This window comes from Budorcas taxicolor, chromosome 14, assembly GCF_023091745.1.
Source record: "Budorcas taxicolor isolate Tak-1 chromosome 14, Takin1.1, whole genome shotgun sequence".
In the NCBI taxonomy this organism is placed as follows: Eukaryota; Metazoa; Chordata; class Mammalia; order Artiodactyla; family Bovidae; genus Budorcas; species Budorcas taxicolor.
In genome coordinates, this window is record NC_068923.1 from 18139677 (window position 1) to 18211458 (window position 71782).

At 45.9% G+C, this 71782-nt stretch overlaps 2 long non-coding RNA genes across 2 annotated transcripts; both read left to right on the top strand.

Moving 5' to 3' along the window:
* Positions 1 to 2166: 2166 nt before the first annotated feature.
* On the top strand, positions 2167 to 38887 carry LOC128059590 (uncharacterized). The gene is made up of 3 exons (XR_008200600.1): positions 2167 to 2225; positions 30327 to 30391; positions 38871 to 38887. It is a non-coding gene; the product is annotated as an uncharacterized LOC128059590 (long non-coding RNA).
* A 9-nt stretch (positions 38888 to 38896) lies between these two features.
* On the top strand, positions 38897 to 48240 carry LOC128059591 (uncharacterized). The gene is made up of 4 exons (XR_008200601.1): positions 38897 to 38999; positions 43906 to 43939; positions 45053 to 45122; positions 48190 to 48240. It is a non-coding gene; the product is annotated as an uncharacterized LOC128059591 (long non-coding RNA).
* The last annotated feature ends 23542 nt before the right edge of the window (positions 48241 to 71782 follow it).

The window sequence follows — 71782 nt, forward strand, 5'->3', positions numbered from 1 at the left end:
GCTGGTTGGATGAGAGAGTTGCAGGCAGCAGAAGGGGGTCTGTCTTAGCAGCAGGTGTGTGCCCTTCTGGAGAGCTCCAGTCGATGCCTGCCGGAGTGCATGTCTCCGGCAAGCCTGTGGATGGGAGGATGCGCCTGGACACAGGCTGGGTGGCGGGCGGGCGGCGGGAGCCGGGCTGGCCGGGCAGCCCTCGGTGTTTCAGGCTCGTGGCTCTGGTAGGCCGGTGGCGGGCGTGCAGAAGGTGTTTCGGCCCCGGGGCTCCTTCTAGATCTGGGTCCGGGGGCAGAGGCCGGGAGGGCCGGGTCTCCTCGGCCGGCCGCCTGACCCAGCTGGGTGGTGCTCTGAAAGTTTGTACCCTTTGACCAGATTGTTCCAATTCCCCTCCCAACACCCCTCTGCGTACTTCCAGTAACGACAAATCCGATCTCTTTTTCTATGAACTTGTTTATTTTTGGAGTATAATTGACTACAGCATACAGCACTCTGTTAGTTCCCCGGTGCACAGCATAGTGATCGGACATTTCTGTACATTTCAAAATGATCGCCATAAATCTAGTTATCATCTGTCAGCACGAAAGGTATTACTTTATTACTGACTGTACTCCCCTACATTATTATCGACTGTATTGTTGATTATATTCTTAGTGTTCCATTTTAATCATTTTTATTGATGTTTTTCACCATGTATCTCTCTATTTTAGTGTTTGCTCTGGAGATTATAGTATTCATATTTAGCTTTTCTCTGCTTGGAAATAAGATTGTGCCATGTCAAGGGGAACATGGAAGCCACACCACCACTTAGTGCTACATCTTCGTGCATCAGAAACTGCTTCGGACAGTGTTGGAAATTTTGCTTTCTGCCGTCGCACATACGTACATCATATATACATACAGAATAGTCTCGGCACTTCCCTGGTGGTCCAGTGGCTAGGCCTCTGTGCTCCCAGTGCACGGGGCCTGGGTTTGATCCTTGGTCAGGGAACTAGATCCCCCCTGCTGCAGTGAAGATGGAAGGTCCCAAGTGCCACAGCTACATAAATACATAAAAATAAATATTTATTAAATAAGTGTAAAAAGCTGGCTGCTTTGGCCACTTCTTTAAAATTAGGGACGCCCTGGCAGTCCAGCGATTAAGACTAGGAGCTCCCACTGCCGTGGGCAAGGGTTCCACCCCTGGTCGGGGAACCAAGATCCCACATGTTGGATGGCACAGACCGAAAAACCACAAGTCTCATATTTACATAGCTATTTCTAGTACTACATGCCATTTCTAGTGCTCTTCCTTTATTCTGGAAATTTGTTTCCCTCTGGTATTATTCTCTTTGAAGAATTTCCTTCAGCCTTTCTTTCAGAGTGGGTCTGCTAGAGAGCTCCCTTCTCGCTTTAGTGCAGATGGTACAGGAGGTGAGGATCCAGCGTAGCGCTGCTGATCAGTGAGTGTCCAGGGTGCCTGGTCACTGCTAAATTGCCTTGTGTGAACGTCATGGTTAGCATACTGGAATTGCCTGGTTTCAGTGACAGGACATGCTCGCCACACGGCAGACAGCTGCCCTGTCCTGCACCAAACAGGCAGAGGCAGCTGAGCTGGGACGAGTGCCGTCTGACGGCCGCCTTCGCTCCTTCTGACTCAGTGACCCGCCTTCTTCTTGAGGTTTGTGCTCCCCTTCCCTTGTGATGGAGCAAAGTCCAGGCCTCAGCCATGCGCTTCCACGGTCACCTAGTGACATGGGAGCGCTGTGCGCCAGCTTTCCCAAAACCATCAGATGTTTCTCATTGGTAGTACAGGATTAAATAGGAATTTAATAGAATTAAATGGAATTAAATAGGTTTCTTTCCCCCCTCATTAAAGAAACTTCAGACTTTAGAACAAGGCAGGGGAATACTGGGGGGTTTAAGGATTTCTTGAAATCATTTGAGGCCAGGCTGGCTTTTCAAAAATATTTAATATTTATTTATCTATTTGGTTACGTCAGGTCCTAGTTTCCACACGTGGGATCTTCGTTGTGGACTCTCTAGTTGTTGGCTTAGTTGCTCCATGGCTTGTGGGATCTTAGTTCCCCAACCAGGAACTGAACCTTTGTTCTCTGCATTGCAAGGCAGATCTTCACCACTGAACCACCAGGGAAGCACCAGGCATATGTATGCAGACCAAGATACACGACCTTCAGACGCGCAGAAAGTTCCCCTTCTCAGGAAGGCCTTCCCCATCTGCCCCATTTAAGGCTGTGAGTTGACGATACCCCACCTCCTCCTGCTCTGTTTCTCTCATGTTACTTATCACCGTTTAAGACAGGGATTGCTTATTTGCCAGGTTTGTCTGTTTCATTAGTTGCAGTGTCCTAAGTGCCTAGTGTTGCTTTTGCCAACAAAGGTCCATCTAGTCAAGGCTGTGGTTTTTCCAGTGGTCATGTATGGATGTGAGAGTTGGACTGTGAAGAAGGCTGAGCGCCGAAGAATTGATGCATTTGAACTGTGGTGTTGGAGAAGACTCTTGAGAGTCCCTTGGACTGCAGAGAGATCCAACCAGTCCATTCTGAAGGAGATCAGCCCTGAGATTTCTTTGGAAGGAATGATGCTAAAGCTGAAACTCCAGTACTTTGGCCACCTCATGCCAAGAGTTGACTCATTGGAAAAGACTCTGATGCTGGGAGGGATTGGGGGCAGGAGGAAAAGGGGACGACAGAGGATGAGATGGCTGGATGGCATCACTGACTCGATGGACGTGAGTCTGAAGGAACCCTGGGAGTTGGTGATAGACAGGGAGGCCTGGCATGCTGCGATTCATGGAGTCGAAAAGAGTCGGATGCGACTAAGCGACTGAACTGAACTGAAGTGCCTAGAATGGTGTATGCTCAGTAAATATATATATATATATATACATATATATATATGTATATATGTATATATATATATATATTTTTTTTTTACCTTGCTGCACGGCTTGTGGGATCTTAATTCCCTGATCAGAGATTGAACCCAGGCCCTCAGCAGTGAAAGCATGGAGTCCTAACCACTGGACGGCCAGGGAATTCCCTCAGTAAATATTTCTTGGATGAAAGAACACAGTTTTGCAACTTGATTTTCTGTTTACAAAGAAGTTGTCCCTGACATCCTCCCATGGTGTACATAACCACACTGGGCACCTCCTCTCTTTTCATATTCCCCCTGCAACCCTTGGGCTTCCCAGGTGGCACTGGTGGTAAAGAACCTGCTTGCCAAGGCAGGAAACATAAGAGCCCCAGCTTCGATCCCTGGGTCAGGAAGATCCCCTGGAGGAGGGCATGGCGACCCACTCCAGTATTCTTGTCTGGAGAATCCCCACGGACAGAGGAGCCTGGCGGGCTACAGTCCATGGGGTCGCAAAGAGTCTGACACAGTCTTTTGAAGGAGGTTGTACAGGTCTCATGAGTCAGAAGCTGGCAGGTAAGTGCTGAAAAGCAACCGTGCTATGGAGCCTAAGACCCTGGAGAGCATCACAAGGCGTTGGCAGTGAAACCACCTCCTGGGAAAAACAGGAGGCTCCAGCTCGCGCCTCGCCTTTGCTGCTTGCTGATAGGAAAGGAGCACGTGCCTGCCAGGTGCCACTGCTGTGTGATGAGACGGGGGTGCAGCCCAGGTCCGTTTCCTCTGCTGTGCCGTTTGCAGCACTCCAGACCCACCCGCCTGGCTGCTGCCTGTCTCTGGCTGATGGCTTGTGATTGGCCCCCAGCACACTTCTGCAGGGGAGCAGGGCTTCTTGTCAAAACCACCTGGGTTCCAGGCAATAGAGAAAACATCTAAGAGGAAAGAATACAGGGATTGTGTCTTGGGGAAAATGGGATGGTTTTGAATAAGTCTTCGTGTTTGGAAAGGGTGTTAAGAAGGAAAAAGGTATCTGTGCAAATTACTTTGGTCACCTCCTTTCAGAAGACCTCCTTGATGGTTCGTCTAGTGGTTAAGAATCTGCCAATGACACAGGTTCCATCCCTGGTCCAGGAATGTTCCATATGCTGCAGGGCAACGAAGCCTGTGTACCACACCCCTGAGCCTGTGCTCCGGATCCTGCAGGCCGCAGCGCCTGAAGCCCACGCAGCCTAGAGCCAGTGCTGCGCAGCCAGAGAGGCCCCCACAGCGAGAAGCCCGCACACCGCAACCAGAGAGCGGCACCCCCTTGCCGCAGCCAGAGAAGCCCCCACAGCGAGAAGCCCGCACCCCGCAACCAGAGAGTGGCACCCCCTTGCCGCAGCCAGAGAAGCCCCCGCAGTGAGAAGCCCGCACCCCGCAACCAAAGAGCGGCGCCCCCTTGCTGCAGCCAGAGAAGGCTCCTGTACGGCCGCGGAGACCTGGCCCAGCCCAGAGTAAATACATAAATGATAAGAGGAAGGAAGATCATAGGAAATCTTAAAGAAATATCTCAGACCACTGAAAGATCCTTAGGGGTTCCAAGGAGACAAAAAATTATTATGAAGTGAATGCTTAACCCCTGCTTGTTATACTCAACATATTCTAAAATTAATTTTTATTGGAGTAGAGTTGCTTTGCAATCTTACTTTAGTTTCTGCTGTACAGCAAAGTGGATCAGTTATATGTATACACATATCCCCTCTTTTTTAGATTTCTTTTCCTACTTAAGTCAGCACAGAGCATTGGCTAGAGTTCCTGAGCTATACAGTACGTTCCCGTTAGTTCTCTCTCTTATACGTCAGTAGTGTACATGTGTCAATCCTCAACATATTTATTTTAGACGAGGTGGTTGATGGTATTGTGTACAGTATTAACACCTCCACCCCCACCCCCTCCCCCCACACACACTTTGGATCTACTTCTGTTACCTGTTGAGAAACTAAAATTTCCATCTGTTTCTGGCTTTGGTTCCTTCAGTTCTTGCTTGGTTTGTTTTGAGGCTCTGTTGTTAGGCATGTGGATATTTATGACATGCCTTCCTGCTGAATTATCACTATGAGAAGTCTATCTTCTATCTCTAGAAGTCTAGAGACTTCTTCAGTGTTCTTCAGCATTCTAATGTTTAAAGTATGCATGCTATGGGTTCTAACCAGTTACTTTAAAAATTTTGCAGCTTTACTTAAGAATATGACAGTTTTATTGAGATACAATTCACACACCATCAGTTCACCCACTTAATATGTATAGTTCAGTGGTGTTTAGTAGATTCACAGGGTTGTGCAACCATGGCCACAGCAACTTTCAGAACATTTTCCTCATCTCAAAAGAATCCCATGTTAGTACTCATTCCCCGTTTCATTCAGACACCCCACCCCCATGAGCCCAGGGCAGCCACTAATTTATTTTCTGTCTCTATACATTTGCCTCTTCTAGACTTTTCATATGCATGAAATCATACTATGTGTGGTTTTTATGACTGGCTTCTTTCACTTGGTATAATGTTCTCAAGGGTCCTAAGTGTTATAGCATGTTTCAGTATTTTATCCAACCATTGTTTGTGTTTTCTTTAAAAAAAAAAAAAGATTATTTTTTAGAGCACTTTTAGGTTTGCAGCAAAATTGAATAGACAGTGCAGAGAGCTCCCATATATTGGGTTAGCCAACAAGTGCGTTCATGTTTTTCTGTAGTATCTTATGGAAAAACCCAAACAAACTTTTTTAGCTAACCCAATACTTCTCCCACCCCATACCTTCCACCACCAGCATCCCTCACCACTGTGGTTATAGTTGACAAATCTACACTGATACCATGATCACCCAGAGTCCAGAGTTTACACTAGGGCTCACTCCCTGTTTTACACCTTATGGGTTTTGGGCATGTATAATAACATGTTTGTACCTTTACAGTATCATGCAGAGAAGTTTCATTTCCTTAAATCCCCTGTGCTCTGTCTGTTCATCCATGCCGTCTCCCCACCCCTGACAACCACTGATCCTTTTTACTGTCTCAACAGTGTTGCTTTTTCCAGAATATCATATATTTGGAATTCTATACTATATGGCCTCTTTAGATTGTCTTATTTCACTTAGTAATGTGCATTTAAAGTTCTTCCAAGCCTTTTCACGTTTGCTAGCTCATTTTTAAAAAGTTGTGGATAATATTCCATTATATGGATGTACTCCAATATATCTTTTTTTTTGGCCATGCTGTGTGGCATACTGGATCTTGGTTCCCCAGCCAGGGATTGAACCCATGTCCCTTGCATCGGGAGCATGGCATCTGAACCACTGTACTGCCAGAGAAGTCCCTCTATTCACTTATTGGAGGATATTCTGGTTACTAACAAGTTTTGGCAATTATGAATTGAGCTGCTCTAAACATTTGTGTGCAGGTGTTTTTGTGGACTTCACTTTTCCTGATTTATTTGGAATTAATATTCTGCCACTTCACATGTAATATAGAAATCCTGCGAATGTGTACCCCCATCTCACCCACTTGGATAGTCTAAATGTCATATGTATTACATCTACATATCTTACAAATTTGACAAGACAATGGTATTTTTTTTTAACTTTAATTGTATTTTTTCCAAGTTTACAACTTTTTTTCTCTCATTTTAATCAGATATTTGGGGTTTTTTTGATTCTGTTTATTCCTTTCTAAAAATTTAAGTTTCTATCTGGCATAATTTCTCAACTAAAGCATTTCTTATAGCATTTCTTTTAGCACATGGCTATTGGCATTTCTCTCAGTTTGTGTTTTTAATTGAAAATGCATTTGGGGACCTCCCTGGTGTTCCAGAGTCTGAAGCTCTGTGCTCCCAATGCAGGGGGCCTGGGTTCCATCCCTGGTCAGGGAACTGCATCTCACATATCACAGCTAAGAGTTCGCGTGCCCCAAAGAAGACAAGATCCCTTGAAGGATATTTTTGGTGTACAGAATTATAGTTGGACAGAGTTTTCTTGCTGTTGTTGTTTTTAAGCATGTGAAAGATGAAGTTACACAGTCCTCTGGAGCCCATTATTTCTGAGAAGTCAGCAATCGTTTTGAATTATCGTGTCCTTATATGTGATCTGTTGTTTTTCTCTGGATGTTTTCAAGATTTTCTCCTTATGTTGCTTTTCATCAGTTTGGCTCTGATGTGCCTGGGTGTAGTTTTATTAACTTTTACGCTAAATGGGGTTACTGAGTTTCTTGAATCTGTACATTTTTGTTTTTCACCAAAGTTGGGATAATCTTTGCCGTTTGTTCTTCAGTCCGTTTTTCTGCCTAATTCCCTCTCTTCTCCTCCTAGGACGTATGCTAGACTTGTGAAAATTATCTTTTTAATCCCTGAGGCTAATCTTTAAATAATTGCCTTTTCTCTATTCTTAAGATTGGATGATTTCTATTCATCTGTCTTCAAGTTCTCTGACTTTTTCCCTCTATCATATCCATTCTGCTATTAAGCCCTTTGTTTGAATTTTGAAATTTCAGATATAACGGGTTTTTTTAGTTCTCAAATTTCCATTTGGCTGTTTTATTGTTTCTATTTTGCTGCTGAGGTTTTCAATATGTGCATTCATTAGGAGAATCTGTTCTTTCACATCCTTGAGTATAATTAAGCTGGCAAAGGATTTTAAGGCAGCTAATTCCAACATCTGACTCTTTCCTGGTTCTTAATTTTTGTGAGTAATTTTGGGCTGTGTCCTGGACATTGTGAAGGTGTATCATGGAGAAGGGAGTTTCTGTTACGTTCCTCTGAAGAGTGTTCATTTGTGTGTGTTTTAGTAGGCAGTGCTGTTGGCCTCATACTGAAAACTCTGCCTCTGGGCAGCAGCTCAAATCTCATTTAAGTTCTTGTATTCTTTTTGTTTAAAAAGTATTTATTTATTTGGCTGTGTTGGTCTTAGTTGTGGCATGCAGGATCTTTCACTGTGGCACGCACGCTGAGTTGCCCATGGCCTGTGGGATCCGGTTCCCAGACCAGGGATCGAACCCAAGTCCCCTGCGCCAGAAGGAGGACTCTTGACTCTGGCCCACCAAGGAAGTCCGTCAGTTCTTTTATTCTTGGCTTCGCTGCTTGGAGGCTGCTCCACACACGCATAGTTGGGTTGTCTGGTGAATTAGGGAGCATTTGCAGAATTTGGGGCTTTCTGTCTTTCCTTCTCTCTTTTTTTTTCAGGATTCTTCACTCATTTTTCAGTTGCTGTGGTTGCCCCAAACTTGGCAAGCTATCGAAACTGTTTTTCTCTCTCAAAGTTTTAGCTGCTCCACCTGGTGTGTGAGTGAACTGGAACAAATTGGCCTTCTTGGGAACCAAACAACATTTGTATTCATCTCAACCTGTGGTTTTGACTTAGGATGTTGTCAGCAAGCTGAACTATTAATCGTTACAAGATTGTAATAGCTTATAAAAGAATTAATTATAGAAATAAAAGCTGTAGTAATTAACATTAACTTAGTGGTATGTTTAGAGTGAGTAGAATAGGCACCAATGAAAAGAACATTAGGTTCTGGCATAAAACATCCAGCCCTTCTCCACCCAGGCACACACAATCTGGGGTGCACAGCCTGTGTTTTTCTTTAAAAGATTGAGGTCTTATCCTGGCTTTCCTCATGACCCATGTTTTCATGCGAACCCAGCTGGATTTACTTCAGGCCAGTTTGCACCACCACTGAATCAGAGGGAAGTATCTTTGCCATGGGATGATTCTTTTTTTCAAAGTTGTCTCTCACTGGACTTCCCTGGTGGTACAGTGGGTGAGAATCTGCCTGCCATTGCAGGGGACACAAGTTTGATTCCTGGTCCGGGAGGATCCCGCATGCCGAGGGGCAGCTGAGCCCGCGAGCTGTAACTGCTGAAACCCGCACACCCGGAGCCTGTGCTCTGCAACAGGAGCAGCCCCGCCCTGCAGTGAAGAGTAGCCCCTGGTTGCCACAAAGAGAAAGCCTGTGCGTGGCATCGAAAACCCAGCCCAGCTATTGATCAGTTATACATAAAGTGTCTCTCATCGTAAAGGTGATGAGAAAATACCTTCCCTGTTGTTGCCCGCAGGCCACCGGTTAGGGACACAGATGCTCAGAGAAGTCGGGACACCCCTGGCTGTCAGTGCACAGCTCCCTTTAAAATGCCATTCCTCCAGCCTGTGCCTTAGATCCAGCACTTCTTTTCCCAAAGTACTTCTGAGGCCAGTTTCTCTTGTAGGGACTTCCCAGGTGGTCTAGTGGCTAAGACCCTGAGCTTCCAATACAGGGGGCCCAGGTTCGATCCCTGGTCAGGGAACTAGATCCCACATGCCGCAACTAAAGATCCTGAGTGCCGCAGTGAAGACTGAAGATCCCATGTGCCTCAACTAAGACCCAGCACAGCCAAATGCATAATTAAAAAATAATAATAATTAAAAAAAGAGAGATTCTAACATAAATCAAGGATGGGAGATAACATCTGACAGCAGGAAGGCACGGCAGGTCCCCAAGGCCCGCATCCTCCCATGCAGAGTGGGGCGATCAGTTAGTGTGGGGCTGCCTTGTTTCAGGGGGCTCTTGTCAGAGGTGAAGTTGCTCATTTGCTGGGTCCCCAGGCTAACAGTGCACCAGGGGGCCCTTCCCGAACCTGCCGTCGAAGCTGTGAGGATCGACCAGAGAACTGGTTGAATTCCTCTGTGTCTCCTTCCTTTTCCCAGGACCTGCTCGTCCCCTGTTCATCTCTCCTGAACGTAGATCTTTCCAGGGAGGCCTCTTTCAGTCTTCTGAGGGGCCGTTTCCAGGCCTGGCTGAGTAGGCTCCAACCCAAAGGCCGTGGCCGGGCGTGGAGGCCTGACTCCCACAGAAGATCGTGGGCAGATGGTGTCTCTCTTGAGTTGTGCCAACCCGGCTGGAATAAAATCGCTGGAATCCACTTCAGTGTTTGATTAGTAGGGTAAAGGAGCAGTTGGCCTTACAAACCCAGAGGATTACACATTACATTTTACATATTACATATTCTTCTGGTAGATTTTTTACTTAAGTGGGAGAGGGAGAAAAGAAAAGGCTTAAGGGCAGTAGCTTTGTACATTCACTTTGCTGTGTCTGTTGGGCAGTCCCTTTTCTTTCTTTTTTTTTAGACTCTTTTCTTTTGAGTAAATGTGATATGATCCAAAGTGTTTGGAAAAGAGAGACCAGTGCCCTCTGTTACATTACGTTGGATTGTTTATTAATATATGTTCTTTTTCACTGTTGTATCAGCTTTGATTCCGTTTCTGATCCACATCATTTTCATCTTTGGCTACATGTTTGTGGATGGCCATGTGTGCAGTGAGCTGGGCTAGAGTCTTAGAAATACTGTCATTTGTGTCCTGAGACTGACCTGGCTTTCAGCATTTTCCATGTAGGCACATTTTAAAAATCATTTCAGCGCATTTAGGACACTGAAGTTGGGTGGAAAGAATGGCACAAATGCGGCTGAACAGGCGCCTCTGGAGCTCTGAAGTGTCAGGGCATTTCCCTGTTGGTGTTTAAGACAGGTCTGTTTGGGCACCGTGCACTGTGCTCCAGTACCTCTGGTTATGTGATTGCTTTGCTGCTAATGGTGCATAATGCACTTCTGCCAACATTTGCGTGGATGTCAAAGAACAATTCATGTTGCCTTCTCTCCAGTCCAGAAAAAGAGAGGGAGAGAGAACGGGAGCCTGAGCAGATGTGGACCCAGACTCTGTGCAAAGGCCAGAGGGAGACAGGAGACAGTGTCTGTGGTGAGACTGGTTCCAGGGTTCTAGGTGTAAGAAGCATGGCCCCTGAGGCCTGTGTCCCTGAGACCTCATTCCCTGGACTCCTGCTCAGTGATGAATGGAGCCCAAAGATGTTGTGATGGACCTGAGAGAACGAGGATGTCAGAGGATGAAGGTGCCTTGGGCTGTGAGGTTTGGCCTTGTTTGATGTCTCAGGAAGCCCAGGCTCCAAGAGCTGAAGCACTTGAACTGAGGCCTCACAGCTGCTTCATGACCAGGCCTACTAGCTGGGTCATCCCAGGAGTGGCAGCAGAACTCCTGAGGACCTTGTGCTTTGGACTTGAAAGGTCCTCTGTCCGATAAACTGTGGATGTCTCCACCATTGTACCTGCGGTCTTTCTTTGGTCCCACAGCTGAGCTACAGGGCTTGTTGGCCTCCAGGTGCAGCCCAGCAGGTGGCCCTGGTCAGGTGTGACTGTGTCCTCGTAAGAAAAGGAGATTAGGATCCAGACACATACACAGAGGGACACCCACATGAGGACACAGCAGGAAGGACAGATATCCCAGAAGAAACCAGCTCTGCCAGCACCTTGATCCTGGACTTCTAGCCTCCAGGACTGTGAGAAAATACATTTCTGTTGTTTTAAGTCACCCAATGTATAATACTTTGTTGTTGGTTTTTGTTGTTGTTGTTGTTGTTGTTGTTTGGTATTTATCTTCTGACTGTATTCTTTCGTTCATAGAAATTTTGACTTTTAATCAAACTCCCCACACTTCCCACTCTTTTAAGGATGACGAAGAAGTTGCATTTCATTCTAGGTGTTTCATAGATTACTTTTTTTTTTTGGTTAAAATTTCTGAATCTTTTGGAATTTGCTGAAAAGAATGAGATGGGTATTCTTTTTTTAAAAAAAAAATATGGCTAATCAATTTTTTGGATAGCGTTTTCTTTTTCATTTGTTTTTTCAGTCAGCGCCGAGTTTTCATTGCTGCTGGTGGGCTTTCTCTAGTTGTAGTTGTGGTGAGTGGGGGCTGTGCTCTCTAGTTTCAGTGCTCAGGCTTCTTGCTGTGATGCCTTTTCTTGTTGCGGATTATGGGCTCTAGAGCACGTGGGCTCAGTAGTTGTGATGCAGGGGCTTAGTTGCCCCATGACATGTGGAATCTTCCTGGAGAGGAACCGAACCCATGTCCCCTGCATTGTCAGGCGGATTCTTAACCACTGGACTACCAAGGAAGTCTCGCTGTCTTAACTTGTAACACTGCAGGTTAATTTGTTCTTCTTTTGAACTTAATGCAAGTGGAATCTTGCAATATCTGCTTCTTCCGTCATGTTTATAAGATTGGGGCTGTTATGTAGCTCATTCCTTTCCATGGCTTTACAGTTTCCCAGAATATGCCTCAAATTACTTATTTTTACTTTTGTTTGTTTGTTTTTGGCCACATGGCTTGCAGAACCCTAGTTCCTCAACCAGGGATTGAACCCACAGCCCCTGCAGTGGAAGCGCAGAGTCCTAACCACTGGACCACCAGGGACATCTCCACTTACGTGTTTACTATTGATGGATATTTGGATTGCTTCTAGTTTAAGGTACAATGAATAATGTTGCTTAAGAAAGCATGTCTTTTGGCGCACAAATCTATGGTTTCTATGGAGTTGGAACCTCGGTGTTGAATTGGCATGTTGTAGGGTGGGTATGCGGAGAAGGCAATAGCACCCAACTCCAGTACTCTTGCCTGGAAAATCCCATGGACGGAGGAGCCTGGTAGGCTCCAGCCCATGGGGTCGCTAAGACTGAGCGACTTCACTTTCACTTTTTACTTTCGTGCATTGGTGAAGGAAATGGCAACCCACTCCAGTATTCTTGCCTGGAGAGTCCCAGGGACAGAGGAACCTATTGTGCTGCAGTCTGTGGGGTCGCACAGAGTCAGACACGACTGAAGCGACTTAGCAGCAGCAGCAGCAGGGTGGGTATATGTTTAGCTTTGGAAGATAAAACTGAGCAGGTTTTTAGAGCTGTTGTGCCAGTTATACCCCTACTGACAAGTTCTGAGCATTCCGGTTGCTCCACGTCTCTATCAAAACTTGATATGATCAGTCTTTACATTCTAGCCAGTGATGTGATATAGTTACAAAGCTTTCCCACTGTCCCCCAGAGTCCTAGTTTGAAGCATTTTCCAATGGCTTTGGTGTAAATAGTCCTCCCAGAGCAGATTTTAACCTACTAACTTGATGCCATTGAGACAGAGGATGGAGCTGCGAATGGTCAGCATGAGCAGCTCCAGCTGCCTGGGTTGGCCTCATTGGTACATCTTGAAAGCCATCAAAATCTAAGACAGGAGGAGAAGATCGTGGGGAGTTCATGGGGCTGCTCCTTGGTCACTGAGCTGTATTCAGTGTATACAGTTACAAGCATCGGCAGGGATTTCCCTGATAGAGGGTCTCACCTCGAGGCTAAGGAAGCACCGCACACTTGGAGTGGCAGGAGAGGCTCCCTTCCGAGCCTGCCTTCGCGCTTGTCTGCTCCATCCACGTTCTTCAGCCGACTGAGGAAATCTACCTCTGTGCTTAAGTGTACACTATCAGGTCCTCATGTGTGAAATGGGGTGATTGAATGGCACCCTTTGGGACCACCCTTTTCTGACTCTGATATTCTATAACATTATTCTCAGATTGAAGGCCACAGGCAAAGTAGGTTATCCTTGGGAAATCTGGATTGAATAACAAGGTTACTGAAATCACTCGTAAAACAGCCAATAAGAGTCCACGTGAGGAGGACAGCAAGGGTGGACCGTGCCTGCCAGACCTGCTCGGGGTTGAAAATTCAGGTTTATACTCATTGAGATCATGAGCTGTTATGTACTACATTGGTTTAATGTCCATCTGCTATAACAAATGCAGCTAGATGACAGATTTCTGTAAAAATTCATTGTAATGAACTGCCATATGACCCAGCAATCCCACTGCTGGGGATACACACCGAGGAAACCAGAACTGAAAGAGACACACGTGCCCCAGTGTTCATCGCAGCACTGTTTACAATAGCTCGGACGTGGAAGCAACCTACATGTCCATCAGCAGATGAATGGACAAGGAAGTTGTGGTACATACACACAATGGAATATTACTTAGCTATAAAAAGGAGCACATTAGAGTCAGTTCTAATGAGGCAGATGAAACTGGAGCCCATTATACAGAGTGAAGTAAGTCAGAGAAACAGCAATACAGTATTACTATTGCTATTGCTAAGTCACTTCAGTCATGTCTGGCTCTGTGTGACCCCACAGACGGCAGCCCACCAGGCTCCCCCATCCCTGGGATTCTCCAGGCAAGAACACTGGAGTGGGTTGCCATTTCCTTCTCCAATGCATGAAAGTGAAAAGTGGAAGTGAAGTCGCTCAGTCATGTCCGACTTAGCGACCCCATGGACTGCAGCCTTCCAGGCTCCTCCATCCATGGGATTTTCGAGGCAAGAGTCCTGGGCAAGGTAGCCAAAGAGACACAGATTAAACAACAGACTTTTGAACTATGTGGGAAAAGGTGAGGGCGGGATGACTTGAGAGAATAGCATTGAAATATGTGTATTACCATATGTAAAACAGATGACCAGATCAAGTTTGCTGCGTGAAGCAGGGCACTCAGAGCCAGTGCTCTGGGACAAGCTAGAGGGATGGGGTGGGGAGGGAGCTGGGATTGGGGTTCAGCATGAAGGACACATATGCACCCATGGCTGATTCATGTCTATGTATGGCAAAAACACCACAATATTGTGAATCCTCCAATTAAAATAAAAAAAATTTTTTTAAACCTTGAAAAAAGTCACCATGTTGAGGGAGATTGGGCAGCAATGATTAAACTGTGTAAAAGTTATTTTGGGGGTCTTTAGAATCAGAAGTCTGTTTTAGCAAATGCCCTTCCGTTGCACTCACTGTGGTTCCTTCAGAAGGAAAATTTATCACGGCTTATTCCATGCAACTGCTGTTTTATATTTGGGTAGAAGTGCAGGGAGTTAAATTTAGAAATTCTAGTAGAGGGAATTCCCGACAGTCTGGCAGTTAGGACTCTGTGCTTCCATTGCAGTGGGATCAGGTTCTAGCCCTGGTCAGGGACCTAAGATCTCACAAGCCATGAAGTGCAGACAAAAATAAATTAAATTAAATGGACCACACTGCCTTAAATAAAAAAGAAATTCTACTGTAGAAAAGACTCCAGTATGTGTGTGTCTTTGTATGCTCTCTAAGTTTTTGTTGAAATCTGGACATTCGGATTCTCCCACACCTCAGACGTGAATATTTTTATTAGTTGAGGACTATAGTTGTCTTTGTGACTTTTCTAAGCTATTTTTGCAAAGTGTGTTCCTTGTGGGTGGTGACTGCCGTTCCCATTCTGCGCTGTCTGCAGCCAGTCAGTGACCTGACAAAGGCCTGCCCCGCAGAGCCTTCTTGTTCGTCTTAGCCGTCTCCTGGATGCTCCGAGGGCTTCCCTTGTGATTCAGTGATAAAGAGCCCGCCTGCCAGCGCAGGAGACACAGGCTCCCTGGGTCAGGAAGAGCCCCTGGAGAGGGAAACGGCAACCCACTCTAGTATTCTTGCCAGTAAAGGCCCATGCGCAGAAGAGCCTGGCAGACTACAGTCCATGGGATCACAAAGAGTCAGACATGACTGAGTGACTAAACAGCAATAACAGAGATACTCTGAGGGAAGCTACGGCAGCCCAAGGAAGCTGACCCCAAGACCAGAATCTGCTTCAGGTCCTCGGTCACCAACAAAATACACAATCCCAGGGCTTGGGCGACATAGTCCAGATTGCCCGCTCTGGCTCCAGCCAAAGGACTTTGGGCCACTGTCCTCACAGCTCCAGTCCCCACAGTGTCGAGGGTAGTGACTTGGCTCCTGCTCACCGCTCTCAGCAGCCTGTTTTCACCACCTTGCTATGTCTGATCTGGTTCTAGAGTTTCAAATAGTTCCTTCCAGTCCCTCTTTATGGCTCAATTTTGCTCTGGTGGAGTTTCCTCCCGTGCCACTTTGCATGACGTCACTGTTCCCCACTGTTTCTCGTTGAAAAAATTTTTTTGGCCTTGCAATGTGACATGTGCCCCCTGCATTAGGAGTCTTAATGGACCACCAGGGAAGTCCCCCACCTCCCCCCGCCCCCCACCCCAGCTGTTTTTACTCATACACTGATGATCTGTACCCTATCAGCTATGACACTAGGGATTCAAAATTCTGGTATTCCAGTTCTGTCATTTCTTCCACACTGTTACTGGCTACTTTTAGTAAAGAAGAGAAACTTGCTTTCTTTATGGTAGAATTTTCTAGTTGAATTTAAGATAGAAGCTGATATTGATACTGAGAGTAAGGTTTTCTGTATTTGCATACATGTAGTGATTCACATAGAGAAACTCATTTTTATATGTACAACCTTATGTGGATAACCTCATGTATACAACCAACTGATTATATAGATGTTTTGTAACCACTGGTCTACAGCATGAATATAAGTACATGTGATTATAAAAATCTTTAGGGAGACTTCCCTGATGGTCCAGTGGCCAAGACTCTCTGCTCCCAGTTCCAGGGTGCCTGAGTTCAATCCCTGGTCAGGGAACCAGATCCCAAATGCTGCAACTAAAAATTCCCACGTGCCACAACTAATACCTGGTGCAGCTAAATAAATAAAAAAAAAAAAAAAAGAAGAAAAACTTTAGGAAGTGTGTAGTTTTTGCCCAGTCTAAATACCTACTTTGTAGGAAGAGCAAAGACTGTATTATTAATTGCCAATTAAATGATGGATCAGCTTATTTTTATATTGTTGGGATTGGAAAATCCCTTTGATGAAAGTGATGGCCTCTCAAGCTTTATCACTGAGATAGGGCTGAGCTTGGCAAAGTAAGTGAATAGTATAAGTTTTGAAAAATAAGAAAAAAAGCCATGAAAACAGCTAATGCGGAGATTAATCATTAAAGCTCAGAAGTGCTGAAGTGTGAAGTTTGATTACCAATCCCAAGGCTATTTGACATGGTGCCCAGACCTGCTCTTCTGGAACCCAAGGCTGGGCTTCAATATTTAATCAGAGTTGTAACATCTCTCCAGATACAGAACATGCCATCTAGAATGCGACCTTGGTGCTGCTTGTTCTGGGTCAGCACGCTTTTACAAGGTTGTTTGGAGGACCTTGTTTGGAGTTGTTCTGGGTTGCAATGCTCTGGTTCCACACAGCACACCCAGCTGCTTGTGAGAGGCCATAGTCCTCCCTGTCTTGATACCCAGCAGGTTTCCAGAGCCATGGATTAAATTCCTTCATCGCTATGCTCCAGTTAAATGGAAACCTACACCTTCCCTCATGGCCTCCAGAGGGCTGCGTGGTCCAGCAGAGTGCTGGTCAACCACTGTTTCTTAACTGGTATTCAGTTTGTTTGAGGGCAGGTTTTTCTCCCCAGGATGAAAACAGGGTTTTTGCCTCACCTGGTAGCAAAGTGTGTGCTCTAATTTTAAATAAAGTTTTATAGCATTCAAATTGCTGAGAATCTACAGCTCCCAACTTCAAAATAATCAAACCGGGATAAGCCAAGGGCTCCTCTATCTGGAATGTTGAATATGGCTGGGCTTCCTGGTGGTTTCCATGCACGGACCTTTATGTATTTGTAGAATCCAGAAAGGATTAAATAATTTAGCTTGGGTGAAGAGAGAAACTGAAGAGGGCCTTGGACGTTCTATTATTTATAAGGACCACTTGGCTGCGAGGCCTGCGCTTCACGGGTGAGTAGGCCTGGGTGCCAGGCGTGGGCAGTGCAGGACACTGGACCCCCCTGAGGGTCCCCTCTATCTCCCTTCCAGCGTCCTGCGTGGTGATTCTAGGGGACAGTGTTCTTTGACCCCATACACAGGCTGGGGAGTCTGAACAGAGTCGGAGTAATATACTCCTGGCTCCCTGTTGGGAGGGACAGGGTAAAGCCCTTCTTCTCACCTTCTGGTTCTGTGTTTGGGTTGATTGCTTTTCCCCGTCAGGAGGGAGGGAGAGGAAACATTTCTGGAAATAGGATTTGAGCAGCTGGGAACCTGGGGACCCATGTGCAGGATGGTGATTCTGCTGTGATTCGTGGTGTGATGAGCACAGTAGAAAAGATGTCATAGTTCCGAGGTGTTTAGAATGTCCAGTGACTTGTCCAGCCCTTTTCTAGGACTCTCGAGTCCTGGGGAGGCCAGGGACATCAGTGTGGTTGTGGTACAGACCTGAGCCCTGGCATATATACTGGGTGGAGGCACCCTCTCAGTTTTTCCAAACCTTCCTGGCCCATCTCAGTGCTGAGGTTTGCCATGTTGAATCTTGGCTGAAAAAAGACCCGCATCCTGGGTCGGAAGGAGGGCTCCCGTGACTGGAAGCAGCGACTCCTTTCTGCCAATATTTTCCCCAGCGTTTTGAAAGCAGTATTGTGCTGTGCTTAAGTCACTTCAGTTGTGTCTGACTCTTTGCGACCCCTTGGACTGTATGTAGTATGCCAGGCTCCTCTGTCCATGAGGATTCTCCAGGCAAGAATGCTGGAGTGGGCAGCCAGTTCCTTCTCCAGCAGATCTTCCCAACCCAGGGATCCAACACACATCTCATAATTATATCTCCTGCATTGGCAGGCAGGTTCTTTACCACTAGCGTCACCTGGGAAGCCTAAAGCCAGCATAAGGAGCCGGGGCAGCGGCAACCCACAAAGCAAGGAAGCAGGGAGGCGATCGCCAGGCACCCAGCTGACCCTTCTGGCCCACAGCGAGGACAGTTGATCACCCACGCTCGGTCCCTTGAAGGCCGCAGCACACTGCGGGGGCATGGAGGGATGAGGGGGTGTCCCCCTTCATGGGTCCCATCCCCGGCGGCTGGGGAGCAGGGCCGGGACGCCAGCCGGTCTGGCCCTTATCTTGGATGGAGGTTAGAAGTGTCCTAGCAAAGGGCGCCTGAAAGGTCTTTTATGCAAGACCTGTAGAATGCTGGTCTGAATCACACCGATGGCATATGCCTGGATGGCCAAAGACAAAGCACCTGCTCTGTTGAGTCAGGGTCTTAGTTTCCTAGGGATGAGGGAAAGGAGAGGAAAAGAAGTTTCTGAATGGCCAGGATTCATCTGTGATGTGCAAAGCTGGCATGACCGGGGTGACAGTGGGCCAAGGGTTGGGGCCCTCGCCCCTGAGTCAGCCCTTGAGTGGAATTGGGAGGGGGCCACGGTCCAGCAAGCCCCCTCAGGATGGGGCTGGCTCGTCACTGCTCTTGAGAGGGCCTTCGGTGCCCTCTGACCTCCAGCCCCACACCAGAGTTCTGCCCGACTGGAATCCTAGGGCAGGAGTGCCAGGCGCCCAGCAGGTCCTGTGTGTAAGTGCATAGAGAAAAACATAGAGTGAATATTTGCCAAAATAGTAATAATGATATTTTTTTAGGTGATGAAATTTTGGATGATTTTGGTCTTTATACTTACCTGTTTTCTTTCTGATTATTCTGTATTAGGTACTTTTTTTTTTTTTAAACAGAACAAAGTAATTCTGGTTTTTCAAGCCAGTAGAGGACGGATTCCCTGTAAACACGTTCCTAGCCTCACTGACCTCCTCCAGCCTCCCGCACCCTGAGTGGACCCTGGTGCCCACACCCCAGCTCCTACCCTGCCCTGGACCACACTGCCTGGTGCCCCCGGGACAGTGGAGGGAGGTGAGGGTCAGTCCGATAGCATGGCGTCTTCCTGTCCTGCACGCGGCCTGCGATGGGGTGGACAAAGAAGAAGAGAACCACTATGTTTTGCAACTTAGGGACATCTACAGCAGCTGTGACACCACGGGGACAGGCTTCCTGGATCGGGAGGAGCTCACCCAGCTCTGCCTGAAGCTCCATCTGGAAAAACGGCTGCCTGTCCTTCTGCACACACTTCTCGGAAACAACCAGTTCGCCAGGTTGGGTACTGGACTTCATTCTCGCAGAGAAAAGCATGGAGAGCCTTTGGTGACAGCTGTGGGTGTCTGAGAAACACAGTTGACTAGAGATACTCATCAAAGGAAAGCTAGGAGGAAATGGGATGCTATTTTTCCTTTTATGGAACTCTTGTGTTGTAGAAAGAGGTTTCTTAAAATTGCCCTTTTTTAAGTGTAGTAACTTCCAGAGATTTGTTTTTGTTCCGTTTTTCCAGAAAGATGTTTAACGGCTGATTTGTCTGGGGAGTGGAAGGTTGGTATGGATGGTTCACAAAACACAGTGATCTGTGTGCAGCTCACGTGCTGGGTCATTCAAAGGCAGCTTCAAAGTACCTCGAAGGCAGATTGTCTCAAAATTGCCCAGCGTGAAATTTGTCCAGCAGCTGTACAAAACATCTTGCGTTGCTGTTGCAAGAATGAAGGCTCCCTGCCTTCAGAGGTGCCCTCTGAATGTATCTGTCCCAGATAGGAAGAAAGTACGTGGAGTTCTTTTCTCTAGGAAGTTCAAGGTCCCCTAGAAAGGTCTGCAAGGAGATCAGCCCTGGGGTTTCTTTGGAAGGAATGATGCTAAAGCTGAAACTCCAGTACTTTGGCCACCTCATGTGAAGAGTTGACTCATTGGAAAAGACTCTGATGCTGGGAAGGATTGGGGGCAGGAGGAGAAGGGGACGACAGAGGATGAGATGGCTGGATGGCATCACTGACTCGATGGACGTGAGTCTGAGTGAACTCCGGGAGTTGGTGATGGATAGGGAGGTCTGGCGTGCTGTGATTCATGGGGTCGCAAAGAGTCAGACACGACTGAGCGACTGAACTGATCTGAACTGAGAAAGGTCATCTGAAGCCTGGACCATGCCTTGCTTTCCTGATGGGAACACTGAGAAGCTTCTTAGTGTTCCTGTTTCTTAAATGTGTCCAGATGTAGCATGTTCATTTTATACTTGTAATAAATGAATTTTTTTTTTTTGGCCATCCTCGGTCGTTGCTGCATGTAGGCTTTTCTCCAGTTGCAGCGAGTGGGGGCTGTTCTTCATTCCTCATCGCAGTGGCTTCTCCTGTTGCAGAACCCTGGCTCGAGAGTGCAGGCTCAGTAGTTGTGGTGCTTGGGCTTAGTTGCTCTGCAGCATGAGGACTCTACTCAGACCAGGGATCGAACCCCACGTCCATTCCCTTGGCAGGCGGATTCTTAACCACTAGACCACCAGGGAGGTACACATGTTCATTTTAAAAACAGTGCCTGGGAATTTCCTAGTGGTCCAGTAATTAGGAATCTGGGCTTTCACTGCCAGGGGCCCGGGTTCAATTCCTGGTTTGGAAATTGAGATCCCACAGACTGCAAGAAAAAAAAAAAAAACACACAAAAAAACCAGAAACAAAAAAACAGTGCCTGTAGTCGTGTTGGTCATCTTACCTTTGAAGGAAGAGTATTTTTTCCCCCACAGAACTCAATAAAACTGGTCTCATTTTGAATGAGAAGAAAAGTTCTATAGCCTGGAAAGATTTCCTGAGTTGGTTCTTGGGCAGAAACAAATGAAAAACAACCTGAAACGCCTCCCTGCTGGCCCAGGGGGAGCTTCTAGGTGAATCTGAGTCCTGTTACTTTCCCCAGAGCCCGTGTGGCCGGTGCTGTCAGCAGAGCTGCTCCTGCAGCGAGGAGGACTCTGCCCCACACACCCACCTCACCCTGCTTGGTCACTTTCCCCTCTACTGCTTTATATGGACTTAAGACTCAGGTGTGGGAACTTCCCTCGTGGTCCAGTGGTTAAGACTCCGTGCTTCCACTGCAGGGGGAGCTTGTTCCACCCCTGGCTGGTGAACTGAGACGCTGCGTGCCATTTGCGGGGTGGCCAGAAAAAAAAACAAAAAACGGATGTGATTTTGATCTCTCATGGCCTAGCCTCTCTTGATATCACCTGGAATTGTATTCGAGGGCTAAGTGAGCAAAAGGCACATTTGTGAAAATCAACACTGGTTAAAACAGCGTAAACAAGTTATCTGGTTTCCTTGATGTTTTTTATCCTGGCCCTTCCTCCTTTTGTGAGCTGTGATGGGAGAGGACACAGAAACACAGTCAGATGGTATCAGATAAAACAGCAGCACACTCAGCCATCAGATTCCCTCCTGTTTTTTTTTTTTTTTGGTAATGCTACACAGCTTGTGGGATCTTAGTTCCCCAACCAGGGATTGAACTGGGGCTCTCGGCTGTGAGAGGGCAGAGTCCTAACCACTGAACCACCAGAGAATTCCCAAATCCCCTCCTGTTTAATGGCTCAGAAGAAAGCTGATAAGTATTATCAAAGACACAAGAGAAATCTGAGATTGGATCAAACGGCCATTTCATTCCGCTCCCATGTAGTCAACAAGGTGTTGTTTTTTTTTTTTTAATATTAATTTATTTATTTAGCTGCACCAGTCTTCCCTGCAACGTGGGATCTTTAGTTGGGGCATTCAAACTCTTAGCTGCGGCATGTGAGATCTAGTTCCCTGACCAGCAGTGGAGCTGGGAGCTGGGTCCCCTGCATTGGGAGCTTGGAGTCTTAACCACTGGACTACCAGGGAAGTCCCTCAACAAGTATTTTTGAGCACTTCTTATGTGCTGGGCAACATCTAGAAGCTAGGAGTGTAAAATGAAAGCAGTACAATATCTCTGTGAGATGAAAGCTATGCAAGAATATTCTTTCTAGTATTGATCCACATGGCAAAAGTCTGGACACAGCCCTTTCAATATGAGATTAGTTAAGGTCCATATAGTCAAAGCAGTGGTTTTTCCAGCAGTCATGTATGGATGTGAGAGTTGAATCATAAAGAAGGCTGAGTGCCAAAGAATTGATGCTTTTGAATTGTGGTGCTGGAGAAGATTTTTGAATCAAAAGGAGATCAAACCAGTCAATCCTAAAGGAAATCAACCTGGAATATTCATTGGAAGGCCTGATGCTGAAGCTGAAGCTCTAATACTCTGGCCACTGATGGGAAGAGCCAACTCATTGGAAAAGACTCTGATGCTGGGACAGATTAAGGGTAGGGAGGAGAAGGGGACAACAGAGAATGAGATGGTTGGATGGCATCACTGACATGACATGAACTTGGGCAAACTCTGGGAGGTGGTGAGGGACAAGGGAAGCCTGGTGTGTTGCAGCCCATGGGGTCGCAAAGAGTTGGACATGAGTTGTGACTGAGCAACAATAAATCAATAGATGGACCTGATGAAACTGATGCATTGTCCTAAAGAAGAGAGAGGAGGCTTCAGACGCTGTCATATTAGCAGCAAATTCACGCCCACCTTCCAGTGAGGGCTACTAGAATGGTAAGTCCATACACCACAAGGAAGAGTAGCCCCACTCGCCACACATGGAGAAAGCCTGCCTGCAGCAACGAAGACCCAGCACAGCCAAAAATAAACCAACAGGACTTTTTTTTAAAAAAGAAGAAAGGTGAAAGAATGTTTCCTTGAGAAGGTGAATTCTGCTCATTTTTGAAAGGATGTAGAGACCAACACATCTGATAGACGTTTGTTGAGTATTTACAGTGTGTCAGCCATGAGACCATGTGCTAGTTGGGGAGCCAGAAAATAAACACACATATAAGTACTCCACCTTCAAGTCTGATACGTGTGTAACCCAGGCCTAGACATTCCACAGCCAACAGCTGCCTTTAGTGCTCAGAGGCAGCAATAGAAATGTGCTCATTCAAGTTCTGTGCCAGGTCTGGGAAGCATGCTTGGACCTACAGCCCCAGGCCTGCTTTTCTAGCACATACTGGTGACATTTTGACCTCCAAGTATCTCTTGCGTTGATGTCGTTCTGTGTGACTTCAGGTGAAGCACAGGTAGAGAAGAGAGTTGGGAAGTGTGCAGCTCAGTGAACATCCATTCCGAGCATACCTGGGCCCCCAGCATCCTGCATCCCTCCTTAGGTGCCCCCGTGGTCCGTCTGGCCCCAGCAGTTACCACTGTCTTGAGAACAGCATCGATTTGTTCGCCTATTTCTGACCTTCACACAGGTGGATATATACAGCGCATGCTCAGTGCGTCCTCTGGTCCTTTTGCTCAGTGTTGCGTCTGCAGTCTGTATTCAGATAGTGCAGGGCAGGGTCAGTATGTCATCTCTGTCAGTGTTTTTTTTCCCCGCCTGGCATCTTTCATTGTCTGACTGAATCACAGTTTATTTACCCATTTTCTTTAGGTACATCTGGATCATTTCCAATATTATTTTAATACATTATGTTTTTACTGAAAAAAGAATCAAAGTGAAGTTAAAGCATTTCAGACAATCACACTAAAAGAGCTTAGCACCAGCATACTTAAGAAAACACGTAAGTCTCAAAGATCTATTTCAAACAGATGGAAAACTATCCCAGGCAGAAGGTCGGAAATGAAGGAAGAAATGAAAAGCAAAGTGGCAAATATTTGAATAATTCTAAATGAACATTGACTATATAAAACAAAAATATTTTGAAAGGAGTTAAATAACAAAGGCACAAAAGTATCAGGCAGGCTCTGTGTTGTCCCTGAAGAGGGTAAAACTGGTTAATATGAAACTTTTAAGCTCCATAAGAAAGCTAGTCTCTAGGGTAAAAAGCATTACTGAACTGAATAGGGTCAGCATTGTATAATGACAAAAGATTGAATTTACTGAGAGGATATAAATGTATATTCTGTGACCCAGCAGTCCTATTCTTAGGTGCGTATACTCCAGAGAAACTCTTAGGACAGATGTGTGACTGTTCAGAGCTTTTTTGCCCCCAGTGTAGGGGCGGGGGATTTAATCAGGAAAGGAACCTTGGGGGAGGATTAGCCTAGGTGCTGGCATGTTCTCTTTCTCGGTGGGTAGTGAAGTCATGGATATTTCTTTATGTGTTAATGTTTGTGGTCATCAGACACCTCTTTCCTGCACATTTTTTCTCACTATGTTATCTAATTTCCTTTTATGGAGCTGTCAATAGTGTTTTTTGGTGAAGGGCTTATGATTCACTCTTAATTGCCTTACTATATCTTCAGTTTTTTAAAACCTTAAGTAAATACTTGCAAGGAGATCCAACCAGTCCATTCTAAAGGAGATCGGTCCTGGGTGTTCTTTGGAAGGAATGATGCTAAAGCTGAAACTCCAGTACTTTGGCCACCTCATGCGAAGAGTTGACTCATTGGAGAAGACTCTGATGCTGGGAGGGAATTGGGGGCAGGAGGAGACGGGGGCGACAGAGGATGAGATGGCTGGATGGCATCACTGACTTGATGGATGTGAGTCTGAGTGAATTCCGGGTGTTGGTGATGGACAGGGAGGCCTGGTGTGCTGCGATTCATGGGGTCACAAAGAGTCGGACACGACTGAGCAACTGAACTGAACTGAAATATTCAAAAAAATAAATGTCCTCAGTGCTGAAGGCAATATAAGATCTTCCATCTAAGAAAACCCCAAAGGCCAGTGTGTTATGTATACGGCTTGTAGAAAGCAGTGTTAACCACTTTTCTCAAATTCACAGGTTAACTTTGAGGAATTTAAGGATGGTTTTGTGGCTGTGTTGCCATCGCAGGCTGGTCATGCCTCCTCAGATGAAGACAGTGGGTCTTTGGAGTCGGGTAAGAGGCCTTTCTGGTCTTTCCGTTTCTTTCCGTGATTCTGTGACTTCTGGAGTATGATGTTGTACCTGAACAACTCAGCAGGTCTGTGTTCCCCAGCTGCATGGACTGGGACCAGCACCTGGGTTTTTTCTTCTTTGGCTTCCTTATTTGTTAAATGGTTCTGTTAGGGAAAAGTCTTGTGTTTTCTTCTGCACAAAATCCTCTGCATACTCTGGCACCTCTGGTCACTAGATCTCTGTAGTTTCCCCTGCATCAGGCCATTTTGCAACACCAGCTAGGTGTCCTGCAGTTCAACTCCATTCTGACATCATCTCCCTGGACACAGCTGCAGACCCCACAGGCTAAGACCGCACTGCCTTCAGACAACAATCTCAAGTCCAGCTTGTCACCTTGTGCTTCTGACCCACTAGCTAAAGATCAGCGGTGCCCACGGCCTCCTTAGGTTCAGTTAATTTGCTAGAGCAGCTCATGGGATGCAGGGAAACCCATTACTGGATCAGCTGTTTACTACAAAAGGATGTAACTCAGGGTAAGCGATGCATGGGCTTGTGGGAAGAGGCTCAGAGCCCCCACACCCTCTCCAGCCCTCACTCTTTCCCAGTCTCCCCGTGTTCACCAACCCAGAAACTCTCTGAATCCTGTCCTTTTGGGGTTTATGGAGGCTTCATTACACAATCATGACTGATCCAGTGATGGGGCATCAGTGATTGAACTCAACATCCAGCCTCTGACCTCCCTAGAGGTCAGGGGTAGGGCTGAAAGTTCCAACCTCTAATCACATCCTTGGTTTCCCTGGCAACCAGCCCATCTCAAGGTGTGGTTCTCAAAGTCACTTCATCAGCATAAACTTGGGTGTGGTTGCTCTCATCACTTAGGAAATTCCGAGGGTTTTAGAAGCTGTGCAAGGGATGGGAGGAAGACCAAATTCATATTTATTATGAGTCACAATCTCACAAATACCAAGTAATATCAAGTGCTGTCCTTACAGCAAAGGGTGTGAAGAAGATAAAGTGTGTGTGGAGGAGTGGAAGAATTTGATCATCAAAAGTGCAGGGCAGGTGTAAGGTGCTGGCCAGGCCGGGAGGCTTGTGGAGCAAGCAGGATGCCGCCTGCTGAGGCAGCCCTCCACCTGTCTTCTGTCTCAGGCCATAGTGCTCTGTGCTCCTGGGACTTGTTAGAATCCTGGTTTCCAGTGGGGCCAGTGGAACAAAGGTGATAGTTCAAAAGAAGTGAAGAGGGGCTTTGAAACTGGTCAGGGGGTGGAGGGAGAATTCTGGAGGGAGGCCCCCTTGGAGGTATGGACTGTGGGTCCAGTGGGAAGGTGATGGCGGACGTGCTCCTTAGAAGATGGGCCAACTCTTTGGCTGGCAGCGCCTGCCGTGTTCTGGCCGGATGACCGGTCGGGGCTGCATCTGAGGAGTGCTGGGAGGGAGAGTGCAGTGGCCAGCGAGTCCCTCCTTCCCCCACGGGGCAGGGGTTCGAGGCGTCTGCCCCACACAGGCCCCTGGTCTGCTCCCACACCCCGGGTCGGGAGCAGGTGCATGACTGGGGCAGTGGGTGCCATTGGGAGGTTTGGGGGTTATGTACCGTTCATGTAGATTCCAGTCAGCCCACCCAACCCTCCCCCAACCCCCGGAATCCTGTGGCTGATCGTACCCGTTACTCAGGTGAGGTTTTCTAGTCTGGAGCTAGGCCCTTGGGGAAGCACTTGCGGCCTCCCCTGGGGCTGAAATCGGTTGGTGTCCCACTGCCTCCTGCTGGAGCCATGTGGGAGCCCTGACCTGGGGGAGAGGAGCCTGATGGGGTGGAGTCTGATAAGGGGTGGAGTCTGCTGGGGGGAGGAGTCTGATAAGGGGGTGGTGTCTGACGGGGGAGGAGCCTGATGGGGTGGAGTCTGGCAGGGGAGGAGCCTGAAGGGAGTGGAGTCTGACTCGGGGAGGAGCCAGCTTGTCAGCGGCTGCCCTGGGATCTGAAGGGTCGGGTTGTTGGTTGCTTTGTCTCACGTTTCTCTTCCATGAGGTGGGAAGAAGGCCACTCACGTTTCCTGACTTGGGGTGTGATCGCGTGACCCCGGGCATGAAGGTGCCTGAGAAGGGCCATGCTCTCGTCATCGCTCCCTTTTCTGTGCTGGAACTCCTGTGCGTCTACAACTTGTGTCCTCTTGGTGACTGGTGCTTTTCTGTACCAAGCCCGGTTTTGTTTTGTGTTGTTTTTCTCTTTAAATTTTCAGAGCTTTCCTCAGTTACCCAGTCAGTTGGTGGGTCAGTCGCAGGCCTGCCTGAGGTGGCTCGGCCAGGGCTGGTGCACACAGGCGGCCCCTGTTGGGAGAGCCCAGCGAGCCCTGCCCCCGCCCTCTAGGCTGTGTGCTTCCCAGGAGGGCCACCCTCCCGGTTTCCCCCATGGGCGTCATCCCTGCTTCCCCAGCCAGCCCACAGAATCCCTCTCTCTGGCTTTCTAATCTGCCTGCTGGTCTTTCCCACCAACTCACGCCACATGATTGAAAACGTGTGCTTTGATGCTCCAGGGATGTGCGTGGCACCCTGGGGCCAAATGCCTGGGGTTTTGAAAGAACATTCTGCTTCTCAGTAGTTCTGCTCTTTCAGTGAAGGCCGTCACAGAACACATAATCAAAATGTTTTTCTTGGTTTTTATTTTTTTGCTTGTTTAATCTCTTGGCCATGCCACTCAGCATGGTAAGATATCAGTTCCCTGACTGGGGATTGAACCTTTGCCCCCAGCATTGGCAGTGCAGAGTCCTAACCACTGGACCACCAGGGAGATCCTAATCCAATGTATTTTTAACTTGTAGAGTTTGGCATTCTGCTCTTAGGAATAAATACGCACACACAGGAGGCACAGGGTGCGGCTGACCTTGTGGTCTGCCGGCCGTCTGGGCAGCGGTTGGGGACTGGCCCCCAGAGCTTCCCACTGAGAGGCCACAGCTCTGTGCTCTGTGGGTGGTGGGTGAGACGCTGCCCCCTCCTGGGCTGATTTGCTGCCTGGAGACGTTCCTGGAGACGCATTTCCCCCTGGTGGAGGGAGGAGGTGACACTTTTCGGAGAACATTTATGAACCCGTCCTAATGTGTGTGATTTCTGGGCGTCTCGTTGCTCTGATGAAAGTGCTGAGCAGCCGAAACAATGAAGAAAGGGGGGACCACATGAAGGGCAGGTGGGCCTCCGGACACGGACCGGGGGATCTCAGGAGGGGAGAGGCAGAAGCCCAGTCAGGCCAAGGGCGCTGGTGTGGTGCTGGCTCACGACCTCCGGTGAGTGGTGAGTGGCTGAGTCCCAGGCGGGGGTCTGCGTGCTGTCAGGCACACCTGGTTTCCTGAGTGTGTCCCCACCGCCCACTCCCACCTGACTTGGCCTTTCTCTTCCCGCTGCTCCCCGCTCAGCACCCAGCCACAGCCTGTGTGTAGACGGAAAGCAGAGCAGGTGCGGAGCCTGCATGCAGGCCCCTGCTCCCTGCATGGGGTGCTGAAGCCTCAGGTTCCTCCCTGTCAGGGGGAATGCCCCCTCCTCTCCAGCAGCCCCAGGAGTTCCCACATAGGGAGAGTTTACAGAGCCAGACCCTGCCCATGATAACCTCACAGGGCCCAGGAACATGGTCAGCTTGCCCTAGGTGTCCTTGTCACATGGAACTCAGCATCTTCCATCCCCAGACTCCTGCCTTGTCCTCAGTCTCTGTGGGTCGCTGGCATCACTGTTTCCTCTGGAGGCCCGGCTGGACCCAGCCTCCTCCTCTGATGCTCCCACGGTCAGAGGCTACGGGCCAGTTTCGGGTGAGGGGGAGAGAAGGGAGGTGGTACTTGGTCCCTGGGAGCATGACCCACCCGTGTGAAACGGTCTGTTTTCCTGACCTGGCCTTGCTTCCTGGGACCCTAGGCCTTTCTCTCCCACTGGCCCCTTCTGGTTCCTTCCCTTTGAACCTGTGTTCTCTCCTGGTCACAGCCCAGGCCGCACCCCCACTCCCCAGTCTCTCTGGCCACGCAGATTCCTGCCGAGGCAGTGTCATTTCTTCTCCGCCTGCGGAGTCCCCATTGCTCCGCAGATGTGGGCAGGTAAGGAGGGAAGAAGGAAGTGCAGGGGTGTATCAGGGCTTAAGGGAGCCTCATGAATCCCTAGCTGAAGTCCACATCTGCCTCTGCCCCTGACTTTAGACTCATGTGGACTCTGAGCCTTCCTGGCTGTGCTGAGGTCCTTGCCCTCTGTGTCCTGTCCAGGCGGGGTCCTGTATTGAGGTGGGGTCGGGTGGGTGGGAAATGACCTTCTGGTCTCTAGAGCACTTGGATTATTGGAAGGTTATTTCTTTGTGTAAAAAGCTAGATTTTTAAATTAGTTTTCTATCACATAACAAAAGCATATTTTGCTTGGAAACACCGAGAGTTTAGGATGGAAAGTCCTGTCTCCAAGCGTAGTTGTCTCAGCCCCAGCCCCACATTGGCCACTCCCTGTGTTCTGGCATTTTCTCTGTCTGTCCCCAAGAGCCACATCACACCTCCGAATCTGCATCTTTGTAAGCACAAGTGGGCCCAGAGTCTGTTTTAAGGAGCCCCACACACCTCCCATTTGCTTTCCAATTGCCTCCCGGGCTGTGCCCCCAAAGTACGTGAGCGGCTCTAACTGGTACGGCCGTCGGAGCCAGCCTGAGCCCTGTGGCACTGCAGGTGGAGCCCCAGGTTTACCGGAGCAGCCGGCCAGACCCAGTGTGAGGAGCCAGCTTCACCGCTCTGCGTGGAGGTTGGTGGAGCCTGCCTTGGCACCTCCCCCCCCCGACCCCCATCACTGCTCACATGACATGACACAGGAGGATGAGAGGGCATCTCATCACTGGAAGAGGGGCTGTTTGGGGACGTACATTTGGTTTTAAGGTATCTCTGGGTCTCACTTTCTGCAGGGCAGCTCTGGCCACAGAGCATCCTCCTTCAGAAATGGGGGTCTTGGAGCATCCCCACCCTCCCCTGGCCCTGCAGGTGGAGGGAAAGGTTAATTGGCTGAGGGTAGAAAGGGCAGCTGTGCCATAGCCACGGTCACCCCCATCCAGCACTCGGACCAAGGCTCACCCTGTACGACTTGGCGGGCTCGTGATGGATGCCTCCGGGGCCCCCAGTGAGACTCCTTGAGCTGTCCACTGCGGGAGCCTTCAGGCCTCCGTGTCAGAAAGTCTATCCACGGGGCAGATCCACCAGTGCGGGTTAATCGTGGCTGACATCTTTCTGTTTTTTTTCCACAAAGTCTCAAGTCTGATGAAGAAGCTGACAGCACGAAGGAGCCTCAGAATGAATTGTTTGAAGCCCAAGGTAAAGCCTGGCTTTGTGGTGAATGCCCCCTTTGGTCAGTGCTGGGCTGTCAGGCAGCAGGCTGCCAGCAAAAGAGAATTTCCTGGGAGGTGCCCAGTGTGGGTGGTCTCTCTGGGGTGCCTTTCTTCCTGGTAAGGGTCCCAGCTCTGAGATTCCTGAGGTCAGACCCTTGGGCAGAGCCGCTGGCTAAGAGAGCAGCCAGTTGGTTAGGGTTGCAGTGATCCTCCCGACCAGCAGGCACGGGCCAGGGGACTCCTTCCTAAGGTGCTGGGCCTGGGCCAGCAGCCTCCCCACCCACCACAGGTCCTGACTGTGCCCCTGTGGAGGGCGAGACGTGGCTCTGGTCCTGGGAACCTGGTGGAGCACCCGGAAGGCAGTCACAGGTGTGCTTAGCAAAGCTGGGTGCATCAGCATGTGGGTGTGCGGGTTCCTTAAGGACGCCTCTCACCAGCGTGTGTCACAGGGCAGAATGTGCAGGACCATGGCTCCAGCGGGAGACCAGAACTGACCTGGAGCTTCTCCTGAGTGAGAGGTCTGCGCTGGTGCTGAGCACCATCCAAACTGTGGTCCTCAGGGGCCGAGGCTGTTGCTGGCTCAGTGCTGAGCGTGGGGACGTCAGGCGAGTGAACCAAGTGTCTGTGCTACTGGATGAAACAGATGGACCTCTTTGTGTCCGAAAATCACTTCCTCCATCCCCTGGACTCAGAGTAAATCTAGGGGACGAGAGGAAGGGCTCCGGGGAGGTTATTCACTGAGTGATTTTGGGCTCTCTGCCCAGAGACAGGTTGGGTGCTTCTTTCCATCCAGGTTAGAACTGGCACTCGTGCACCAACACTAAGGTCAGACCGCACAGGACTTAACTTACCTTCTCTGCCAGCCCTGAGAACACCCCCTGGTGTCAGAACTGCTTTTCCCCTTTTTTGGTTCCTGCCTTTATTTATTTATTTTTTGATTTAAAATTTACTTATTTGGCTGTGTCAGGTCTCAGTGGCAGCATGCAGGATCTTCATACGTCATTTGGGACCTTTCATTCCGGTGCACAGGCTTCTGTCTAGTTGAGGGTTATTTGCTCCATGGCACGTGGGATCTAAGTTCCCTGACCAAGGATCGAGCCCGAGTCCCCTGCATTGCAAGGTCGATTCTTAACCACGGGACCTTCAGAGAAGTCCCTGTTTTTCCATTTTTCCATAGAACTTTCAGATGTTTTAAGCTGGAAGGGGTCTTGGAAGTGGCCCTTTCCTTGTGTTTTCCTCAACCCGATATACAGCATCATTCCTGATCATGGAGGCCTAGCTTTCCTCAGGAAAGGACTTTCTGATTATTAGTTGGATTATCACAGTAAAGGCCAAGATGACTCCTCTCTGGAGAGCTCCAGCCCACTGACCGGGAGCCGGGGTCTGGTCAGGTACAGGTGACCCTCGTCCTGTGTTGGGCAGGGTGGTGCAGTCTGGGCGTGGAAGGAGCTCTGCTTTGAAGCCTTGCTTATCTAAAGAGAGCTCTTTGTGGGCACCCCAAGGTCTGTCCTCTCCCAAAGGGTGTGTCTCTGGCAAAGCTTTAGAAATCTCAGTAAGCCACCTGGCTAACGTAGAAAGGCTATGAAACCTGGCCAGCTGTCACCCGGACTTGCTGCTGACTGAGTATGCATCTCAAAGACCCCTGTGGCTCCTGATTTGAGGTGGTATGGAAAACAGCCCACCTTGGAGTGTGTTTTGCTGGGAAAAAAAAAAAGAAAAAAGATAACACTCAACCTGCATGCAAACTAGCCTTTGGTGCTAAGTTCCAGTTTACAGGAGATGTTAAGGATGGAGGGCAGGAGGCCGGGGGGTGGTGAGGGGGCGGGTGGGAGGTGACCCAGTGACTCTGGGGGAGTAACCACACACACAGGGAAGATTCTGGGTTGATGCTGAGTTGAAGAATCAGCTGTCGGGAGACTTGGGAGAGAACTGGGATGTCGTTGTTGGGTTGTAGGGCCATCGTCGCACAGGGGTCAGGAGTGCATACGAAACACTCAGGGGTGAGAACACGGCAGCTGGGATTTGCCTTCAAATTCTTGGGCCAGGGACCTCTGTGGTGATTTATTGTCTAGGACTCTGCACTCCCATTGCAGGGGCCCCGGGTTCCATCCCTTGTCTGAGAACTAGAGCCTCCATGCCTTAACTAAGATTTTGCATGCCACAACTAAAAAGATCTCACGTGCAGCAACCAAGACCCAGAGCAGCCAGATAAATATTACCTATATATATATATATATCCGGGCAAGAACAAACAGGGGTAGATGAAGCCAGGGCGAGAGGCTGCCCAAGGGACAGGGTCATTGTTGGACTGTGCTGTTTGCTTTGGGCAGGTTTGGAGACCTTCTAGACGTTAATTTTTTAAACCTGGCCTTTTTATTCTAAGTGCGAAGCTTGCAGGTATGCTCCAAGTGCCGCAGCTTCTGTAGGCTCCCTTCAGAAAATGCCTTCCCCACGTGCAGCAGAGTCCCCCTTTTGTTGTGAAATTTTGCATAGAATTAAGTGGGAAGAATTGCACAGTGAGCCCCGTGTAGCCAGCATCGGAGGCTTGACTCTCACATGTGTCCCTCTGCCCATCTGTCAGTCCATCTGATTTCAGGGTAAAGTACCGCCTTGGTGTGTTTCCCCTGCTTCAGGCCAGCTGCCAGCCTGGGGTTCTGAGGTCTTCGGGAGCCCCCGGAAGCCCCGCAGCCACTCCTTCGACACCGCCGAGAGCCGGGTCTGGGGCCTCTGGGAAGAGCTGGGTGTGGGCAGCAGCAGCCACCTCACAGAGGAGGAGCTGGCCTTGGTCTGCCAGAGCATTGGGCTCCAGGGCCTGGCGAAGGAGGTGAGAGGGGATGGGACGTACTGCCTCAGAGGGCTGGGTCTTTGTGGTTGGTGCCAGGCCTGGAAAACCCCTTCACCCTCAGACACAGATTCAGTCACTGTCTGGCCTGGAATCCTGTGCTGACTCCCAGGGCTTGTTCTGAGGGTCCGTCTCGGGCCACCTTTGCGCAGGATGCTCCTCTGCCTGGAGCTCTCTCCCGCCTCTGGTCTCCCTAGGCCTACGGCCCAGCCCAAAGGTGGTGCCCATAGCATCTGGCTGTGACCCCGGCAGCTGTGTTCAGCCCTTCCCTCCTTCGGGACCCAGGGAGGAGGGGGTAGTGTGATGGGATGGGCCCCGCCTTGCTGACCCAGAACCGCTGGGATTCCGTACACACGTGTCCCACACATACATGTCCCACTGTCTAGCAGACTCCCTCACAGCAGACTCGGGTGGGTGTTTGGGAGATGCGGGATGCTCAGCTGGGTGGAAACTGACCAGGCGTGTGGATTCACAAGCCGCAGCCAGGAAGCCAGTGCTGGGATAGCAAGCCGCCTGCTTGGTGGGGTGGGGGCCGGGCCTGCGGGGTGGTCAGGGCTACTCGGGAGGAGCTTCTGAGCAGATGCCTGAGGTGCTTTTCTTTATGAGCTTGACGACCTGTTCAACAAGCTGGACCAAGATGGGGATGGTAGAGTGAGTCGAGGAGCTCCAGCTTGAGCTGTTCAATCATGGGTCCCCTCGACCGCTGGAACTGGCCCCGCTTGTCAAACCCAGTGTGTCCTGGTCTCATTACCAGGTGAGGTGGGGTGTTAACTCTTGCAGCCCAGGGTGACTGCCATCACTCTTCTGAAGGCCTGAGCTCTCTGCCTGGTCCCCAGAGTGGGGAGTGGGTGCCCAGGAGGTGGTTGGAGTGACCTGACCTGACCTGACATTGCTTCTGCCTGGCTATGCGCCACTGGTGAGCTGCTTGCCTTCTCTGAGCCTCAGGTTCCTCATCTCTAAAGTGGGCGCACCTCATAGGGGTCTTATGTGGATTCCCTGGGGTACACTGCGTTCCACCAACAGCACCCGGTCGCTCCTCCCTTGGGGGCAGAGTCACTATCAGGGCCGTGCCTTCCCTGGGAATAGCCCTCCAGGCTCTCCTGGAGCTGTGTCCTTCCCGTTTTTCATCCTGCACGAGGCCAGCTGGAGTCAAGCAGACTTTTTACACTGTGATGTTGGCCAATGTGTTTGGTTCATCTCTGTCTCGGGGTGGTCAGGGCTCCTTTTCCCACCGCAGGGCATGGTTGTCCTGGGGAGTCTTGCTGCCTCCTTTTTGGCACCGTGGTTGATCCCATAGTTTGTTGCCGCGGCCAGCACAAGCAAGAGTTGCACCTGCACAGGGAGAGAACGGAGTGTCCCCGCTAAGAAAAATAAGAGATAGAGACAAAAGATGGGGTTGAGAGGATCAGACCACAAATGGCTGATGCCTTTCTTTATTAGGCTACAATATTTATAGGATAAAATACGTGACTTAAGACATGCACAGGATTATTTTTTAACCTCAGGATACAATCACCAGACCCTTACCATTGTGTATGGAGCACTATAAGATTATCTATCTTACATGTTGCAGAAACAAGACATCTTGGGGCCTTAAGGGCTATAAAAATTCTTGAGGGTGGCGGGACAGGGAGCTTAGGAACGTGCCTAAGGCTCTGCATATCTGCCGAGCAGCTCCCAAGACTTAACCCTTTACGGGCAGTCCCCCGCAGTTTGTGGGAGGTGGTGCAGGAACAGTGGCCTTGTTCTCTGCTGGGCTGGGCGCGTCCGAAAATCACGTTTCTGCCCCCGAAGCCACTGAGATGGAGGAGTCGGGGTAGTGAGGACAGTGCCCGGCCACCTGAGGGCAGGGACTGCAGTCGTGCCCACAGCCCGCGGAGGAGGGCTCCTCCCAGGGGCCTCGGCCCCTCGTTCCTGCCCAGGAAGCGCTGACATGGCCCCGGGGCCACGTCCTGTGCATGCGGACACCGGTGTGGCTGGGCTGCGGGTGTGGGGCCTCACGCAGCAGACCGAGGTTCTCCTGCTCCGTCAGGGGAGCCCCTGGGTCCGGTGGTCTGGGGACACCAACCTCAGAGAGGAGGGGCCCGCTGCTCCTCCTTGTTCTGGTCCCAACAGCAAATGCCCTCCCTAGGGTGGGAAGCACAGCTTCCTGGCCGCACCTTAGCCTCACCCATCGGCTTTCCGGCCGAAGGATTTTTCTGCCCTTGTCTCCAGCCCTGAATCCTGAGGACACGTGCCCTCTGCTGGGGCCACTCCGCCTCTTCTGAAGCCCATCTTGGGTTTCTCTGCATAGGCTGGGTTTCCCTCGGCTGGTTTGTGCCTTCCCAGGCTCTTCCTCTGGGAGGACAGGCGGGAAGCCACCTTGTTCAGAGAGAAGTTACCTCGGGGGGCCCTGCAGGTGCTGGGGCATCCCCCCGCACGGCCTCAGGCAGATGGCCCTGAGCCCTGGGCTTGAGTCGCCTCCGTGAAGCCTGCAGTTCCCACAGGTCCTCCGAGCACCCTGTTCCCTGAAGCAGGAATCGGGGAGGCCGCGCCTGCCGAGCACAGGTGGTGATGTCACGGAAGGTGCGTGGGGAGGCCCGTGGCCCTCACAGCGCTGGTCCCCGTGTGCAGGTCCTGGAGGAGAGTGTTGGCCAGACCACCACATCGTCCCTCGTGTCCGTGTGCTCGGGCCCCCCACCTCTTCTGCAGTGTGGATGACGGCAGCGGCTTCGCCTTCCTGGAGCAGATCATCTCCTTGTGGGCCCAGGAAGGCGTTCACAATGGCAGGGAGATCTTGCAGGTGTAGGCCTGTCACGTGGCTGCCCTAGCAGAGGTGTCTGGGTGGGAGGATTGGGGGGAGATGCTGCCCACGAGGGAGGCTGGACAGAGAACCTCAGATACAGGCTTCATGGGCCCGTCGTCATCACTTTTTGCTTTATTTTTTGATATCGATATGTAGGACCTGCTAACTTAGAAACATGATAAGTAAACAGCAGAGAAAGCCCACAGCCTGAAACAAATCCTTTAGAGGTAGGTTTCAGTATCTCAGACTCACCCTGCAGTACATGTCGGCCTCCGAGCCGATCCTCGGTCCTGGAGGGCTAGAGGGCCTCTTACTGACTGCAGCACGTGGGCGTGGACACCAGGAGGCGCCGCCCACACGTGTCGTGCCGTTTTTCTAATCTGGAAGCTGCTGCCCAGACCTCTTTGTCCTCTGCTCCCGCCGTGATTTCATTGCTGAGAAGCGTGCTCTGAGCATGTCGTGGCGGCAGCCTCCCGGTCACTCCACACGCTTTAGCGTCCTGTCATTTTTCTCCCAGAAGCCCTCAGGGCCGTGGAGAAGCATGGAGATTCAAGTCCCCTCTCCCGCTTTACAGGAAGGGCTTCCCCGTGGGCCCTGCGACGTGCCTGCCCCACCCGTGTGTCTGCAACTTGTAGTCACAAGCGCCAGTCACTGAGAGAGCAGCCACGGCACCAGTGTTACCACTAGGCCGCCGGCAGGTGCGCGGGCATTCCCAGCCTACTCTTTTTCTTACTGTGGTAAAATACAGAAAGCAGTTTTCCTGTTCTTTTGACTTTACCTTCCCCAATCCCGAGGGGGAATGGCTGTGATTCAGGAATGCTTGGCTGTGGCTCATCGCTCTGTCAATCCTTTCCACCAACAGAGCCCACGTTGTTCCTGTCTGTTCTTGCTGTTTAGAGACGTATTAAGGGTTCTTTGTGTCTGAAATGGCAAGAACTCAACTCAAGCTTGGCAAGAGGAGGACATCTTTGTGACCAGCTGGGGAAGGAGGAGGATGTTTAGGCTTGGGGGTCCCAGCTCGGGGTTGTCAGGACTCTCCTGGCCTCTGGGTCTTGGCTTCAGGTCTAGCACCCTTGCACGGCTCCCCAGGACCCCGTGGTCTATACAGCACTTGATTGGACAGAGGAAAAGCCCTTCTCCAGCCCCCCTATCAATCCCCAAAGTCCTCTGCTTGCATATGCCCCCTTCTGTGTCTGTCCCTTTGTCCAGGAAGGGGGACTCTGTCCAGCCTGGGTCATGCCCGCCTCGGAGGCAGGGACAGTGAGGGGAGGATCTGTATGCTGACAGTGGGAGAGGGACATCAGTGTTGACAGGGACCTGGGGAGAGGTACCCCAGAGGGATGGGAGCAGGGGAGAGGTGCCATTCAAGAGGTGGAGACTTTGCAGACAGAAAAGGATGGTACTGGGACAGTGAGGTCTGGCCAGCAAATGTCTGAAGACCCACTCACCCTGCCTTGCCTGATGGGCCTTTCTGTTTTCAGAGCCTTGACTTCAGTGTGGACGAGAAGGTGAACCTTTTGGAGTTGACCTGGGCCCTGGAGAACTCATGATGGTGGGCGGGGCTGCCCAGCAGGCAGCTTTGGCCTGCTACCGCCAGGAGCTAAGCTTCTGCCAGTAAGAGCCCCGCTGTGGGGGGCGTGTGGGGCCGCTGGCCAGGCTGGCCTCCTTGCCCAGGACACGGGCAGCCTGTGGGAGGAGAAAGGGTGCTTCCAGCATGGTCACAAAGCACGGCATGGAGATTGGGCCCAGAATGCGATCCTTTTAAATTGGGTTTGGCTCCAGTTGAGCTGGATATTCAGGCCATCCATCTACTGAGCCTGTTGGCACAGAGATTGTTATTGTATTTTTATTGATGTGCTGAAGCTACAGAAAAGGTTGGCAGTAATTCCAATCTCCATCCTCACGACTTTGCATCTCGTTAGGTACGTAGGTACCGACAGATGAGACCTCTGACGTCAGGCAACTCTGCAGAGGGGCCCAAAGGAAGACTGCTTTGGGAGGATGAGGAAGGGAGACAAGCTTGGTGTTTCTCCAGTGGGAGAAACAGGCATCAGGATAGCCGGTGCACTGAGCCTCAGGCAGGGCCTGGGGTGACCGGACAGAGAGAGGAGTCTCCTCTGCTCTGGGCAAGTGCCTGGCACTTAGGTGCCAGGCTACAGTTGGCAAGGCTGTGACCAGGCAGAATAATGGGTGGCCAGCCTTCTCCCCTTCATGCATCCAGTCTCAGGTTAGGTGCTGGGGATTCCTGGGGCCTGAGGCCCAGCTGCAGGCAAGAGGGAGCGTGGATAATTTCCCACCTCTTCTAAGGCCGTCTGGAGGGGTGAACACTGCATGCCCCGGGCTCGAACCTCTTGGTTCAGAAACCTGCTAGAAACCCCACTGCAAGCCAGTTGGCTTCTTGCTGTATGTACTTCTGTAAAACAGACTCAATAACTGCAGAAACCATCCTGGTAGGAGGAGGGTCAGGCTTCCCAGGTGACGCTAGTTGTAAAGAACCTGCTTGCCAACCCTAGTGCAACCTGCTTGCCAATGCAAGAGGCGTGAGAGATGCGAGTTCCATCCCTGTGTTAGGAAGATCCCCTGGAGGAGGGCATGACAGCCCAGTCTAGTATTCTTGCCTGGAGAATGCCATGGACAGAGGAGCCTGGAGGGCTACAGTCCATAGGATTGCATAGAGTCGGACATGACTGCAGCGACTTGGCACACATGCACAGGAGGTGGGTCAGAGCCCAGCGCTGGCCACTGCTCAGCACTCTTAGGCCAGCTGAGTTTGTTCCTTCAGACCAGCTCGCGAGGCCCAGAGCAGTGTCCCCAGTGGTCTTTCCCTCCTTTCTGTAGGGAGCAGATGACCAGGGAGCGAGATAAGGCAAGGCAAGACCTGGAGAAAGCTGAGCAGAGGAACCTGGAGTTTGTGAAGAAGACGGACGACCCGCACTCTGCCCTGGAGCAGCTCACAGAGGAGGTCAGGTAGGTCCTGCCGGGGTCCTGGGCCAGGGCGGATGGTGGACCCAGGCTGCTGCCAGCTGAGGCTCTGCTGTCTCACCTGAGCCCTCAGCAGGGAGCCCGCAGACCAGGCATCACCCATGCAGCGGGCTGAGCAGACTCCCGCAGAGTTAGCCCGGCTGGTGGCGGACAGAAGAGAGGAAAGCATTTCTGACCTTTATGAAAGCCTTTCCCTCTCTCTCGATGTGTCACCTGCCTCCCTGTGGTTCTTTGCTGTGGCTGCGTTTGGCTCCATCCCAGACAGGGGAGGTGCCGGGTCCCCCCTGGACACACATGGGGCTCATGGGGCTCCCCGCTGGGGGGCAGCCTGACTGCACACGCTCTTCCTCTGCCGCCAGCGCTGCCCTCCCCAAGTGCCCACAAGCCGACGGTGACTGGCTTCAGGCCATCAGTCGGGGAGCTGAGAATGGATTTGCATTGGTCTCAGCCTGGTTGACCTGATTCTCCCAACCACCCCGAAGGGACTCCGTGAAGTTCTCTTTGAGTCAGAGAACCGGAGCCTTGTTATCTCTATCTAAGAATCTGGTTGGGGGACACAAGGCCTCGAGGGCCATGTGAGTGTTTGGATTTTGCTCCATAAGTAGCACGGTGTCATTGGTACGTTTTTAGAAATAGCGTTTGCAGTTGTGTTAGGTTATTCTAACAGCAAAAAGTGTTAAGGGATACATGTTCATTGCAGAAAACTTAGAAAATACACACACAAGGAAAAATAAAAGCGAACATTTCACATCCACAGAGGTTATCGCTCCTGACCCTTTCCATGCGTCCCTCGCTTCTTCCTGTGCATGTGGTCGCTTTCAGAGGCGTCGCTGCTGTAATGTTGCATATCCTTTCTGAGCATCAGTCATGAGGCTCTGCCATATGTTACTGCACCTTTCCCCTTTAAAGAGGGAAGTGGTATGATCAAGTTTGTAAAACTCACCCCAAGATCTGCAGGCTGTTAGGTTAACCACGCACATCAAACTGTTTCCCTGAGTGACAGCTGCCCTTGTGCCCAAAGCTCTGTGGTGAGTCTGAGGGAGGCCGAGCCAATCATTTCTGGTTTCGACCACAGTCAATTGAATGCGAACCCAGCCAGGCTCTGCCGAAATAAGAGTTTCCACTCAGCTTCACTCTAGATATACTGGGTTTGAGAATCCTGTTAAGCAACTGTTTTAGTGATGTTGTTCAGTCACTCAGTCGTGTCCGACTCTTTGCGACCCCATCGAATGCAGGGCACAAGGATTTCCTGTCCTCCACCATCTCCCGGAGCCTGCTCAAACTCAGGCCCATCGAGTCAGTGATGCCATCAACCATCTTGTCCTCTGTCGTCCCCTTCTCCTCCTGCTTTCAATCTTTCCCAGCATCAGGTTCTTTTCCAGTCAGTCAGTTCTTTGCATCAGGTGGCCAAAGTACTGGAGTTTCAGCTTCAGCATCAGTCCTTCCAGTGAATATTCAGGACTGATTTCCTTTATGATGGTTTGATCTCCTTGCAGTCCAAGGGACTCTCAAGAGTCGTCTCCCAACACCACAGTTCAAAAGCATCAATTCTTCGGTGCTCAGCTTTCTTTATGGTCCAAATCTCACATCCACGCATTAACTGCTGGAAAAACCATAGCTTTGACTAGATGGACCTTTGTCGGCAAAGTGATATCTCTGCTTGTTAACATGCTGTCTAGGTTGGTCATAGCTTTTCTTACAAGGATCAAGCATCATTTAATTTCATGGCTGCAGTCACCATCTGCAGTGATTTTGGAGCCCAAAAAATAAAGTCTGACACTGTTTCTACTGTTTCCCCATCTATTTCCCATGAAGTGATGGGACCGGATGCCATGATCTTTGTTTTCTGAATGTTGAGCTTTAAGCCAACTTTTTCACTCTCCTCTTTCACTTTCGTCAAGAGGCTTTTTAGTTTCTCTTCACTTTCTGCCATAAGGGTGGTGTCATCTGCATATGTGAGGTTATTGATATTTCTCCCGGCAATCTTGATTCCAGCTTGTGCTTCATCCAGCCCAGTGTTTCTCATAATGTACTCTGCATAGAAGTTAAATAAGCAGGGTGACAGTATACCTTTACTTTCTCCTTTACTATATGCTAAATAAAAGTTTATAGAACTTAGAAACTTGAAATGTATGCAACAATTGAAGTTTTGATATTATCTCTAACATTGTCTGAAACGATCTAAGAATTTGGTAGTTGTTTTTCATATCAGTGTTAAAATATTATTTATCGCATTTTTAATACATAGGTTTCGCCAACTGATTTCTGCATATAAGAAAAAGACATCTGAAACTTCTGCAAATAGCAACACAGTTATGTCATCTGATACCGAATTACTCTTGGTGATTTTACCATAGATAAAGTAGGAATGAGGAAGTTTCAATAATGAAAGAACTGTGAAAAAATTAATGTAAATTGCACGTGTATTTTATTTTTTAAATTAATTTCTTTATACTGTAGTATTCAAGATTCTTTAAGAAGTTAACTGTAGGTGATTTAACATCAAAGACAGTATTGTCTGAAAAGAAATCCATCTGTTTAATATGGCCCTTAAAGTCCTTAGATCTCTGTGTAAATCAGAAAAAAAAAAAATTTAAGTGAGTATGCTGTACATTTCATCTGTATTCATAGTATCGCGGATGGGGCGTCTTAGGAAAGTGAACTTTCATTGTTAGAAATGGTTTGCATTTAGTGAGTGAATAGTTAGTAGTTACTGTGTAATGATTAGTCTCACTAAAATAGTTACCATCATTAAAACTGGGAACTTGAATAATCCCTTCCTGGTAAGAGAAGAAATGATTAACAGTAACTGCAAAGCTGAGCCAGTGTGCAGCATAGTCATGAGAGATTATTTCTGAAAGATACCTACCAATTGTACAGAAGGCAGGAAAGCAATGCCTGGTTGAGAGCCAGTTGTTTTGCCTATTGTACCAAGCAGGTCTAGATTACCAACTCCATTCCTTACAGATCCCGAGAGAGTGAGAGAGGTGGACTTCATTAGGATCAGATATTTTCTTTGGTGTGTTGGGCAATTGTCATGAGAGTATAGTTTTGTAAGAACAAGTTGTTCTCCTGCCATCAGTTAAAAGATTATCATAATAGATGTTCAAATAGAACAACTTGGGACTCTGCAGGTTCTAATAAAAGCACAAAAATACTTTGCATTAACAGAAACAGCATTAGGTCCACTGGATGTGGCATCCAGCACATTGTACAGGGTACCCAAGGACTCCTTTAACCGAGTGAAGTGAAAGTGAAGCCACTCAGTCGTGTCCGACTCTTCGCGATCTTATCAAAGGAGGCTTCCCAGGTGGCTCAGTAGTAAAGAATCCACCCGCCAATGCAGGAGATACGGTTTGATCCCTGTGTTGGGAAGATCCCCTGGAGAAGAAAATGGCAACCCACTCTGGTACTCTTGTCTGGGAAATCCCATGGACAGAAGGGTCTGGGGAGCTGTCGTCCATGGGGTCACAAGAGTCAGACACGATTTGGTGACTGAACAACAAAAACGGTAGGTTGGTTTATTACACTAGTCAGAGGAGACACAGATGACAGTGTCTTGGTCTTCAATATGCTCAGAATAGAGTTCTCTCTGGTTAATTTCTGTATTTTTCTAAAGAAATTTTCGAAGAAAACATGCTTATTTATTTGTTCATTTGTTCACTGAACGGATAACTTTCAAGTGTCTTTTCTGTACTAAGCATTGTTCTGATGTCACAGGGTGCAAACATTGAAAAATAACTGCGCCATCTCTCCTTGCTCAAGCTTGCAGTGCTCCTCTCCCCGTGGAGTCACTGCGTGTGAGTCATCCATCCAGCATCAGATCATGATGGCCCTGGGAAATGTTGTCCAACAGCACCAGAGTCTGTGGCTCCCTCCATCCTTCCCTCCCTCCCCTTGTTTATCAGCTTAGGATGTGATGATGTATGCCTTCCAAGCTGAAAAAGCATGATTTCTATAAACATTTGACGTATAATGGGAAGGATTGATATAATGATGTCCCTCACTAGTACACAGCACTCTTTGGACCATCCTGTGTGGTCCAGATACTCTTGAGCAATGGAAGGAGATAGTCTCAAGAGATTCTTTTTAAACATGTTAGTGTATATATATATGTACAGAAGCTGAACTTTTTTAAAGAAGTTATACATATATGTATTTTTTTTTCTGTATATATATAGGGAACTATATATATTGAGAGAGAGAGAACTTTTTAAAAAGTTCAGCTTCTGTGTACCCTACTTCCTGCTCACCACTACAAGTCTAGTCCCCATTCTCACCACTGAGTTGAGCCCCTTTACCCGTTTGCCCTCCCCCACCTGCCTTTCAAGAGATGATCCTTTCTATACCTGGAATCACTACATCTTTCATACTTCTCTTGCCTTTGGAAAGAGGGCCAGGAAGAGAAGACTTTTGTTTCCGATGTTTTCCCTTGCTCTGAGGCTCCGTGCCTTTGACCAAGCTTCCCTGTGACAGGGCGTCTTCTCTGTGACCTGAAGAGCCAGAGAAGTCGTCGTGTCCCTATAGTCTCTGCTCAGTGCTCCAGGCAATAGAGATCCGGAAACACTGTGCTGTTTAGGCGTGCTCTTGTCAGCTTATAGTACTGATTGTGTTAATGGTATGGTATCATTTTCTGTCAGTCTCCTGGAGTTTGGTTAGGATTATGGTTGTTGTGAAGAGCAGTTCTTTTCTTTGTTGTTTTGTTTTGCATTTGATGACTATAAAGGGGAGGAGTGGTTCTTAGGCATTAGTGGCTGTTCCCTTCCTCCAGTGTGGCCTCCAGGTGTGGTTTAAAAGGAATACTTTTAAACAGAGCCTCAGTCTTAAGGTTTTAATATTCTGTATTTTTCTTCCATTGATTTAAAATGTATCTTACTTTTTTCTTTAATAGTGGTTGAAAGTTCTGAAGAGGACTCATCAAGGAGGTAGGATTTTATGGATGTTTAAAATTATATGTTTAAGGGAACATGGAGAAGAGAAACTAAAGTTTGTTGAGTGTTCTACTCTGGGTTAGACACTGCATTACGTGCTTAACATTTGTGACCTCATAGAGTCATCACAGCAGCTTTGTAAAGTAGCTGTGTCCTATTTTTGCTTAATTAGGCAACTGTGGCTTCAGGAGGTTAGTGAATTGACCCTGGTTAAAATGAGCTGACCTGTGATTTGACAGTTGGCCTTCCTGGCTCCCACGTCCACTCCCATGGCCTCAGCAGAGACTGAGAAGTACCCGTGTAGCATATAAGTTAAAGATATAAATTAGTTCTTTGACTTGAGTACATTTTAAGTTTCGACATTGTGGGGAAACTCCCTGTACTCCCTTAGAGTAAAGGAGAGAAGTGGTGCCATCTCAGTAAGTGGTATCCCTGCTGACGGACCGAGAGTCCCATTTTGGACGGACTAAGATTCGTCTCTGAACCTTGAACAGACAATGGAGAAGGAAAAGCCTATTCTTCCGCTTTGTTTTAAGTCATCAGGTTTACTCCAGTTTGGACAAGCAAGAATTATTTCAGTCCATCAGTGGGATTTTCAGTTCAGCTATTAGGACTTTTGGTAAAAACAAATTATTTTTAGGATCTGCCAGTACATTGGCTATCACTGTCTGTTATGGAAACTGAGAATGAGTGTTAACTAGATATTTCATAGGTTGGGAGAGATGGATGCAGAAATAGGTAAGGAAAAACTTTTTTGGAGACTTCCCTGGGGGTGCAGTGGTTAAGATGGTTAGTAAGACATCTTCCAATGTAGGCAGTGTGGGTTTGATACTCGGTCAGGGAAGCTAAGCTCTCACATGACCCAGGATCAGACAGCCAAAACATAAAATAGAAGCACCATTGGAACTAATTCAGTAAAGACTTTAAAAGTGGTCCACATCAAGAAATCTTTAAAAAAATTTTTAAAAAAGAGCTGTTTTCAAACAGGCCAAATTTTATTCATGTCAAGAAAGTTCATTTAATATATAGACAAACTTTTGCTTTTTTTTTTTCTTTTGTTCAAGGACATGAGCTCACTCATTTTTATTGTATGTTTTTGCTTTAAAGGTTTCCCAACAAACCTGGCATTGATTTAGGGCCTACATCAAACAACGAAGTCTTAGATTTTAAAACCAAGGTAAAGTGTTCTGTTGTGAAATTAGTTTTCCTGCTCTGAAATTAGTTTCATGTAGTATTTACTCTTATGATTAGACAGTGGAAGTGACAAATAGATTCAAGGGATTAGATCTGATAAACAGAGTGCCTGAAGAACTATGGATGGAGATTTGTGACATTGTACAAGAGGCAGTTCTCAAGACCATCCCCAGGAAAAAGAAAAGCAAAGAGGCAAAATGGTTGCCTGAGGACGCCTTCCAGATAGCTGAGAAAAGAAGAGAAGCAAAAGGCAAAGGAGACATGGAAAGATATACCCATTTGAATGCAGAGTTCCAAAGAATAGCAAGGAGAGATAAGAAAGCCTTCTTCAGCGATCAATGCAAAGAAATACTGGCAAACAATAGAATGGGAAAGGCTAGAGATCTCTTCAAGAAAATTAGAGATACCATGGGCACATTTCATGCAAAGATGGACACCATAAAGGACGAAATGGTATGGACCTAACAGAAGCAGAAGATATTAAGATGAGGTGGCAAGAATACACAGAGCTCTACAGAAAAGATCTTTATGACACAGATAACCAGGATGGTGTGATTACTTACCTAGAGCCAAACATCCTGGAATGTGAAGTCAAGTAGGCCTTAAGAAGCATCACTGTGAACAAAGCTAGTGAAGATGATGGAATTGCAGTTGAGCTATTTCAAATCCTCAAAGATGATGCTGTGAAAGTGCTACACTGAATATGCCAGCAAGTCTGGAAAACTCATCAGTGGCCACAGGAAAAGGTCAGTTTTCATTCCAGTCCCCAAAAAAGGCAATGCCAAAGAATGTTCAAACTACCGCATAATGGCACACATCTCACATGCTAGCAAAGCAATGCTCAAAATTTTCCAAGCCAGGCTTCAAGAGTACGTGAACCATGAACTTCAGATGTTCAAGCTGGATTAAGAAAAGGCAGAGGAACCAGAGATCAAATTGTCGACATCCTCTGGATCATAGAAAAAGCAAGTGAGTTCCAGAAATGCATCTGCTTCTGTTTTATTGACTGTGCTAAACCATTTGACTCTGTGGATCACAACAAAGTGTAGAAAATTCTTCAAGAGAGGGAAATACCAGACCATCTGACCTGCCTCTGGAGAAATCTGTATACAGGACAAGAAGCAACAGTTAGAACTGGATATGGAATAATAGACTGGTTTCAAATCAGGAAAGGAGTACATCAAGGATGTAAATTGTCACCCTGCTTATTTAACTTATATGCAGAGTACATCATGAGAAATGCCGGGCGGGATGAAGCAGAAGCTGGAATCTAGATAGCTAGAAGAAATATCAATAGCCTCAGATACGCAGATGACACCACCATGATGGCAGTAATTGAAGAAGAACTAAAGAGCCTCTTGATGAAAGTGAAAAAGGAGAGGAAAAAGTTGACTTACAACTCAACATTCAGAAAACTAAGACCATGGCATCTGGTCCCATCACTTCATGGCAAATAGATGGGGAAACAATGGAAACAGCGACAGACTTCTTTTGGGGGGCTTCAAAATCACTGCAGATGGTGACTGCAGCCAGGAAATTAAAAGCTCCTTGGATGAAAAGCTATGCCCAACCTAGACAGCAGATTGAAAAGCCAGGGACATTACTTTGCCAGCAAAGTTCTGTCTAGTCTGAGCTATGGTTTTTCTAGTAGTCATGTATGGATGTGAGAGTTGGACTATAAAACAGGCTGAGTGCCGAATAATTGCTGCTTTTGAACTGTGGTATTGGAGAATACTCTTCAGAGTCCCTTGGACTGCAAGGAGATCCAATCAGTCCATTCTAAAGGAAATCAGTCCTGAATATTCATTGAAAGGACTGATGCTGAAGCTGAAACTCCAATAGTTTGGTCATCTGATGCGAAGAACCGACTCATTGGAAAATACTGATTCTGGGAAAGTTTGAAGGCAGGAGGAGAAGGGGACGACAGAGGATGAGATGGTTGGATGGCATCACCGACTCAATGGACAAGTTTGTAAAACATCTGGGAGTTGGTGATGAACAGGGAAGTCTGGTGTGCTGCAGTCCATGGGATCGCAAAGAGTCGCACACAACTGAGCAACTGAACTGAGCTGAACTGATGTTGATATTTTCATAAAATTTGAAGAACAGCGTAGATGCATAAAAATATATTAATAAAATCATATGAAACAGAGGCTTTGCTCATAGTATATCCTTAAGAACACGGATATCTTACTGATCTATTGTATATAAATTCTAAATGTGTTTCTCCACATACCTTATTATACTTGTTTTTTTTTCTGTAAAGTTTTTTCTTGACTAGAAATGTCTCACTTTTTCCTTTCTTCTTCCTCCTCTACCTTATTTTTTTTTTTAAATTTTTACTGTTAACCTAATTTTTCTTTGCAGAACACATTTCTTCAGTGTCTGTTCTTTCAGTCCATCTCTCTCTGTCTCTATTGTGAACATATTTGCTTATGGCTTTCTATTTAGAGTGTGGCTTTCATTCATGATCATTGCCCTACGGGTTTAACCTTGTTTTTTCCCTGTTTCATAGAAGCAGCTGAATTTTTTTCCCTGTTTCATTGGTCTCTAGCTGTTGGACAAACAGAATAGAAGTAGTTTATCCTGTTTGCAGTTCTAGCCCATCTAAATAAGATTCTGTTAAAACCTAAACTTTCATATTTTCCCTTCACAAGTGATAATGTATGTATATATTAGTCATGGAAGCAAATTTCAAAATATAGCAATTAATTTGAATGTCTTAGTTTCTCAATAGTGCTCTAAACTGCTGGGGATAAATTATTACTCTAGGAGATTTTGGAAGAGAAATTAGTCTAGCGGGTGGCCTAGTGTTTGTATAGCAGTCAGTTAGGGGTAAGGGGAGGAACATCTGGGGCTTCTGACGTCATCTGTCATAATCCTTTCCCCATGAGCAGGTCAGTCAGTGCCAGAACTGGGATTTGAATCCACGTCTGAATGACTCCGGAGCCTGTGCTCTTTGTGTTAGATCATAGAGGAATGGGGGCTGTTATAATTCTTTATTCAGGTTGATACTTGTTATATTCTTCAAGCTCTATTTTCTTCTCCAGCATGTCCTGAAATCAAAGTTACCGAAGCTAATGAAGGCTTCTCAGCAATCCAAGAGAAACAGTAAGTTATTTGAAGACTGTCCTCCTGGTGTTATTCCTTGATTTGAAATGACACACGTTCTCATGTGCTCTCTCCTGTTTTCACTGCAGTAGAAGCAACATGTGGCATTTTGAGACCAGAGAGTACAACTTTGTCAGAGGACAGTAATTCTGACAGTAACGTTGAAGATGTGGTTGGAACATTTCCCAAACCATCTCCCTGGTTGGAGGGCATCTGCCGTCCTGCCTTCCCAGCGCCTGAGCCTGTTTCAGAACTTCCCAAGTCTGCAGCAGGCCTCGGTCGTGCAAAGGTAAGGTGTTCTGTCTGTAACTCTTCTTTCCCTGTGTTTGTTCACAAGCCATTCCCCTGATCCTTATGGTGACAAAAAGGATCCCACCACAGAACTAGAAGCCTTCAAAGTCACGATACGAAATGGTGTGATAATAAGAGCCGTACATGTGCGTGATTCAGATTTATAAATACTGGCGTACTAACTGTGCCGTTCTGAAAGAAGAGAATCACAGAGCACTGGGGAGAAACAACTAGATGAGTATGAAGATAGGGAGGAGGATGAGGGGAAGAATTCCTTTAAGAAGGACAAGATGAATATAAGATAGAATGAGGGTGAAGATGAGACAGATATTATACAAAAACACAACAGAAATCGTGGGGGTCAGTCAGACCAGGAACTCTATATTAGAAATATGCGAGAAGTTATTTCAAATTCAACTTAAGAAGAGAAAGTGAGGTTGTAAAAAAACAATGCTCATACTCTTTTGAATGACATATAGCTGATTTTTATGAAGAACTAAAAAATATGTGTTCCTTATTTTTTTTGGTGGTTGTTTTCAAGGTTGGTGGTGGTTCTTGTTTTTTCGTTGAAGTGTAATCAGTTTAAAATACTGTGTAAGTTTCAGGTGTACAGCAATGTGATTTGTTTATACTTGTGTATGTGTATATATATATACACATATATGTTAAATATAGTTCCCTCTGGAAGTTCATTTAAATTTGAAGTGATTTCTCTTTTTAAAAAAATTCTCACTTTGAAATTAATGAAGCGATGTTTTCTATTTAATCTAGCAAAACTTTCGTTTAGAGGCAATTCAAGATGAGCCTTGTTTTAGGCCTTTGGAGATGTATTATGAATTAAGAATTTATGGCCCTTCTATTTCTTGTGGTTTCTAACTTCAGTCGCTCAGTCGTGTCCGATGCTAAATACTTGACGTACTTATCTAATTTATCTTACTGTTTGCTATAACCTTGGTGGGTGTTTTAGATCTTTCTGAAAATAAAGAGGAAATACTGTGAAGTAGATGTATAGGAGGTATCAAATGCAGTGTTTATAAACCTAGCAAGTGGTGTTGTTTATTGAATTATAGTTGATAAACAATATTCTGTTAGTTTCAGGTATACAGCACAGTGATTCAGATATATATGTATATGTATGTGTGTATATTATATAAATGGGGCTTCCCTGCTGGCTCAGACTGTGAAGAATCTGCCTGCAATGCAGGAGACCTGGGTTCAATCCTTGGGTTGGGAAGATCCCCTGGAGAAGGTGGAGAAGGCAATGGCACCCCACTCCAGTACTCTTGCCTGGAAAATCCCATGGGCGGAGGAGCCTGGTGGGCTGCAGTCCATGGGGTCGCTAAGAGTCAGACATGACCAAGTGACTTCACTTTCACTTTTCACTTTCATGCATTGGAGAGGGAAATGGCAACCCACTCCAGTGTTCTTGCCTGGAGAATCCCAGGGACGGGGGAGCCTGGTGGGCTGCCGTCTATGTGGTCACAGAGAGTCGGACACGACTGAAGCGACTTAGCAGCAGCAGCAGCAGCAGCAGCAGCAGCCTGCAGAAGGAAATGGCTACCCACTCCAGTATTCTTGCTTGGGAAATTCCATGGACAGAGGAGCCTGGCAGGCTATAGTCTATGGGCTCGCAAAGAGTTGGACATGGCCGAGTGACTAATACACACACACACTCACTCACACACACACTCACACGTACACACACATTCCGTTTCAGGTTCTTCTTGCAGAATAGCAAGCGTAGTTTCTTACGTTGTACAGTAGCTCTCTGTTGGTTATTTTATATCTGCTGGTGGGTGTATGTTAACCCAGCGTCCTAATTTTTCCCTTCCCCTACCCCTTTTTCCCCTGTGGTCACCATAAGTTTGTTTTCTGTGTCCACGAGTCTTTCTGTTGTGTGAATAAGCTCATTTTAGATTGTACATATAAGCAGTATGGTATAATACTTGTCTTGGTCTGACTTACTTCACTTAGGGTGAGAATGTCTAGGTCCATCCCTGTTGCTGGAAATAGCATTATTTCCCTCTTTTTTATGGCTTACTAGTTTTCCATGATGTAAATATTCCACATCAGATGCAATGTTTAAGTGTAGTCAGATCTATGAATCTTTTATTTTAAGCCTTTTGGGTTTGTTGTAGTTCAGAGAGAAGCCTTTCCAGTTCGGAGCTTCTTGAAAAGTCTCTTGGGATTTCTTTTTGACTTTCGTGGATTCATTGTCTTCCATTAAATGTTTGAACCTTTGGGAATGTCTGCTTGTATAAAGTCTGAGGATTGTATTGAACCTTATTTTTCCCTGTTGGAGACACACTTGGTGCAGTCTTTTCATTGTGTAAACGCAGAGGTTAGTCTTTCATTTCAGAGGAAATCATGGCATGTCACTTTATTGAGTACTAGCTAAAAGTCTCCTTTGTTTCACTTAGGTTTCTGATAGTTGGGAAGAAGCACAAGACCTGTTGCGTGAAATCCAAATGCTGCAGGATGAACTTGCCATCCTGAGACTGGAGACAGATGCACTGAAACGTCAGCACTGGGAAAAGGAAGAGAACTATTGTGAGGACATGGAAATTCTCAAAGGAAAGAATGATAATCTTCAAAGGGCAAGAAAACTGAGTGAGGAAATGTTAACAGAGACTGTATCCCACTATACATGCCAGCTGAACGCTCTGACAGCCGAGAATAGAATGCTAACCTCCAAGCTGGAGAACAAAGAAGAAAGCAAACAAAGACTGGAAAGGGAAGTGGAATCCTACAGTTCTAGACTGGCTGCTGCCTAACGCGATCATGATCAAGGTCAGACATCACAAAGAGACCTGGAACTTGCCTTCCAGAGAGCAGAAGACAAAATGAAGTCCCATATGACTAATCTAAAAGATAAGGCCGAGACATTTTCCCAGCAACCATCTATAGTGGAAAGTAAACTCAGTAAGCTGAAAATCAAGCTGCAGCACATGAGAGATGATCTTAGAGAAAAGACTTCGATGTTAGAATGTGTCCAGAGAGACCTAAGCCAAACAGAGTGTCAAAAGCAGGGAATTGAACACATGTATCAGAACGAACACGCCAAAGTGAATACATACCTTGGAAAGCAAGAATCCTTGGAAAAGAGATTATCTCAGCTCCAGAGTGAAAACGTATTGCTCCGACAGCAGCTGGACGACGCACAAAGCAGAGCTGACAGTAGAGAGAAGACAGCCATGAGCGTCCAAGACCAGCTGCAGCATATCGCGCGAGAACTGCAGGCCGAACGTGAGAAGTGAGGTCTGATGGAGGAAAGAAACAAGCAGTTCATCAAGGAGTGTAACCGTTTTAAAGAGAGAATGTGTCAGTACCAAAAAGAGAAAGCAGAAAGAGAAGTGAGTATCCAGAAGGAGAAATAATTCTCAGACTTCCTGAAAGAAAGTTCACAGTGATTCTTGATTCTGGCTAAATGTTGAATCTAGTTGAGTATAAAAAACACACAGGCTGTGAATCTATGGTCTCTAAACCAGCCTAAAAGCATACCTTGTATTCAGCAAATAACAATTAGACTGAAGAAATGCTTTACTTTGAGTAGGGACATTGTGTTGTTTATGAAATGTTAAGAGATTTAGTTCTAAATTATTAACCTAGACAGGTACTAGTAATTTACTCTTACTATTAAGGTATTAATTTTAATCTTTATGTAACCACATTTCACTATCATGATGAAGCAGATAAATGAAATGCTCAAACCTGAAATGAATATTTCGAAATGAAGCTTCAGTTACATGGATTATCTTGATAGTCAATTCCAGGTTTCCCAGAGGCTATATTTTATATATCGTACTTTGGCTTCAGTAGCTTGTCATAGCTTTTTGTTATATTTGTTGGTACAATTTTATTTTTATTCATGCCTATTTGAGTTAATATGGGAAACATTTTAGCCTTGAATCATTTATTCTTAAAGCCTCTCAACTCTTCAGATGCATCTCAGTTCAGTTCAGTTCAGTTCAGTCGCTCAGTCGTGTCCAACTTTGCAACCCCATGAGTCACAGCATGCCAGGCCTCCCTGTCCATCACCAACTCCCAGAGTTCACTCAAACTCACATCCATTGAGTCAGTGAGGCCATCCAGCCATCTCCTCCTCGGTCGTCCCCTTCTCCTCCTGCCCCCAGTCCCTCCCAGCATCAGAGTCTTTTTCAATGAGTCAACTCTTCGCATGAGGTGGCCAAAGTACTGGAGTTTCAGTTTTAGCATCATTCCTTCTAAAGAAATCCCAGGGCTGATCTCCTTCAGAATGGACTGGTTGGATCTCTTTGCAGTCCAAGGGACTCTCAAGAGTCTTCTCCAACACCACATTTCAAAAGTATCAATTCTTCGGCTGTCAGCCTTCTTCACAGTCCAACTCTGACATCCATACATGACCACAGGAAAAACCATAGCCTTGACTAGACGGACCTTAGTCGGCAAAGTAATGTCTCTGCTTTTGAATATGCTGTCTAGGTTGGTCATAACTTTTCTTCCAAGGAGTAAGCGTCTTTTAATTTCATGGCTGCAGTCACCATCTTCAGTGATTTTGGAGCCCCCCAAAATAAAGTCTGACACTGTTTCTACTGTTTCCCCATCTATTTCCCATGAAGTGATGGGACCAGATGCCATGATCTTCGTTTTCTGAATGTTGAGCTTTAAGCCAAGTTTTTCACTCTCCTCTTTCACATTCATCAAGAGGCTTTTTAGCTCCTCTTCACTTCCTGCCATAAGGGTGGTGTCATCTGCATATCTGAGGTTATTGGTATTTCTCCCGGCAATCTGAATTCCAGCTTGTGTTTCTTCCAGTCCAGTGTTTCTCATGATGTACTCTGCATAGAAGTTAAATAAGCAGGGTGACAGTATACAGCCTTGACGTAGTCCTTTTCCTATTGGGAACCAGTCTGCTGTTCCATGTCCAGTTCTAACTGTTGCTTCCTGGCCTACATACAGATTGCTCAAGAGGCAGGTCAGGTGGTCTGGTATTCCTATCTCTTTCAGAATTTTCCACAGTTTATTGTGATCCACAGAGTCAAAGGCTTTGGCATAGTCAGTAAAGCAGAAGTAGATGTTTTTCTGGAAGTCTCTTGCTTTTTCCATGATCCAGCGGATGTTGGCAATTTGATCAATGCATCTACTTATCATCAAATCATAATTTGGGACTCAGGTGGTGAGCTTTAGCAAAACTATTCTTGATTTAGTCTTCCCACTGCTATTTATGATTCACTTAACATTCTTACAGACCATTTGCTCATAATGCTCATTTTAGGTATCAATTACTATCATTTGAATACAAGCTTGTCCTCTAAAAATGAAGGATGTCAGGACTCGTGAGCAGCAGGAATGGAGTGAGTCATGGAGAGGGTTGTAGGGGCTGCGGTCTGGAGGCAGGTGGAGGCCAGGTTATCGAGGCTCCTTGAAGGCCATGGGAGCAACCTCATTTTTTAAATTTCGTTTTTCTTTTATATTGGAATATGGTTGGTTTACAACTTTGTCTTAGTTTCAAATGTACAGCAGATTGATTCAGTTATAGGCGTACATATATCCATTCTTTTCCAGTTCCTTTTCCCAGGTAGGTGTGTACAGAATATTGAGTAGAGTGGTTAGCCAAGGGCAAAGGTGGGGAGGAGGGATAAATTAGGAGTTTGGGATTAACATAGATGTACTACTAGGTATAAAATAGATAAGCCACAAGGGAGTGGCCTCATTTTTCTGCTGAGGTAGGAATCTATTGGAAAAATCTGAGCACTGGTTGGAATATGTGAAGATCTCTGAGTTAATCAAAGCTTCTAATAAAAAAGGAAAGGAAAATGTTTCCACAGTGTGGAATTTTCCATCATTTTTCCCACCTACACACTCATTTCTTTCTGGACGTGAGGTGGTGAAGCTTTGCAGATTTATTGGGAGGGCAGGGCATGGACAGTGGGGCCACATCCTTTGTCTGAGTAACTTAATATCAGGAAGGCTGGAGGGTGGCCCCTTCTGTGTCTGTAACCAGATTCAGTGAGGAGGAAAAAGAAGGTGAGTTGCTGTCTGTGGTGATACTTTTCAAAGTCCATATGTTGGAGTTATCTATTATTAATATAATAGTAAAGTGATTTGATAAACTCAGTGACAGAGGATCTTATTAGGCAGTTGTGAGACAACTTCAACAAGAACTGGATGACACTGTTAAAAAGGAGTCTGTGTTGGAGGCTGCACTGAAAGTCATGTCATGTTGTGCTAAGTTAGAAGCTGAGGCACAGGATTTGAAGAACAATTGTGAACTACAGCTACATCAACTCACAAGTCGCATATGTATGACATTGAACGTGTTAACAGTTAATATGTAGGATACAGTGTTTTAGGACACTCGATTTCATGGTCAGCTTTCTTCTGTATTTTTGTTACAAGTAACTTACTACAATTTTCTTATCTTTATAATGCACTCGTTTCTTAAACTCTGACTTTCATCCTGCCATTTGCATTATATTACATTTTTCTTATATTATTTACCCTTAGGAAAGTTGAGAATTGTGCCTCATTATTCACAGAAGTTGAGAGCCTTTTTTTTTTTTCTTTGAAACAATACTTTTTTAAGTGATAGCTGTATTACCATGATGAGGCAAGCCAGGTTAAAATCAAAGGATAATATTAGTTTAATGGAACGTTTAGGAAATTATCATTTCTCATCTTGCCTTTTGTGAATGGCTGTAGAGTTCTGTATATATTTATTTCATGGATTTCAGAATAACTTGTGCAGAAAGGATATTATTCAAGCCAGTTGAAATTTAGGCATTGCCTTCTTTCCTCTTCCTTTTAAGGATATTGTAAAAGCATGGAGGTACTCAGATGGTGTAGAATACATACATCCAAACTAGAGAATTAAGAAGATTATCTGAATCCTGCCATTGGATTTTTAAAAAAGCTATTGAGATATAATTGACGTATCATAGAATTTACCCATTCAACGTGTAGTTCAGTATCTCTCAGTCTAGAGAGGTGTAACCAGTGACTATGGTCAATTTTAGAGCATTTCCATCACCCCCTAAAAGAAACCCTGCATCCCTTAGCCACCACCCGTGGCCTCCCATCTCCCTCAGCCCCAGGAAACCCCCAGTCTAATATCTGTCTCTCTAGACAAGCCTGTCCTCAGTACTTTATATAAATGGAATCATGCAGTATGCTCCTTTGTGGTTAGCTTTGCTCATTTGATGTCATGTTTTCACAGTTCATCCATGTGATAACAAGTATCAGCTCTTCCATTTCTGTGGGTTGTCAACAGTAAGCTAAGCCATGTATCCATCATCACTTGATGGGGCTCTGGGTTGTTTCCGCTTTGGGACTATTAATAATGCTGTTGTGAACATTGATTTCCAGGATTCTGTGTGCACGTTTTTGTTTCCCTGTGGTGGGATCTTATCCTCAGAGTTAGCTGGCTGATTTCCCCTTTTCTGGGCCCTTGTTCAGACTCTCCTTCTGTCTTTACAGTTTCTTTTCCTCTTGGGTAGTCCTTCATTATTTCAGACCTGGCGCCCAGTCTCTCCTCCTTCATGGAGCTTTCGTGACTGTCCAGCTCTTTGAGCCTTTTCACATCAGCGCTTGCTACCTAGTCTCTGAGGAACAGTTTAGCCCCTAATTTTACACTGTTGACATTTCTTCCATGAGGGGGAATCTTGGCTAAGTATACATTGGTGTAACGGAATATTTATTGATATGCACAGCACTTGTCTTGCATAAATGGACAGTAACAAAGGATTACAAGAATGAGGCAATTTTTGTTGTTACTGTTCAGAAAAATGTGTGGTTCATCGCTGTAAACTGTTAGGAAATGGGATTTCTTTAACTTTGCAAATAATTCCCTTTGGAATGCAATTCAAATTAGCAAAGAGTCTTTGTACTTCAGAAAAAGGCTTATGGGATTAGAATCCATATTTACAAGATTTATTAATTAGAGTCTTATTATCACAGTCTTCTTTTGGGAGGGACTTAGTAACTTAGCCCTAGATAACTCAATATAGTATCCCTCAAACTTCTTTAAAATCCTGGGACATTAAGATGGGGGGCGATTAAGAGCCATTCTACTAAGAGGTGACTTGTAGTCCTTTTATGAGGAAAGATAGAAAAATATTATTGTAGAACAATAAAAGTCTAAAATCAAGTGCAGTTGTTGTGTGACAAAGATGGCAGTGAAGAATATATTTTGTGACTCTTGGTGGTTTGAACTTCTTTCTTGATTCTCTGAGTAATCCCTGGTCCTACAATCTACAATACAGATACCATCATATTTATTTGATCCTGGGTTTGAGTTAGGCTGTGCTCAGTCCCCTTTCTTCATTAGCAAACCGTATCATTTTATTCTTGAAGACTGATGATTTTCCAGCAGAGTTGGAAACTGCATCTTCAAAATGTCTGCACCTGGATGCAAAAAAGTCAAGTTTTTCAACAAGAGTTGTTATCTATGAAACTAATGCCAAAGAAATGTAAAAAACTAGAGAGAAGAAAAAGAAGTTGGAGCAAGAAGCAGTGACCCTCAGAAGCCACGTAGAAATGGATATGGTGGAGCACAGGCAAGCAGAGCAGCGTCAGCAGGAGCCTGCAGACAGCGCGAGCCGGGAGCTCGCAGAGAAGTGGAAGGAAGGCAGCCTGTGTCTGCAGGTTCATTTGCTGATCTCTCATCTGCTTGAACTCACTTTCACTGCACATTACATTTTGGATCTGTACAGCTTATGTGTGTCCTCTACCTCCCTTAGAGCAGGTAGTTTTGTAGATTTCTGGAAGGAAGGGGGCACTTGTTTTCCCTTTAAATATTTCAGTTTCCATTACAGTTATCACTAAATTGACCTTTCTGAATGATTCTCACTAGAGAATCCTTTTACTTATAAGACCAATTGGTAAAAAACAAGACCATTATGAAGAAAAGAAAACATTGTGGTTTAAAACTGGTACCATCCTCTTGAATTATTCTTAAGTCGTCTTGTTCAATTTTTCCCTTCTATGGGACGTAGTTTGGAAACTAACTTATGAGAGAATCCTTCTCGCTAAACATCTTCAGAATGAAATCTTGCTGGCACATTGTTTTCTTGTATATAATTTTCTCAGCTTTCTGTGTTTTCGTTAAATGGAAAAGTTTAAAGAAAATCACAAATGTGTTCTCCTTATTAACATTCGACTCAAACTACTTTCCCCATTTGAACAGGATCCTCACCTAGAAATCAAAATAAAGTCTCAGAAGTACATACTTAGGCCAGGAGCTATTAGGGGAAAAGATAGTCATCTTGTGGGTCATTCCGAGGATTATGGGTCATTCCCTAAATCTCTGAAATTATGTGTATTTGATAGACTGATATTTATTGTACTTTTATCAGATTAAATAGCATTCCATATATATGTTCTCTGTTATCTATAAGCAGAATAAGTAGAAATTCATTTTCTTTTTTTTAATGTGATTTTCTTTTTCTACTGAGGTAATCTTCAGGTTAGGTCTAGTCTCTAAAAGTATTATTTAAAAGTCACATTTAATAAGTTATGAACATATAACTTGTTTATCTTAAAGATAAATATTTGACTTATTTCAGATGCAGAGGGAGTTGGACCAGGAGTATAGCTAGAGAACAAAGAGAAGGTATGTTGCCAAAATGTATGAATTAAATTTAGACATTGATTTCTGAAATACATTGTAAAAAATAAATGGCATCTCTTTCCATTGTTTGGATAACAGATGCTGTGTTAAATATTTTTTTTATACATAGCTAATGAAAAATGTGAAAACATGAGCAGTCATAGTGAAAAATATCCTTCATGTATTCATCATGTACCATAGCTTGAAAAACAGTCTCTGAGGGTCTATGTATTTCTTTTTATTTCTAGCTGTATCCTTCTTCTACTTCCTCCATCCCTGTGGAGCTGTCTTCCTACACCCCGACACTATTCTCAGAAAACGTGGCGTTCATCAGCTTCTCAAGTGTCTGGTAGTGGCTAAGGCTAGGAAACCCAGACTCAAGCAGTCACGTTTCTCTTTTACCCTCAGGAAATGCTCCAAACACCCACATTTGGGTCCTGCCAAAGTAGTTGGCCTTATCTCTTTACCAGCTTACTCTGCCATTTAACTAGCTTAGCTCTGCATCTAACCAGCCGGGCTGTGTAGGACCCACAGAGTCGCCTGCTCTCCGCTCTCTGTACGTGCTTCTCCCCTCTGTCTCTTGTACTTTTTCCTGTCCTTCAGGTAGCTACATACATGTCACCTCCACCAAAAAGCTGGCAGTATTGACACAAAGCTGGCTTCCCCTCCTGAGTGTTCCTTGTGCCGTCTTTTGTATCTTAGTATTTGTGACTCTGTACGGACACTGCCTGTTTGTCTGTTTTTCCAGTTGAGGGCATATCATTTTTCAGGGTCAACTGGGTCACCTTCATCTTATAATTCCAGTGCTTGTCACAGAACCTTTGCATGAATACATGAGTATTCATCAATTCACTCAATTGCATGAGTACATGAATGAAGAATGAGAAAACCAGGAGCTCTGATGCTCAGCCCCACTGCAACCATAAGCAGATGATAAAATTGTAATCTTGATTAGTATTTTGTGTTGTGTCATCTATAGATATATTTCATTTTTCAGAATCCTAGGAAAGGTCTCAGGTTTTTTGTTTGTTTGTTTGTTTTACTAATCTCAGTTAACCCAAGTATTTTAGGTAAAGAATATAATTCTTTCCTTTTCTTTCAGTTGATGCCCAGTTTGCATCTGATGCCTTTAGAGTGTCTTCTCGAGGATCTACAGATGGGTCAAATGTGTGTGATGACCTACTTTTGTAAACAGAAGAACAAGATATACAGAGTTGAAAGGAAAAATACATGATTTAGAAAGATAAATAGGAAAAGTTTCTCTACTGGACCGTTTCCATGACATTTCATTGTTTCCCTTATACATAATGAGAAAATCCTTATTAAAGGAAAATATCTCTGTATTATGTGTATGTGGTGGAAATTTAGCATTTTAAGTGATGTTTCTCTGCATCTAACTTACTTTTTAGCAGATTTAAACATCAGCACTGTTGAGTTTTCCAGATTCTAAGTGATAGTATTAGTCACTCAGTTGTGTCTAACTCTGTGTGACCCCATGGACTGTAGCCCACCAGGTTCATCTGTCAATGGAATTCTCCAGGTAAGAATACTGGAGTGGGGAACCATTCCCTTCTCCAAGGGATCTTCCAGATCCTGGGATCAAACCGAGGTCACCTGCATTGCAGGTGGATTCTGCCATTTGTGCCACCAGGGATGCCCTTTACAAACTCAGACTGAGCTCTAATACCAGCTATTTACACAGCACCCAAACAGGCAGACTTGTCATTCATATTTAGTGGTGTTGATTGGTAGCATTTTTGTATTTTCCAGTTTTTGTCACTACCTAGATATTTAGATACTGCTGTTATGGCTTCCGTCAATGTTTTGACGTGTTACAATTGTTAATAGTGGCATAAACTTACTATATGTAACTTTAAACACAGATTCATAGGCCTTTCCTCATGGAGAAATAAGATTTGCCTGAGTTTTTGCCTTTTAAATGAATTAACTTTTTATAATTTTTATTCTTAGAGGATAATTACTTTACGATATTGTGATAGTTTCTGCCAAACATTGACTTGAACTGGCCATAGGTATGCATATGGCCCCTCCCTCTTGAACCTCCCTCCCCATTCGACCCCTCTAGGTTGTCACAAAGCACCAACGTTGGGTTCCCTGCATCATACAGCAAATTCCAAAAAGACACATGTACCCCAGTGTTCATTGCAGCACTACTTACAGTAGCTAGGACATGGAAGTAACCTAGATGTCCATCAACAGATGAATGGGTAAAGATGCTGTGTATTATTCAACTAGAGAAATGAATGCATTTGAGTCAGTTTTAGTTGACTTCTGATTTACTTTTGGAGACAGTGTTAAAATTAGAGAAAGTTCCTCTGAATAAATAAGATTTGCCTAAGACTTTTCACCGTATCTTTACCTGTCTATCAATCTATCTATTTTTGCTTTGCTTTTTGGAAAAAGTCTTGGAAGACTTTTTCTTTGGAGAAAGCACCAGACAAACAGACGTTATCACAAAACTCCCCTGACTCCCATATGTCCTCCTAAGGTATCGTTTATCCTTCCTAAATGTTATTTGTTCTCCCATAAGTGCCTCGCCCAAGTCACCTGTTATTTAGAAGATGCCTTTTTCTCCTACTCCCTATCATTTATTAAGTAGTGTATCAACTCCCAGGAATTCCGTTAATGCTGAAGAAGCTGACGTCAAACATTCTGTGAAGAACTACAAGACCTTCTGGAACTAACACCCAAAAGAGATGTCCTTTTCATTGTAGGGGACTGGAATGAAAAAGTAGGAAGTCACAAGATACCTGGAGTAACAGGCAAATTTGGCCTTGGAGTCCAAAACGAAGCAGGGCAAAGGCTAACAGAGTTTTGCCAAGGGAATGCACTGGTCATGGCAAACACCCTCTTCCACCTACACAAGACAAGACTCTACGCATGGACATCACCAGCTGGTCAATACTGAAATGAGATTGATTACATTCTTTGCAGCCATTCAGGTATGACCTAAATCAAATCCCTTATGATTATACAGTAGAAGTGACAAGTAGATTTAAGTGATTAGATCCGATAGAGTGCATGAAGAACTATGGACGGAGGTTCATGATACTGTACAGGAGGCAGTGATCAAGAACATCCCCAAGAAAAAGAAATGCAAAAAGGCAAAATGGTTGTCTGAGAGGGCTTACAAATAGCTGTGAGAAGAAGAGAAGTGAAAGGCAAAGGAAAAAAGGAAAGATATACCCACCTCAATACCGAGTTCCAAAGAATAGCAAGGAGAGATAAGAAAGCCTTCCTCGGTGATCAATACAAAGAAATAGAGGAAAACAATAGAATGGGAAAGACTAAGGATCTCTTCAAGAGAATTAGAGATACCAAGGGAACATTTCATGCAAAGATGGGCTCAATAAAGGACAGAAATGGTAGGGACCTAACAGAAGCAGAAGATATTAAGAAGAGGTGGCAAGAATACACAGAAGAACTATACAAAAAAGATCTTCATGACCCAGATAACCACAAAGGTGTGATCACTCCTCTTGAGCCAGACATCCTGGAATGTGAAGTCACGGCCTTAGGAAGCATCTCTACGAACAAAGCTAGTAGAGGTGATGAAGTTCCAGTTGAGCTATTTCAAATCCTAAAAGATGATGCTATTACAGTGATGCACTCAGCATGTCAGCAAATTTGGAAAACTCAGTAGTGGCCACCGGACTGGAAAATGTCCGTTTTCATTCCAATCCCAAAGAAAGGCAATGCCAAAGCATGTTAGAACTACCGCAAAATTGAACTCATCTCACACGCTAGCAAAGTAGTGCTCAAAATTCTCTAAGCCAGGTTTCAATAGTATGTGAACCTTGAACTTCCAGATGTTCAAGCTGGATATAGAAAAAGCAGAGGAACTAGAGGTCAAATTGCCAACATTCAGTAGATCATCAAAAAAACAAGAGAGTTCCAGAAAAAACATCTGCTTTATTGACTACACCAAAGCGTTTGACTGTGTGGATCACAAAAAAACTCTGGAAAATTCTGAAAGACATGAGAATACTAGATCACCTGACGTGCATCTAAGAAATCTGTATGCAGGTCAAGAAGCAATAACTGGACATTGAACAACAGACTGGTTCCAAGTCGGGAAAGGAGTACGTCAAGGCTTTATATTGTCACCCTGCTTATTTAACTTATATGCAGAGTACATCATGCAAAATGCTGGGCTGGATGAAGCACAAGCTGGAATCAAGATTGCTGGGAAGATATCAATAATCTCATATGCATATGACACCGCCCTTATGGTAGAAAGTGAAGAAAAACTAAAGAGCCTCTTAATGAAAGTGAAAGAGGAGAGTGAAAAAGTTGGCTTAAAACTCAACATTCAGAAACCTAAGATCATGGCATCTGGTCCCATCACTTCACTGCAAATAGATGGAGAAACAATGGAAACAGTAAGATACTTTATTTTTCTGGGCTCCAAAATCTCTGCAGATGGTGACTGCAGCCTTGAAAGTAAAAGATGCTTGCTCCTTGGAAGAAAAATATATGACCAACCTCGATAGCATATTAGAAAGCAGAGACATAGCCGACAAAGGTCTGTCTGATCAAAGCTATGGTTTTTCCAGTGGTCATGTATGTGTGTGAGAGTTGGACTAAAAAGAAAGCTGAGCACCGAAGTATTGATGCTTTTGAACGGTGGTGTTGGAGAAGACTCGAGAGTTCCTTGGACTGCAAAGAGATCCAACAAATCAATCCTAAAGGAAATCAGTCCTGAATATTCATTGGAAGGACTGATGCTGAAGCTGAAACTCCAATACTTTGGCCACCTGATTTGAAGAACTGACTAACTGGAAAAGACCCTGATGCTTGGAAAGATTGAAGGTGGGAGGAAAAGGGGATGACAGAGATGAGATGGTTAGATGGCATCACTGACTTGATGGACATGAGTTTGAATAAGTTCCGGGAGTTGGTGATGGACAGGGAAGCCTGGCGTGCCACAGTCCATACGGTCGCAAAGAGTCGGACACGACTGAGCTACTGAACTGAACTGACCGATATCAACCCCCAGTTGTAGTCACCCCTTACAGTCACATTTCTTTGTGAACCTCTGCATGTTATTGTTTCATTACTCAGTCGTGTCCAACTCTTTGTGACCCCATGGACTGCAACACGCCTTGCTTCCCTGTCCTTCACCATCTCCCAGAGTTTGCTTAAACTCATGTCCATCGAATCAAACATGCCTTCTAATCATCTCATCCTCTGTCACCCCCTTCATTCTGGCCCTCAGTCTTTCGCAGCATCAGGGTCTTTTACAATAAGTTGATTCTTCACATCAAGTGGCTGAAGTATTGGAGCTTCACCATCAGTCTTTCCAACGAATATTCAGGGTTGATTGCTTTTAAGATTGATTGGTTTGTTCTCCTTGCTGTCCAAGGGACTCTCAGGAGTCTTCTCCAGCACCACAGTTTGAAAGCCTCAGTTCTTCAGCACTCAGCCTTCTTTATGGTCCAACTTGCACATGTGTACATGACTCCTGGAAAGCTTGAATAGTTTTCAGATTAATCTCCCGTCAGTTGCATCATTTGCAAATATTGTCCCCCATTCTGTGGGTTGTCTTCTCTCTTGTTTATGATATCCTGAACTGTACAAAAGCTTGTAAGTTTAATGAAGTCTCATGTGCTTATTTTTGTTTTTATTTTCATTACACTTAAGAGGTGGGTCAAAAAAGATATCACTATAATTTGTGGCAGAGAGTGTTCTGCCTATGTTCTCCTTTAAGAGTTTTATAATGTCTATCCTTACAGTTTGATCTTTAATCCATTTTAAGTTTATTTTTGTGGATGGTGTTAGGGAGTGTTCTGATTTCATTCTTATACATGTAGCTGTCCAGTTTTCTCAGCACTGCTTATTGAGGAGGCTGTCTTTTCTCCATTGTACAGTCTTGCTTCCTTTGTCCTGGATTAACTGACCACAGGTGCATGAGTTTCTCTCTGGACTTCCTATCCTATCCCATTGATCTATGCAATATATTTTGATTTTTGTGCCAGTAGCACTATTTCAATTACTATAGTTTGTGGTATACTCTGAAGTCAGGGAGCCTGATCCTCTCAGCTCCTGCTCTTCTTTCTCAAGATTGTTTTAGCTCTTCAGGGTGTTTTGTATTTCCATACACACTGTAAAATTTTTTGTTCTAATTCTACAAGAAACACCATTTGTTATTTGATACAAATTGCATCGAATATGTAGATTGCTTTGGTTAGTATAGTTATTTTTGACAGCAGGAAACGGTTTATTCAGAGTGGTCAAGGTATGTGGTGGCCACCTTGAATTCAATCAGATTCAATCAGATTCATTAAATCAGATCTGATTTTCCCAGCCTGTGTCTCTTTGTGTCCTGCAGAAGGCGCCAAATGACTGGCCAGGGCTCTGATGCTTTGGAAAACGTGAGATGTAATTCTGAAAGGCCAGCATCTTAAAGCATTCAGTGGTCTGTCTGCGACCCTTCCTTTTGCTTCATTTTAGTGTAATGTGGGTCAAAAGGAGAAGCAGACAGGAAAAGGTTGCCTCTCCTGGCATGTGGTTATGTTGTGGAATATGAAAAAGTGAGTCAAACACAGCCCAGTCAAACAGCACCTAAACACAGAGCTTGTATGGGAACTTGTGTGTGTGTGTGTGTACTTGTGCTTCTGAGAAAGTTTAAACAGTAAAGAATGGAAGTGATGAAAAATACTTTTAAAAAAAAGGTAAAGAGAAAATATTGTAGAAAAACCTATACAAAGAATTAAAAAGTGGGTCATGAAAGAGAGAGAAAGAGAGAAAGGAGAGCTCAAGGGAACGTGAGACCAGGGAGGTTGGATAAAAGTACTGCCACGGGAGCTCCAGGAGGCAAGATCCTAGTCCTCTCTTTCTTGCAGTTCTAATAATAGTTGAATTTCAGATGACTGTCATACAAGTAGAGGACAAGAAGAAACACACCAAAACTCTTCGTGCTTGGCAATGAAAAGATGGACAGTTCAAACCAGATGATTGTAATGCACGTGGCTCTGGATGTAATAAAGACAGTCATATGATGAGACACAGTCTCTCTCACACACAGTCCACTCATATATGTTTGATTTTAATTGTACTCTGCATCTCCTTATACTCCTCCCTTGACTTGGCCTGCACCATCGTGGACCATGGGGCACAGAAAGACAGCTAGGGAGGCACCACACTGACCGTCCACTGCTGGTTATTTGAGAGCTGGTCATCAGGCTTCAAGTTCATGGCTGCAGTGGGTGCTGCCCCTACACCAGCAGCACAGAAGCCTTCCTGCTGTACCAGAACGTCCATCTAAACATGGGTGACATCAGTCGGAAGACTGGGGCAGAAGGTAACACTGCCCTGGCAGGTTAACAGCCCTTGAAAACCAACCAGTCTCAGGTCCCCTGGAAACTAGAGAGGCCTGTAGCTGTCATGAACAGGTCAGACCACATAGATCTCATAGGAGACTCAGTCTGGTGCTCTGGGGATCAGAGCAGATGATTTAAAGTCTCTTTCTATATAACTGTGTGTTCTTTGGGAGAAAAGATTGGGGTGGGGCAGCAAACTGGTTTCAAAATTCTGCACTAAAGAAAGTTATACAGCTTTCTTTAGCCTTTAATATTCTGGTTTGATAGCAAATCTCTAAGAGGGGGAAATAAAAGGGAGCTTTTCCCAAATGTTTTTCAACTTAGATTCCATCTTCACTGAGAATCACTCACATTTCAATGCACACAAATGCCCCCCCACCCCCACCCCTGCCCCAACCCAGTTTGGAGAATGGCAGCTGGAGAGGTCAGGGTATCCCTCGCTGTCCAGGGTTGCGAGCTCTGCGGAGACTCAGTTCCCAGGTCAGTGGGAATCAGCTCCCAGACAGTCTGCGGGTGGAGGGCCTTCGCAATTGGACCCCCACATGTTTGGCGGTATGTGAATGCTTGCTAAGGTTACATCAATACGTGGATTAAAAAAAAAAAAATTTGAAGATCCACAGCCTGCCTGTGCGCCCTTTCCAAAGGTTGCTCTGCTGAGAGCTGAGGGGTAGTGAGTGGTCCCAGGTGGGCGGAGGGTCTTGCTTTCCACAAAGACCTCTCCATAAAGGTGAGACCTGCCTCTCTCTCTCTGCTTACTATGCTAAGTTTCCCCAGGGCCCACACATCTCCCAGGTGCCAGATAAAATGTTTTTTTTTGAGAAAGTGAAAGAGTCTGTTGATTTAGTATTAAATCTTTTTGCAACTCAGATGATTTCTAATACTTCGCTTTCATGAAAATTGAGGGAAGACCTAATTGAGCCATCAGAAATTAGATCATTAAACATCATCTTGATGATAGACCACCCTATCAGAGGGAGCTCGGTAACGGACATTGCTATGATAAAGTTCCTTTCATTTCCTTGTTCATTTTCATGAAAAATGTTTCATAGTGTGTACAACACACGTAAGGACAATAATTGTAAAATGAGGTTAATGTTGGTGAGGATTGCCATCTATTTTAGGAAATAGATGTATCTTAATTTAGTAAGTCTGATGAAAACTTTTTTTCCAATAAAATTTTACTTTTTATATTTAATAAAATCCTGTGTGATAAATCATATATTAATAGTATCTATAGTGATAATTCAGTTTAGAATTATTCCTTTAATATCTAGAGCTATTTGGCTACAGGATTTAAACATTACCTCAAATTAAAATGTACAAAATTGAATTCAAGTTTATACATGTTTTTGCTGCAGATAATTATTGATGATCAATGAAAGGATTTTAGGCATAAAATATATCATATTAACATAAAATTATGTGAAGAAAGTAGAGTGGAAATACCAGTTTAAGGAGTAAATGAAATAATTTTTGCCTACTAAAGGTGAGCTTGTAGGTGTGTATTAAAATGAATTATGGTAGATATAAAATTGCTGTGCTATTAGATTGTCCTGGAAACAGTAAAGAAGTCACATTAGGATTTTATTTTTAAAATTTCCTATTTCTGATTCACCAGAGATTATATCCTTAGCAACGATTTAAGTTGATGAAGAAATGGTTTAGATGTTAACTTCAGCACATGTGAAGAGACATATAGTGGTTTTTGTTTTTTTGTCAAGTGATAGTGTCACTATGCATTTTGAAAGATGCACAAATGAATAATTTGAAGAGACACACAGTTTAAAGAGTCACTTTGAGGGGTGACCAAGCAGGAAGTGGAAGGTCTCTATATCCAGCAGCACATAAGGAGAATGGAGAAACAGGGTCCAGAAAGGGCTCCATGTGGTCGGGTTCAGGCTCTTCCCACACTTCCTCCCACTGCCCTCCTAGCGCAGGATCCAGGTCTAACAGGTCCTCAGCTCCCAGCGTAATATTCCACGTTACCACTGCTCTCCTCCCACGTGTGGCACTCATTTCTTTCACACTTAATGACAATCATGTTGACCTGGCCCTGGGACCACCTCATGGAACTATCCGGGGAGTCATTGTCCCCTGGCCCACGCTCCCTGCCTCACTCTTGCCTCAAATCCCAGAAACCCTCAGACAATAGAAAGCCCAAGTTGAGGCCTAGGCCCTCAGCCCTTGTCCATCTATCATCATCTGAACGATTGCTATTAATTTGTGCATTTGCAGTTTTCAAAGTGCCTCCCTCTTTATGCTTCCTCTTTTCCTCTTTACCACGAAGGTAGAAGATGGATGGATGGATGGATGGATGGATGGATGGATGGATGGATGGACAGGTAGGTAGAAAGAAGAAGCTGGGGCTCAGAGGATTTAAATGGCTTGCCTGTGATGACACAGCAAGAAATGGTGGAGTTAGTATCTGGAAGCAGGTCACCTGTCTTCAGACTCTTCGCCTTATGCACGACGTCACGGGCAAGTCCAAGGTCAAAGAAAACCAACTGGAATCTTTTGAGTCTGGGGTGGCCCACTCAGAAACCTTACTGACCATATAACCCTGGAGAGAGTGGTGGGTGTTCGCACGTGGTCCTTGTCTGATGGCTACCGTCTGGGGCCTTCACACTTCACCCAGGTTCTCTATCAGACATTTGGAAAGGACTTACAGCAAGGCAAAATGAACATGTACGTGTACTTCCACGTACGTGGGACACAACAGGACATGATGATGTGGAGCTAAGAGAGCTGAGTATAAACAAACATTCACATAAAAATGGACAAGTTTTGCTGTGAGTGGTGTTTTAGTCTGGAGAGTTGTACCGGAAATAAAACTTGGTTGGATGTCAAAACACCAGTCATCTAACTTTAGTTTTATTTTTAATTAAAGACACTGACTTAGAAACCAAAAGAAATACTAAACCTGTTTCAACTTACCTCAAAGTGCCCAAATTTATAGTTATTTTTGACTAAGTTGACTTCACCTATGCTTTTGTGTCATTTTTTGGAAAACTTTTGAGGATACCTTTTTTTTTTTTAAGTGCATTCAGACATTTTTTTTTTTTAATTACTCCAACTTTGTAGCTTTATATTTTATTCTTCAATGTGAGGTATTTCATTTGAGACAGCCCTTAAGAATGTTGTAAAGTTAGTTGGCATTTAGGGTCACAAAAATTCAGACACAACTTAGGGACTAAACAACAATTGAACAACAGAGTGATTGATTCCTTAGGACTTAAAGGAGTCGATCTGTAAGTCAGAAACACTTGAATAATTGTAGTTCACTTAGCACACACAGGATGTCATTTACTAAAGAAAGGACTGGCATTATAAACACCCGAAGGTGGCTCTCCAAGACTACCTGGAATTTCAAGTGTGCACATGGCCAGGAGTTCAGCAACCTGGACTTATTCGACCTGTCCTCGTGGATTGGCTCCAGCTGTTTCCTTCTGCTGCTGCTGCTGCTAAGTCGCTTCAGTCGTGTCCGACTCTGTGCGACCCCATAGACAGCAGCCCACCAGGCTCCCCCATCCCTGGGATTCTCCAGGCAAGAATACTGGAGTGGGTTGCCATTTCCCTCTCCAATGCATGAAAGTGAAAAGTGAAAGTGAAGTCTGTCAGTCGTGTCCGACTCCTAGCGACCCCACGGACTGCAGCCTACCGGCTCCTCCATCCATGGGATTTTTCCAGGCAAGAGTACTGGAGTGGGGTGCCATTGCCTTCTCCGGTTTCCTTCTGAGCATAGCTCCACTTGCTGAGTAGTCAGGCTCATTGTCAATGACCAACGTGTGTAGATTGTCCAGCAGGGAAGGGTGAAAGAGACCAGTGTAAATGACCTCCCCTGGCATTTGGGGCAGGAAAATCTATTTCTGTGAAACTTTGCTGTACAGGAGAAACAGCATCCAGACCCCTGGTGTCTACATATCAATAATGCTTCTGCTACTATTATTAGGATGAATAAAAGTCACCTCTCCCAGAGTTTCAAATACCAAGATCATTTTATTTTCAGCTGCCAGTGCTGCATACAGAGAGGACACAGGGCTCCAGGGAGGTGGAGGGACTTGCTGAGATCTTAATGCAAGTTATTAATGGTAAGTCAGAATTTTTTCTGATTTCTCTCGACTCTACACACCCACCTACTACTATCCATCTGTGAATTTGGAATCAATTTACAGATTAATGTAGTACTCATGGCCAGTGTTTGTGAAGTGTTGTAGTGTCCTGGGCACAGGACAAGATACTTGTGTGAGTACTCAGTTGCTAAGGTTTGTCCAACTCTCTGAGACCCCATGGACTGTGGACCACCAGGTTCCTCTGCCCATGTGAATTTCCAGGCAAGAATACTGGAATAGTGGGTTGCCATTCCCTCCTCTAGAGCATCATCCCAAGCTCTCCTGCATCTCCTGCATTGGCAGGCAGATTCTTTACCACTCTGCCACCTGAAAAGGCTTCAAAGATGCTAATGGCATTTAATTAGTATGATTTGATATCTGTTTATAGTGTAAGGCAGTAGCAAGAGGAGTATAAGCTATGGAAGAAAAATTTAAGAAAAATCCATTCTGAAAATACTTGAAAAAAAAAAAAAAGATCAGGGATGAATAGAACACTACTGTGCCCAGACTGACAGCTTTGGGAGGAGTGGGATATTCCAGTCTGGAGTAGTCTGGAATATTCTCTATATGCCTCAGTGCCAAGCACCAAGCCTGGCTCAAAGCTGACAGCCAGCCAGCGTGTGTTCATCCAGACTGAAGCACGTGCATATTTGCATATGAGCTGCTCTCTTAGCTCATCTGAAGGAGTATCTTAGAGTTTTTCATTTCTGATTCCTCCAGGGGTTCCTATCAGGCTCCCCTGGATTATTGGGAGGAAACTGGACCCCGAAAGTAGCCCGGGTGAGTGGGAACTCAGAAGCCATGAGTTCTTGCCTTTAAGTTCAGAACCTTGAAGCAGCCATGTAAGATGTGGCCAGGACGAGCTGCCAGTGCTGCTGGGCTGGTGTGTAGAAGAGGCCCCCTGGCCAGCTCACCAGTCCCCCAGCCCAGGAGCCTTAGCGTCCAGAGCAAGGTGCTGGCTCCCAGGTGGTCCGAGCTGGAGCCGCGGGCGCTTCATCCGTATTACTGTTTCTAACCTGCTGATGCAGGCTGTGTGTAAGTACAAGGAAAGGAGCGACTTGGTTCACATGCAAATCCTCCTGAGCCCCCCAGCCTGCTGCTCGCTGCCTGCCTTCCAAGAAGAGATGCGGCAGCTCTGCTGCTGAGCCTCAACAGGTCCTCTACATGTGTTTGTGATAGGAGCTTCCTCTTCCAGAACACAGATCCTGTTGGCTGTTTGTTTTCCTGAGACAATCAACTTGTGTTCTTTCCCAGCAGAGCACCTACACAGCCCTAGGCTTCTGTTTCTCTGGATTGTGGAAACACTACTCTCCTTTTCAGCTCTCCTTGGAAAACTGTTAGAGACCTCCTAGAGAGGAAAGCTATTGCTTGGGGTTCTAAGTGGATTCAGGGGAGAAGTTGGGTGGTGTGGGCACAGATGATACACGCACCAGTTTTATTAAATGAGACAATGCAGATTGTCCACAATATCAAACGATACACCTCTGGAAATCCTAGCTGGCCAGGGGGTGGTTCACAGCTTAAGAAATGGCTTCATAACTTATTCAGAGTGTGGCAAGTCCTTCAGGATTCCGAGCCCAGTTTTTTCAAGCTACTCAATGACATAGGAAAGGAAGGGGAATGTTCTAATGTGAAAGAAATGTAAACGAGACCTAAGTCACATAATAATCCCTTACATTTTGTCTCAAAGAAGTCTACAGTAAGAAAGAGTGTTTTAGGTATTTGAGGAACTTTTGGATATAAGAGAACAAATAGGAATTTGTCTGTATCTGCTAGATTATCCGATTTTGGGGTATATAATTGTTCATCGAAGTCTCTAACAATCCTTTGTTCTTGTATCTTATCATTTGTAATGTCTTCTCCTTCATTTAGAATTTTATTTCAGTCCTTTCTTTTTCTTGATGAATCTAGCTAAAGATTTGTTTATATTTTTAAAAAACAGAGTGTATTAGTTTCATTGATTTTATGTTATTTTTTTAGTTTCCATTTTATTTATTTCCATTCTGTTCTTTGCCTTCCTTATATTAACTTTGGGCTTGGTATGTTCTTATTTTTCTGGTTCCTTATTAGGTTGATTATCTGAGAGCGCTCTTTTTTCATAATGTACACATTTATTGTTATAAACTTTCTTCTGAGAACTTCTTTTGCTCCATCCATTAAGTTTTGGTGGTATTCGTTTTCTTTCTCTCTCTCTCTCTCTTTT